We start from the raw sequence: 68,556 nt of genomic DNA, 5'->3' as shown, positions 1-68,556 counted from the left end.
CGCCCTGCCTGATTTATCTTGGGCCGGGACCGTACTTCTTTTGTGTCCTAGGCAGTATACAGTGGTCATGGAGCACGAGATTTGGAATCAGAAACCCCAGGAGGTGGCTGGGTTTGGCCCCTCCTACCTGTGTGACCCTGGGCAGACCCCTTGCCCTCTCTGAGCTGGTGCCCTTACCTGTAAAACGGAGATGCATGTACCGTGTACAGTCTCGGGACTCAAAAGAGCTAATGATATGAAGTAATGTGAAAAACCTTTAGTCTAAAGCAGGAGTGGGCAAACCGTGGCCCACAGGCCAAATCTGGCCCATTGCTGGTTTTTGCAAATAAAGTTCATTGAAACACAGCTACACTACCTGCTTATGTGCTGTCCACGGCTATTTCTACAACATATATTACGGCAGCAGAGTTGGGCAGTTGCAACAGACATCATATGGCCAACACGCCTGAATATTTATTGGCTGGCCCTTTACAGACAAATGCTTTAATCACGATCTAACTCATATAAATTGTTATGGCACAATGCTAGACACAGTGGTAGACTTCAAATAGGAATTCAGAGAATAAAATACGATTAACTGGGTCCATCATCAAGAGTTTATACGTTAATGCAACAGAATTTTATCTCTAATTGATTCATTAATTTTTTATAGACTCCACATTTACAGTTATATTTATGTCTCAAAAAGACTTGAAGATGTGGCCTGCCATTTCCCTCTGCTAACGTCTTGTCTCTAATTCATTTTTTAGATGTGATGGCATCAGACATTCCTGGGAAGTTTTCAGGTGGTTTTGTGGTTACTGATTATGAATAGGAAAACCCACATCTCTATGTACCGCTCATGACCTGTTTGTAAAGGAGGAAGTTATTCTGCAACGGAGGGGAGCAAAATTTGCCAACCCAAAGTGCGTTTCTTTGGCGCGTGGATTATTTTAAGAAACAGAAGACTCAAGAAGTTCTTCCTTTTTGCCTCTCTCCTAACTGCCTAAGAATGTTCAGATAGAGGACTTATTCCAGAAAAGAAACTATAGCCACGGACAACTGTCGTACAGTATGAGGCAGGTGTGGTAGAGAGGGTGGGACACAGAAAAGTCTGTGGGTTAAAATTCTTCTCTATCTCCCATTGTTGCTATGGGCCCAGCAAACACTTGTTTACTCCTTTACTCTTTTCCACCTTCGGGTGGATTGTCTTCCTTTCCTTTCAAGACCCAGACCCCTGCACCCTTTTCATTAGTTCTGGCTGGCATAGAACCCTCAATTGTCTGACTGCCTGTGGGCCTCATATCCTTATGGAGCCCTCTTGCTTACATAATTAAATTTGGTTTTCCCCTGTTAATCTGTTTCATGTCAATTTAATTCTTAGACCAACCAAAAGAAGCTGGAAGGGTAAAGGAAAATTAATGGTTCGAAAGGATCATGAAAGTTTTTACTATTTAGATATGTCTAATTTAGATATGGTTTGTAACAGGAGACCCCAAGCACTCCTTTATTTATCAGGGCAGACTTCTGTCTTTGAGGAAACAGTGAAGAATGTGGCCCAACCATGAGCTACAGAGGATAAGAATGGCATATGTTTTTTTTTTCTTGGAGTCACAGAGCCAGGCAATACATCATGAATAAACAGATGCTTGATAAATGCTTGCTGACAGGCTGACTGAATGAATGAACAGAGCGTTCTTAATTTGCAAAATGTAAAGAATGACAAAGCTTGCCTTCTCCACCCCTCCTGATATGAAGCTGAAATGAGATACGGGATATGAAATATTTTTGTGAGCTGTCCATCATTCGGCTGTTCTTCTGTTGCTCTGATCACAGCCCTGAAAACTGTTTTAGGGTGAGGGTTGCTTTCAGGAACCTCATTAACAGCCTTCCCTTCTAACCCATGCTGGCTTTGGGGTTACTTGCCCGGGGAATTATGCAGGTTCTGGGGGCAAAGCACCCTGGGGAACAAAGTCAAATCAAGGTCAGCCTTCAAGGAGAAGAGTCTCCAAAGGGAACGTACACCTTGGGAGTAGATTGGGGGATGGAGGGGCAGGAAGCCCCCTGCCTTAGCTGGTGATGCTAGATCGGGGTTCCTATGAGCTGACTGCAAGTTTATTTGGAGATGTTAAAATTTTGTGGAGCTCTCTACCCACTCCCAACTGCCCCATCTTTCATCTGACTCCATGGGACACTGAACAGCCCCAAATCTGTGGCTTTGTAGAAGTACAGACACTCCCGTAGAGATAATTGTCCTTGGGCTTAGGAATATTTACTTAGCCTGTGTGAAAGATGTCACTCACTGTATATGAACCAAATATCAAGCTAGAAGGAATTTGGTGGTCACCCCATTCAGCACCCCTGTGTACAGATGAGACTTCTGAGGGGGTCCAAAGGGCTCTCAGCCTGCTCAGCCTCATAGAGGTGAACCCCTCATCCAGAACCCCAGTGGGGTCACTCTGTTCCCTCAAGCCTGCTTCTGGTCTTACAGCTCCCACTCAGGAGATGGCCAAACCCTAGCCTCAGGTTGTTCCCTGCTCTCATTTCTCCACCACCTTCTGCATTTTTAATGGACTAATCCTTTCAATTTTCTCTCTTCTGAACATTTCAAAACACATTTGAATAGGAACGAGTTTTAAAACAGATCTGAATTTGTCACTCTTATTTTTTTCAGGAATATTTTCATCTTAAAAGAGTCACAGACTTAGCACTACATTGCCTGGTCAGACCAAGGTAGCTTTTCTTCGGACTGACCCTGCATTTACCTTCTTTTTTTTTTTTTTTAAGATTTTATTTATTTATTTGACAGAGACAGAGACAGCCAGGGAGAGAGGGAACACAAGCAGGGGGAGTGGGAGAGGAAGAAGCAGGCTCCCAGTGGAGGAACCTGATGTGGGGCTCGATCCCAGAACACCGAGATCACGCCCTGAGCCGAAGGCAGACGCTTAACCGCTGTGCCACCCAGGCGCCCCTGCATTTACCTTCTGAGTGGCATTTCACACCACTCCCCTCAGACCCACACAGCCCATGGCCTGAAACCAAATGGTCAGGCTCTTGGTGTTTTGGCCCCTTTCTGTGTAAACAGCCTAGAGCACACAGCTCTTCTCTATCCCAACTTATCTTCTTATGTACACACAGGTACAAGGTGCTTCTTGCTCTCTCTGCTTCAAATGCATCCAGACTTCAAAGTTCAGCTCAGTTTCCCTTCCTCCCTAGAGTCCACTCAGCCCCTCCAACACGCTTATGTTCTCCTCACAGCTGAGTCGCCTCACTGATATACCGATGTTTTCACCTTAGAAAAGGTATCCTAAGGGTCTCTGATCTTGTGTGACAGGCAGAGACCATTGTAAAAGGAGCTGTCCAGAAAGAACAATCCTGAAACTGCTATGACCTAGCGCTTGCTTGCCCATTGTTTGACTGTGTAAACGAGGTAGGAGGATGCCCTGGGTAAGAGCATGCCCTGCCCCCCGGAAGGCTCAGTCCTGGACCTGACGAATGCTGGCTTTGCATCTCCGGCTAGGATTTGCACGATGCTAGAATTCCAAGCTGTGCCATTAGAAGCTAAGGCAAAACTTTGGGAAAAGTAAGTTAATCAAAAACATCTTTTAGGAAAATGATTTGGCCGTGAATACTAAAGCTAAACGTATATACACTGCATGACACAACCACCCCTGGGCATTACCCAACAAAAATGCTTAAATTTATGCACGAAAAGACATATACGATAGTATTCATAACAGCATTATTCAAACTAGGCCTGGACCGAGAAACCGCCCACATATCCATGAGCATGGATTAATAGTATTGGGCTACATTCACACAACAGAATACTATACGGCTCTGAGACTAAGCAAACAAGAATTACTTCCTACAATACGGATGGATTCCACAAACACCAGTACTGAGTGAAAAAAATCCAGGCACAGAGACCCTATGACAACATTTATGTAACTTTCAAAAAAAAGGCAAAACCAATCTATATGTTAGAAATTGGTTTACTGGTTCCCCTCGGAGTGGACACATTTATCACAAAGCCAATTAAACCACTAATATATGAGTCTATTCTACTCCTTTCTATTGATTGTTTTGATGGTCAGGAGAGAGATTTATAGGGAGATTGGAAAGTGGTAGATTCAACTCACGGAAACAAGGCTTTATTAAGTGCCTCCCCATGGGCCAGGGATCACCGTTGATGATAGGAGTACAGGATGAATTAGGGTTTCTGCCCACAAGGAAATTACGGACCAGTGACCAGGCTCCCACTCTAGAGAGGGCTTTCTTCTCTTCACTTCGAGGTGCTCACTCTGTGTAATAGTCGACACCTACCAGTCTAAGACTCCTCATTCTAAAAGTCAAAGATACCCTCTCACCCCATCTGATCAGGGAGAGTCCCCAGATTGAAAAACCTCGGTCTGCTTCACCAGTTCAAGGTTAGGATCGCTGTTCCAGCCCTGAGCTCCTGTAGACTATACCTGGCATTTCTGAAACAACAATGTCTAACCCATATCCAGGCTACCTCCTACCCAAACCACAAAAAGGGTTATGAGCTGAGCTGAGAGCAGCCTGCCTTCCTCCAGAATCATCCAGAGTCCCAGTTAGTGACTTCTCACGTCCAGAGGCCAGCAAATGGCTCCAACCATGGTGATTTCTAGATTTCTAGCCTAAAGGAGTCTTAGCGACATACTGATAACTACTATGTAAGAAATGGAGCGGAGGAAACAAATTCTCCTTGACCCTTTTAGGGTCCTGCCTGGGTCTGAAAATTAAACCGACAAAGACAGATTAACAGGAGAAAAGCACACACATTTTACTGAATTTTTACACAAACATGAGAGCCTTGATAGGAGGATGAAAACCCTAAGTGGCCAGAGCAGGAAGCTTTCATACCTTTTAAACAAAGAAACCGTAAATCTGTGACTCATTGACATGACAAAGGAATTTGGCTAGGAGTAGCCCAACTAGAACTAAGCAGCCCTCATCTTCCTTAACTAAGACAAGAATTTCCTTCACTGGGACAAGAACAAGAAAGATAAGCATGGTCTTCATGAGGTTTGTTTGCAGATTCCCCCAGTACCTTCTCTGAGCCTGCAAGAGTATATCTCCAATTAAAGGAGAATTTATTTCCTGCCTTTAGGCAGAAAAGGGAGAACTTTTTCTGTTTTTACCACTTCTCAAGGGCCTTTAGCTCAAAATAATTTTTATAACAAAGAGGCATATTTTGGGGTGATGTATTCTGGTTCCCTTCAGGAAATATTTCCCTCTTACAGAAGGCGAGCGGCATCACTGGTGTCTCCCTCACACCTGATTTCACGGAAGTCGAGCCAGCCTCACTGTCTATCGGCGCCCAGAGAACAGCCTGCCTCCCAGAACATCAGGATCCCACAAAAGGCTCCAGCAGGACCCGGCCACCTCCAGACCCCTTCCAAAATCAAGGAGGCTCAGAAAACCCCTGGGATGGTCCGAGCCCTGGAAAATGACAGCACCTAGTGACTTCAGTTACTCCACAAAATAACCACTGATAACAATCAAAGCTGGAGGAACGTCAGAGATCCCCTGGGCACAAAGACCCCCTGATTTTAATGATGAGACTGAGGCCAAAGGGCTGAAGTCTGCTCCTTAAGGTCATACAGATTTGGGACTGCAGAGTTGAGAACAAAAATCAGGTCTCCAGACTCCAGGGCTCTTTTCATATACACTCTGACCTGCAAAGTTCAAACCAGGAGAAACAACTACCTCTTTCTCATTGTCTGAACCCAAACATGCCAGAGGCCCCCAGGGGCTCTGGGCTAAACTGATCCCAACCCTGGAGCTAAAGAAATTTACCTGCATGGAAGATCTTGTTTCTTTAAGCAAATGGGCAGGCTCTAGTCCCAGTGCAACTGGAAGCCTCCTGCCCGAGACCAACCTTATATCTGAGCCTTTCTAAGCACATGTGCTTGGCTGGGAGTCTGCGTTCCTGGCTCCCCAAACCTCGGCTCCTCCCCACTGTATATTCTCTGGAAGGGAGGGGAGCACCCAGGGCTTTGTGATGGTATTGCACAAATCCAGTGATTTTCTTAGAAAAGCAGGCAGACAGAATTTGTTTCAGAGTTAGTCATCTTCTCACTTCCAGATAAAGGAGGGTTGTTGGAGATATGACTTAGAACATTATTTCATTACAGGAAATAATGCAATGTTTATGTTCTTTTGTGGTCTTTGGAGTTTGATGCAGCCCTTGGGGATGTTCTCTGCTGAGAAGGAACACAGTGATTCCTCTGTGCTGTTGAGAGATCTCCCTTTTCTTTCCCAACCCTACTTCCTGAATCCCCCTTTTTGGTCTGTTTGTCTTCTTGTTACTTGCATTCCACACTGGCTCTTCTTCCCCTAAAGCATTTCCTGGCACTCATATGGCGGCTCTTTGGAAGGTTTTCTTGGCTCTCCCAAGACCTTTGTGCTAGGCTCCCAGCCGGGCTTGTGCAGAACTCAGCACAGAGACTAAGTCAGCTCTCACTTGCCTGACTCCACGCTTGTAATCTTTGGGTCCCCAGGACATGGAGCAATGCCTGGCACCCAGTAGGTTCTTAATACCACCAGTGGAATGAATGAGTCCCTTACTTCTAGAACTTTGCCCTCCTCTTCCTTCCTACTGGCTTCTCTGCAGTGGCCTTTGCTCTGACTCTAACCTCTCATACCTTGATCTTTTTGTGCAACTATCTATCACCTCACTCATTGTTTTAGTACTGACAAGGAAAATAATACCAGTAGTAATAGATGTGATGGACTGAATGTGTGTGTCTCCCCAGAAATGGACATGTTGAAGCCCCAACCCCTCGGTGTAGCTGTATTTATATTAAATGTGGAAATAAATGAGGTCGTAGTCACATTAGTCCTAAGGATTAGTATGCTTATAAGAAGAGAAAGCGGAGATACCGGTCTGTGTGTGTATGTGTGTATGTGTGTGTGTGTGTGTGCGTGTGCGGGCGTGCGTGTACACGGGCACACATGCAGAGAAAAGGCCATTTGCAGGTACAGGGAGAAGGCAACTGTCCACATGTCAGGAGGAGAGCTCTCACCAGAAACTGAGCCTGACAGACCTTGACCTGGGACCACGAGAAAATAAATTTCTATTGTTGAAGTCCCCTAGTCTATGGTTTTTTCTTACGGCGTTCCGAGTGCACTAAGACAATAGCCAACATGCCAACATTTTGGGCCTTTGTGACATGCCAGGTACAATGCTAAGTACACCCCAAGCAGATTCTCACTGAATCTTCGCACCTTTGTGAGGTGACTATTATCCCCATTGCACCAAAACGAAGCTGAGGCACAGAGCGGTAACCCCACCAAGATACCCACAGCCAGTAAGACTGGAACTCAGTCCCGGATCCATCATATTCCATTAGCTTTTCATCGTATCAACCAAGAAACCATGTCTTTCTGTCACTGGTAAGTCAAACCCCAAGCTTTCCTCCTGAGTCCAAAGCTCTTTGAATCCTTGCCCCACCTCGTGTTTAAACGGCCAGCCCTCCTTACGCTATTTGATCTGAGAGTGTTGTGTGGATGGCAAGAGTAGTGGATTTAGGAATCAAAAGACAGGGGAGAGGATCCTGCTTAGTTCAGAAAACTTTAATGCTCTCTTCTGAAAAATTCAGCATAGTAATTTATCCCTATTAATAATACATCATGCCATGAATACAAAAATGTTTTATAAGAACTATAGGGATCTATGCGCATGCGGAGGACTGCTGTTATGATTGGTCTCCAAGTTATCCATTTTTATCCTCTCACCCTGCACTGATCTTCCCTCTCTCGTATCGGTCATTGTTTCAGGAATTTCTGGCTGGGGCTGCTTCTCAACCCTGGGTCCCCGCTCCACGCCTAGTGCAGGGCTGGGACTGACTTTACGTCAGAGCTGTTTTTGTCAGGTCGTCACTGGGCTTGTCATCAACTGTGTGGAAGAGGGCAAGGCCCAGTGGTCATTTCCTCCTTTGACCCTCCTGTGAATTCTTGTTTGGGGTGAAGGAAACCAGGCCAGGGAGGCTCACTGGCCTCTCACATGAGCCCTGTGACTTACAGTCATGCAGAAGTCAGGTGTCCCCTTCTCTCTTTGCACAGCATGGGTAGTCCTTGCCCCAGGAGTGGGTTGTGAACCAAAAGCGGGTTAGCAAATTTGTGGTTTATGACCAGGAGTTCATTTTCCAGTGAAAACAAGGCTTGAGGAGTGGTAAAGTCCCCAGCAGGGTTCTGGTGGCCTCTGTAAGCTCCAGAGCAGCTGGACCTAAGTGCTTGCCAAGTTCTGGGTCCTAGAGGAAAATCCAAAGGGGAATGGAGTGCCTCCTTACCTGTGCTAGGCAGCAGAATATTGGAGACGGAGCATTGACACGAGAGTTAAGAAATGTGCATTCAGGTCCAAGTTCTCCCACTGACTCTGTGAAGCTGGGCAAGTCACCTCCTCTCCCTGGGACTTAGTTAACATAAAATGAGGAAGTTGTACTCGATCATCTCTCAGCTTTTTGTTATAACATTCTATGACCCTGTTTGGGACCTGCCTTGAGCAAACATTTGAAGGAAAACAAGTTTGTCTCTGGCATCTTCTTACCCCACTCCAGGGACTCTCCAAGGGCCCTACACAAACCTGAGTGCTCTTTCCAAAGTGACTCCTTCCTTTTCCTCCAAACAAAATTCTCGTTCCTTCAGGGCACGAGAAAACAATCTGATGGAACTAGTTCTCATAAATGTGTGAAGAGCTCACATCTTAACCTTACTATAAGGATTTGCTTTTTTTTTTTTTTTAAATAGGGAGCTCCTTATCCAGACAAATTCCTGATTGCTGGAATTTCAGGCAGTGAAATAATAAGTGAAAAAGTCTGGTTGAGGATGAAGTTAAGATGCCAAGTACAGTAAATATAACTGCTCACAAGTGTTCATTCATGCTCACATGGGTCACTTCTATTGCTTAATTCAACTCACATTAAAAAACAAGTTAAAACTATAATGTGTCCAACACAACTATAAATGGGGAAAACTACTAAAATAGCTATGGACAAGCTCTAACCATTTCTTGCATTGATTCCCTTCTGTGCAGATTTAAGAGTAAAACAAGAAAATCATGGGCTGTTCGTTACAGCTCTGGCAAAGGTTACTACTGACAGCCCTCTAGATAAGATCAAGGTCTTGGTAGTAATGGCAGCACCAAAGCTTCATGAAATCAGTTGACAGGTTGTACCATTCTCTGATGTTTTTCTTGCTTGATTTTTGTTCAGTTGGTTACACGTTTTCAAAATTAGGCTCAAACAAGGTAAAGAGAAGGGGTTTGATTTGTGAGGGGGAGAAAGGACCACATCAAGTTCAGAAGAATGAAAGGAAAAATTGGTGATTCCATATATAACTTTTAAACATTAGAAATGTATCCAAAACCCAAGATTATAAAGAGGCTTTGTGGGCTAATTCATCTCCAAGATTCCAATGTAAATTCTAAGACCCAAGCTATTAATTTCTTTATGCTCAAAATATTTTCAGAATGTCATAGGAAAATACCCTTTAAGGAGTTCAATACAAAGTTTGGAAATAAAAACAGGGAAGTTTGTTTGTTTTCAATAACAGAGTGTTTTCCTAAATTATCAGAGAGCTCACCAGAATTTCAAGGACACTTATTTTTAATTCATAACCTAAGTGAACTTGAATTGACAAGATTTGCTGTATCTGGGAAGGGCTTGGGGGTACCCGGGGGGCCATGCAGGTTAGGGAGCCAGGGCCGGATGGTCTAGGATTGGAGAGGTGAAGAAATGTAGAAATACACTAGGTTAAGCACCAGGCAGCATCAGAGATGGTTCAAAACAGCAATGGCAACCTGGCCACAGGGCACAGCTGAATTCCTAGAAAGGTGGCAGAAGCACATCTGATATCTCGAACCGGAAAGCAGGTCCTGGGTGGGGAGCACCTTCGTGGTATTAGGATGCAAGGAAATTGCTTGATCTTAGAAAGGCAAACAAAGTTGTTGAAACAGACTTCAAGACCCCACAAAATCTCGGAGTTGGGACCTAGCTATTTCCCCAGTCTTGGGGCAGAATTGGTCACTAATTCTTGGGTGGAAAGCAGCTAAATGGAAGCAGAAGCAAGAGCCCTCCTCTATCAGCCTCCATTCTGGTTATGTCTTCTCCACCCCCCCCTTTTTAATCTACTGTGGGTCTAGGGGAGCAGGCTGTATAGCACTTGGAGTCATACTGGGGCAACACCTGGGACACGTATATGACAGGCACCCAACGTTTCACTCAGATGGGTAGTACATGTTGGCATTTCTGCAACAAGTTCGTGTAACATCCATTCATCCAGCACTCTTGCCTTCTTTATTTTCACATTTTCTCCCATGACTGTTGGAAAGAATCTGATAACCTAATTCATGAAAAGATGGCTAATAATAGTTGAATTGTCGCGTGCCGATGATTCAATTACAAAATACGGACCTTAATTGGGGCACCTGGGGGTTAAGTATCTGACTCTTGGTTTCGGCTCTGGTGGTGATCTCAGGGCTGAGATCGAACCCTCTGTTGGGCTCTACACTCAGCGCAAAGTCGGCTTAAGACTCTCTCTCCATGGGGCGCCTGGGTGGCACAGCCCTTAAGCGTCTGCCTTTGGCTCAGGGCGTGGTCCCGGCATTATGGGATCGAGCCCCACATCAGGCTCCTCCGCTATGAGCCTGCTTCTTCCTCTCCCACTCCCCCTGCTTGTGTTCCCTCTCTTGCTAGCTGTATCTCTGTTAAATAAATAAATAAAATCTTAAAAAAAAAAAAGACTCTCTCTCCCTGTTCCTCTGCCCCTCCCCCCCGTACTCACACACACTCTCTCTCTCAAATAAATAAATCTTTAAAAAATAAATACAAAACATAGACTTTGAAGCATAGACCTTCATCTATTAACAATAAGCCACTAGGGGAGAACCTTTTCTCATGATGGGCCTTCCTATTATACCCAGAAATCACACAATTATGAAACTATTGATTATTCCTTCAAAGAAAGACTGTCCAAGGACAGAAAATTATTTATTTATTTATTTATTTATTTGGCAGAGAGAGAGGACACAAACAGGGGGAAAGGCAGGCAGAGGGAGAGGGAGAAGCAGGCCCCCCGCAGAGGGGCTCAATCCCAGGACCCCAGGATCATGACCTGAGCTGAAGGCAGATGCTTAACTGACTGAGCCACCCAGATGCCCCAAAGACAGACAATTTTTAAAAAGGTCTACAGCATGATTTGTATTCTTTTTTAGCTCTTAGTCTGGGTCCCTAACAGATAAAAATGTTGTCTAGACTTTTTCTTTCAATGTCTCATTGTGTACACCTTGTTTTCTCTCTCTATTCTTAATTGTGTTCTTGGCATTATTAAACTTGTCTGAATCAATACTCAACTATGGGCTGCATCTCTAACCATTCCTCTTCCTGACTCTTACTCTGTTCCTGACATCCTTTTCCCCTGAGTGTCTTACAATTGTACCTCTACTTTATATTTGTTTTGGTTGGTTGGTTTGTTTTCCTTTTGACTTGTGACCTAGCCTATCTTTCTTGGCAAAAAGTTTGTTTGCATTATGATGTTCATAACAGGGAAAATTAACTGCTGGGAAAAACAGCACGATTTCCATATTTCCTTCCAAGAGGTGGTGGCAAAGTTTCTGTTGGGAAAGAAGTCCCAATAGCCAATAAACCATGACTAATCCCAGGGGTACAAAAATGAGTAAGACAGGTGCCTAATGCCCAAGAAAGAAGATCCAGGATAGGAGGGGAAGAGCATCCTGAAGTCAGCAGCATCCCAGCTGGGCGATGACGCCAGCAGAGTTGCCAATATGGCAGCTCCCATGCCTGAGAGTTTTGTCCTAAACCATCTAAAGCAGTATCTCTAGCAGGCAGGCTGCAGGCTATGCAATCAAAAGAATTCCTAACCTTAACAAGTACGTCTGTTAGCCATCCTCAACCCTGCATTCTCGGAAAATAACGGATTTCTCTACATCCTGGAAACAACAGACTTTTATGGAGTTGTGTGGGCGAAAGTCTTTAACGGGAACATGGCAGGGATTTGTGTTGAAACATGTTGTCCTCCTACCGTTCCATGGAAGGGTTTGTGTGTGCCTTTCAAAACATAAAAAAACCAGAACATACCTTTAACTGAAAGGCATAAATCTGATAGGCTTCTGGAACGAGGCAGCAGCTGTGAAAACATCAGTCACCGAGAGGGCCCTCCTGTCTGGGCCTCCCCAATGTGTGGTACCTTCGACCTTGTCTGCCCATTCTGGAAATGCGGCATTTGTGTCCTACAAAGAGCTTACCTTTGGAACCAGATGAACCTGGAAGCTTGAACCCAACTCCATCATTTATGGGTTGTGTAACCGAACCCAAGTTCAACTGCCACCTGCACAGCAGAAACAATCACTGGGACCTGGAGCACACAGAAAGGAAAGAGATTATTTGAGAGGCAGCCAAACACGGAGACAGAAGGGCAAAGCCCCGCCTCCACCTCCCCGAGGAGAGTCAGGCGACTTTAAAGGCAAATGAGAAAGGCCTGGGTAAAAAGTTGCCACTCTGCTTATTAGTCCCATAAACCCTTCGGATACCGGTTTCAGGTGGAGAGCGTGAGAACTAACTCACCCCTGAGGGTCTCACTCTAATCATCTACAACATGATAATCATACATACTTGGGAAGATCAGCGGGAGAATTCAGCTAATACTGTGTTCAATGAATACAACATTATTTAGATCAGGGGCTGGTCATAATCGGCACTCAAAACATTTAGTTAAAATAATGATTATGGTTATTCCATTTGATTGGATTCCGTGCTCACAGAGAGGTCTTTGAGGACCCTCTAACCCCCGGGACTGAGTGTGCGCTGCCCACAGGACATCCAGGGAATGTTCACGATCATCGGCCTGCAGGTAGATAGTAATTGAAATCTGCAAGCGGGTGATACCACGGTAGTAGATTGATTGTTTTTGGCTCCCCCTATATCCATAGTGTTTGCCGTCCCATGTGACAGCCCTTCAAACATAACTTAAAATTTTTTAGTTCCTTAAATTCTTCACAATACGATTTGGGACTGGCTCCCTCACTGTTGAGCGTGCCACATGAGGCCACATCTGGGGTATACTGTTTCTGCTCAAGACCTTGCACTTCACAAAAACTGCGGCAACGTCCCCTGCTCTGCTTCATTTTAGGGACTAAGCTTCAGTTTCTCTCTTGACACTTTGAACTGTCCTTGAGAAAATGACGTGAGTAACCTGTGGGAGAACGCCCAGCACCATGCCTGCGACCGTCGTCATTTCCTGTGTGTGTCTTCAGGCAGCTGGAACCTTAAGAGTTCTCTTTGGCAACTACCTCTAAGTGTTGACTCACATCGAGTTTTCCATAAATTAGATCTCATGTCTCTTTAACATGTGAATTCTGTCCCATCCGTTAAAGGACGACCCTTTGAGAAGATACTGAGAAGGGCTTCGGTATTCTGGTGGCTATCACTGGATAACTCCCCAAGCTCCTCCTACGGCCTCATTTCTATGAATGCATCACCAGCTACCCCGGCTTCCAAAAAGAACACTCAGAGTACAGAACGTATACGTGTAACTACGTATGCAGGATTCTACATACACACAAATATATGCATGTTAAATCTGAGAGGACGCTATAGACGAGACGCTTTGTTTCAGTAGAATATTTTTTATCTGACAAAAAAGAGAAAAATGTTGACAGAGGTCACAGCTCCCAAGCCAAGGGAGCAAAGAAAGAAGAATCTAGATAGGTATCTAGGAATTGGGAACAAAATAAGAATGCTCCTTTTTTAAAATTTTCAACATTGTTCTGAAAATCCAAAATATGAAATATAATTACAAACCAAAATAGTATTAATGAAGAGGAAAAACGCCAGCTGGATGATCCTCATATAACTAGAAAACCTAAGAATAAACTAGAAATTAATATATTAACGAGTATGAAGTAAAACAACTATACTTGAGACAAATCTTATTAAAATAATGGCATTCCTATATATAGCAATAAGCAGTTAGAAGTTATCATAATAGAAATATCTCAACCAGAGTAACAATAAAAATATAAAATAATAATCTTAAAGGAAATGGTTTGACCAGTTTGATGGGAACTACAGACAGTTTATAAAGATGTAGCAGATATTTGAATCAATGGGAAGTCGTGACATCTAGGATGGAAAGAGTAAATATTAAGCATATGTTCATCCTCTTGAAATTAATTTAGAGCTTTAGTGAGATTCTGATTTTAAAAATCCCAATGATTCCATTTTGCAGAGGAGGGAAGAGACAGAGAAGGTAACTGACAAATTTCTTTAAAATTAATCTGGATGAATAAACACATGAGAGACTAACGTCCTTGTTGTTAAGAAGGAGTTCCTTTCAAAACAATGAGAAAAACATTAAACATTTTTAGAAAAATGAAGGACGAACAAAAATTGACAATCATGGAAGAAATACACATGGTTAATAAACACAAGAGAATTTTCAAACATTTTTTGTAATGATGTATCTACTAATTTTAAAAAAGGAGATGTCATTGCACACTTCCCACATTGGTGAATATTTTTGATTAATAACAAAGAGTGTTAAAGGGAAAAAAAACTCTAGGAACTCTGGTAACATTGTGATAGGGATATAAATTGATGTACTTCTTTTGGAAAGCAATTTGGAGATAAGTGCCAAAAGCATTAATGATGTTTCCAATAATTCCATTTATATAAAACATATTACATAAATAAGGCCATAGATGAAGACATATATACAAAAATACTCATTTTTCATCCATGATCTCTAAAAAAGAACAGATAATTTTGAAATAGAGCTTTTATTATTGTTGACAATTACTCCGCAAATGAATTCTATGTCCACCATTGACTATGACTAATTCAATTAATGAAATATCCATGTAGTTGAATATTAGCTTCCATTCCAATTTAATCATTTGGCTAGCTTTCTAGGATATGTGAAATACTCATGGTATGATGTTGCTTGGGGACAACGGCGTAGTTACTTTGCACAATGACTTTTCAGTTAGAAGAAACGAGAGAGAGAGAGAGGAAGAAGACAATGAGGACAAGAGGAAAGAGAATATCTAAGAAATTTAAAAATCACTTAAGTAAGGGAGGGGGGATATTCATACCAAATATTAAAATGTATCATAAGAGCACAGTGATTTTAATGGCATGTTAATAAAAATAGACAAATCACTCACTGCAACGGAACAGATAATTCTGAAATAGGCTTCATGTTCTCCAATCATTTGTACTAATTTATCTTTAAGAAGACTTCCATGGAAAAGAGAATGGAAGATTATTTAACAGAAAACTGCTCAAGCATCTGGAACCACTCCATAACTTTGTACAACAACAACAACAACAACAATAAAGATAATGTTGAATTAAAAAGTTACATATAAAAATGTCAAACTACAGGACAATTTTGAGAAAACAATTCTCAAGTATCTGAGCAGAGGAATTCTAAGTTCAGTGTAGAAGGAATCATAAAGAACAATATCAATAGCTTTTACTATAAGACAATGTTAAACTTCAGTAAGTAAAAAAAATCTATAATCAGAATTAGAAAGCAAAATGCAAAATAAATAAAATGAAAAGACATACAATTTTAAAATGGAGACAAATGAGGTAGCAGCTGACTTTTAAAGATGTGAGCAGTCTGTGACTTCCACTGATGTCTGCTTCTGTGTTTAAAAAAAGAAAATCCTCTGCCTTATCAGGTTCCCTCTGCCTATGCACTTTTCAGGATGGTCATGGCCTTCCTGTCTTAAAATCATTGGCCAGCTGTAGGAAAGTCACATTTCCAGTCTCTGCCCATCAATAACCAATTCAGCCATGAGTGAAGTTTGGGGGACAGCACTAGCCCTGAGCTAGGGATCTTTTTTCCTTTTTAATTAGTCTCTGTGCCCAACATGGGGCTTGAACTCACAACCCTGAGATCAAGAGCTGCAGGCTCTAAGGACTGAGCCAGCCAGGCTCCCCTGAGCTAGGTTTTAAGAGAGATGAAAGTCCCGCCTTCCACAAAAACAGACACATAGGCCAATGGAACAGAATAGAGAACGCAGAAATGGACCCTCGGCTCTTTGGGCAACTAATCTTTGATAAAGCAGGAAAAAACATCCAGTGGAAAAAAGACAGTCTCTTCAATAAATGGTGCTGGGAAAATTGGACAGCTACATGCAAAAGAATGAAACTTGACCACTCTCTCACACCATACACAAAGATAAACTCCAAATGGATGAAAGACCTCGATGTGAGACAGGAATCCATCAAAATCCTAGAGGAGAACATAGGCAGCAACCTCTACGACATCGGCCAAAGCAACCTTTTTCATGACACATCTCCAAAGGCAAGAGAAACAAAAGATAAAATGAACTTGTGGGACTTCATCAAGATAAAAAGCTTCTGCACAGCCAAGGAAACAGTCAAAAAAACTAAGAGGCAGCCCATGGAATGGGAGAAGATATTTGCAAATGACACTACAGATAAAGGACTGGTATCCAAGATCTACAAAGAACTTCTCAAACTCAATACACAAGAAACAAATAAACAAATAAAAAATGGGCAGAAGATATGAACAGACACCTTTCCAATGAAGACATACAAATGGCTAACAGGCACATGAAAAAATGCTCAAAATCATTAGCCATCAGGGAAATTCAAATCAAAACCACACTAAGATACCACCTTACGCCAGTTAGAATGATTAACAAGGCAGGAAACAGCAATTGCTGGAGAGAACGTGGAGAAAGGGGACCCCTCTTACATTGTTGGTGAGAATGCAAGTTGGTACAGCCACTCTGGAAAACAGTGTGGAGGTTCCTTAAAGTTAAAAATTTAGGTACCCTATGATCCAGCCATTGCACTACTGGGTATTTACCCCAAACATACAGACATAGTGAAGAGAAGGGCCATATGCACCCCAATGTTCATAGCAGCATTGTCCACAATAGCTAAATCGTGGAAGGAACCGAGATGCCCTTCAACAGATGACTGGATTAAGAAGATGTGGTCCATATATACAATGGAATATTACTCAGCCATCAGAAAGAACGATTTCACAACATTTGCAGCAACATGGACGGGACTGGAAGAGATAATGCTAAGCGAAATAAGTCAAGCAGAGAAAGACAATTTTCATACGGTTTCACTCATTTATGGAACATGAGAAGTAGGAAGATCTGTAAGAGAAGAAAGGGAAGAAGAAGGGGGGGTAAACAGAAGGGGGAATGAACTATGACAGACTATGGACTCTGGGAAACAAACTGAGGGCTTCAGAGGGGAGGGGGATGGGGGATTGGGCTAGGCCGGGGATGGGTATTAAGGAGGGCACGTATTGCATGGAGCGCGGGGTGTTATACGCAAAGTAATGAATCATGGAACTTTACATCAAAAACTAGGGATGTACTGTATGGTGACTAACATAATATAATTAAAAAATATTATTAAAAATTTTACACTACAATACAAATTCGCACAAAAAAAAAAAAAAGCAAGTCCCGCCTTCCTCCTCCAGAAGCTTCCTGTGGCTCCCCCTGGTGGGCAGACGGGCAAAACTTAGGACCTGGGAAAGACGCTTGTACTCATTGCTAGTACCAGGCTATTTCCAGCTCTGGATTCTTGTACTTTTGGAGTTTCACTGCTTTGTAACTTTTCTCACCCAAGGTAGGTTGTCTAGCAGAATGGTGCAATCCAAGACTGCTGGCAGGGAAAGATCGATTTGTCTGGGTGAGGACCAAGAACTTGTTTCTGTTTTGCTTTGATCCAGAAGTTCGGACCCACCCAGGCTGCTCACCTCCAAGGAGCCCCGGGTGAGCTCACCTGCTCCGACATGACATTCTCACTGCACCACCCACCTACCAGCCCATTCCCCTCCTATCTACTGCCTCAAGGGTTAAATTATTTTTCAGAATGCTGGAGATTTTGGTAAGCTGCCTCACAGCTTTTGTGGATTGAGGGGAAAGTAGCTAGTTCCACAGAAGATGTCTGGGTGGGCAAAGCTTTCAACCTCTCTGTGCTTGATGTCCCTCCCTGGGAAACATCCCCATCTTCACTTCCAGGATTGCTGTGAGGACCAAATGCTGCAAGAGTAATGGCCCCTCCCACTCTACTCCCTCCCCTTCCCCCAGAATCAGAGTCTGAGGTTGAAGGTAATGGTGGGGAGGTTTTCTAACTATAGCTTTCATGTTGCAAGTTACATACGTCCTGCCTTTGGGAGATGGGGTTCTTGGAGAGAAAACTGAGCCATGGGGGCTCATCAAGCAGGCATTTTAATAAAACCAGACATACACCACTGCCTTCCTGGTGTGGGCTTTCTTCTTTGTGATGGTGGACTTTCCAGGTTAGCTCTGCTCCTGGTACAACACGGGATGAAACTAGGTTCCTGCCCATGAGAGCTGCCACGCACAACAGACACATGTCCCAGCAATTACGTAGATGTGGCAGTAATGGCATGACGGGGGAAAGCAGTTCCTAGACACCTGGACTTCTGAACTCAGCCTGACCCTGTTTCTTCATCCCCTTTCCTGTTTATACACTTCTGGAGCACAATTTGCTAATCTCCTTATTTTTATTGCAGACTTCCCTGTACTTACGTGCATTCAGTTGTCATTCATTCAAGGAGAAGTGAACCACTATTTACTGAGTGCTATGGATCTAGACAGATGTAAATAATAGACACTGTATTAGGTCCCCGACCTACACTGTTTTATTCTATCCCCACAATAGTATTCTAAGTGTCATTCTTAGGTCTGGTGTCACAGATGAGGATGTTGTCATAAGGTGGTCAAATAGTTTAGCCTTTTTCTCAACGGTAGGAATTGGCTGACTTGATGCTCTTTCCCTTCCAATGGAGACCAAGAAAATGAGTAAACTATGGCTTACCCAGGGGCCAGGCTGAGAGGGGCCTGGGTTCAGGGGTGGCAGACACGGGGCCCCCGCTGAACTCTCCTGACTCCCCAGCCTCCCTGAACCAGGGCTCAAGCTTTCATTCCAAGTTGCCTCTGCAGTGTCCATCTCTCTCCCTCTACTTCTAGCCAGGCCTTGGTGATCTTGGTGAGAAAGAGGAAGAGACGGGAAAGTCCCCTATTTCATAGTGTCATTCCCGAGGGCCTTTTGCAAATGCCACAAATTCTATTAGCAATTATATTCTTTAGAGTCCGTGAGCCGTCTTTGGTTAAGGTACAAAAGAACCGGAAGAGCTACCCCCTGACTCATGCGCTAGCTTACCAAACAGGTCCAGAACCCGGGGCGGCGTACACGCTGTGACGGAAAGTCACGGCGATCATCATATGCAGAGCTAACAGTTACACTGAGCACTCTCAACAGACCGGGCACGGCCTTAAGCACGGCACACTCATTGTCTCCTTTCATCCTGAACAATCCTGTTACTCTCTCCATTCCAGAGACCAGGGAGCTGGGGCTTGGAGAGTGAAGCCACTTTCCCAAGATCACACAGCCAGGATGTTGGGGGACCAGGATTCTATGTTGCAGGATGTCTGACTGGGACCCTCCGTGAGCCAGCAGGGTGACAGGTGCTGGGTTCAGGAGAGGCACCTGGCGGGAGAGAGGCGGCCCGGAGCCACGGAGGGCTGAGTAGCAATGCTGCAGACACAATGTTGAATAGGAAAAAACGGAGTTCCAGGAGACTGTGTGCCACCGGTAAGCTGTTTATCAAGTCCTGAAGCCCGGGCCCCCACAACATGTTGTTCCAGCTACCATACATATGTGCTAACATTAATTTAAAAAGCAAGGGAATAGAGCACACTAAATTCCAGGTGGGGTGGAAGCAGGATAGGGGAGGAACACATAGGTAGATGTAAATTATTGCTTATTTTTCTAGTCCTTGGATTGGGTGATGGGTTCACCAGGTGCTCCGTAATATCGTTTTAAAACATGTTAAGAAAAAGAAAGAAAAAAATGCAATGAAAAAGCCAGGCACAGGGGCGCCTGGGTGGCTTAGTCGGTGAAGCGCCCGACTCTTGGTCTCAGCTCATGTCTCAATCTCAGGGTCCACGCTGGGCACAGAGCCTACTTTAAAAAAATAAAAAATCCAGGGGCGCCTGGGTGGCACAGCGGTTAAGCGTCTGCCTTCGGCTCAGGGCATGATCCCGGCGTTCTGGGATTGAGCCCCGCATCAGGCTCCTCTGCTATGAGCCTGCTTCTTCCTCTCCCACTCCCCCTGCTTGTGTTCCCTCTCTCACTGGCTGTCTCTATCTCTGTCGAATAAATAAATAAAATCTTAAAAAAAAAATCCAGATACAAAGAGTTCATCTTGAACCACAAATTATGAAAAAAAATCTAATTTCGTGCATTGAAGGACCAGGATAGGGTGAATTATAAATGAACAGCCAAGTATCCATTATCAAACTTAAAAAAAAAAAAACATGGCAAATACAGTTGGAGCCCCCAGTGTAACCTCTCTTCAGTTCCATTTCCTTTCTTCGTCCCTGGAGGACACCGCTTTCCTGATTGTTTTATATTCCCTCACTTTTCAAAAACTTCTACGCATCCACGAACAACGCACTGTGGTTTTCGCAAGATCTCAAACTTGAGGGAAGTGGCCTTAGGCGACACCTCGCAGCCTCCCCCCCCACCGCTTTATTTATTCAGCGCCCTCTGTCCTCAGTTGCTCTATTTCCCTCTTTTTCTCTTTTGCATCGTATTTATTTTATTATGAGAAGTTTATTTTGTAAGAAATTTATTTTATGATATGAACACGGCAAAATGTATTTATCCACCTTCTTGGTCAGGGAAATTTAGTTGTTTTTAGTATTTGGCTGCCACGCACAGAGCTGCCACAAACACCCCGATCCTGATCTCTATGGGCGTCTGTGCCGAGTTTCTCCAGACCACGCCCAGGAGCGGAGTGGCAGACTGGAGCACGGGCACATTCTCAGCTTCGCCAGATCATGCCAAATGGTTTCTCAAAGTGCTTGTGCCATCTACACATCACACAGTGTGTGAAAGTACCCACTGTGCCACATCCTTGCTACCACTTGGCATCATCCAATGTTTTTTATTTTTGGCCATGTTGGTAGGTGTGAAGTGTTATCTAATGGTGGCCTGGTGCTTCTCTAATACTAATAAGGTTGTATGTATTGTAAATATCTTTTCACTCTCTTTGCCTAGTCAGTTGAGCACTACTGCTTATGTTTAACAGTGACAAGTTCATTAATCTTTTCATTTGCAGTTTATGCTTTCAGTATTTTGTTGAAAACATTCTTGCTGACCTTGTAGCAGTACATATGTGATACCTCTTGCAATTTTTCTGTATATCGGGTTTCCACATTGGCTGGCTCTTTTACCACGTCAATGTTCTACTGGTCTAGCTCTGCACCGAAACCACACCATCTTAACCATTGCAACTTGATATTGATGTCCCCTGGGGCAAGTTCCCTTTACCTAGTTGTTTCTATTGGTGTTTCTGTCTTCTCCTTCTCCCTCCTTCTCTTCCTCCTCCTCCTCTTCCCCCAGTTCCTCCTTCTCCTCTTCCTTCTTCAATATCTTAACTATTCTTGGAGTATTGTTAGAATCACCTTGCTAACTTCCAGGAAAACCGTATTCAGATTTTAATTTAAATCCTATCAATTATTGAATCTAGCAATTATGTTGTAAAAAATTCTCATCTTTGAGACCTGGAGTCTTTTCATAATTAAACATGGTATGACTTTCCCATTTATTTAGCACTTCTTTAATATCTTTCCATTAAGTTTTATTGTTTTCTTGAGCATCTTTTGTTAGATTTATCCCTAGGGTTTTGGTTTTTCATAAATCATATCTTCAAAAAAATTATTTTTTATAACTATTGCTAGTATGTAGGAAGGCTGAACTATTACTCGGTTCCTTTCCAAAGAACTCTTTAGGACTGAGAGCTAGAATTATACATGTCAGAAGGCACTCCATAAATTAGACACTCATGGCTGACACTCACTGGTACATAACACCACAGCTGTACTGGTTACTATAATACTGAAATATTTCCACAGTGGAATCCCCTGATTTCTTCCTTGACATTCTGGCCATCCTGGCCTCTCCCTCTGGACAGACTCAGACCTCCCCAAGTTCCACATACTACTACTGAGGTTTAACATCTTTTCTCTTGTCTACAGGACATTCATAACACTTTTGTAAAAGGAATTTTTGGGTCTTCAAGCATTTTTTTCTATTGGTTTTTCTATTGGAATGTTTTCCTTTTTCTTATAGATGTACAGGCATTAATTATGTATTTTGGAGGCTGTTTTGTTGGTTTTATGTACTGTAATATCTTTTCACTCTCTTTTGTATCTTTACACCCAGCACAGCATGGGGGCTTAGGCCCACTCCCCCGGGGAGGGCAGGTGTCTGTTCTGATTGCTCGTTCCCACACCATGTGAGTTGTTATTTCAAATGTTACCTCTTGTGCTCAGATGCTGGTGCTAGCATAAACACCAAGGGTGAAATATGTGCATATATATATATTTTTTTTTTGAGAGAGAGAGAGAGAGGGAGAGCATGCATGTGCGCTCATGCGTGGGGGGAGGGGCAGAAGAAGAGGGAGCTATCTAGCCACCACCCACCTCTGATAATCCCTACCCAAATCCCTGCAGCTTCACATACTCTCCCACATGGAGCTCCCACAGCTCTCCCCACCACCACATGTTTCAGACTGAACACCTCATCTATATTTATTTTCATTGTTACTCTTTTGTTGTGGAAGTGTGATTAATGTACAGGGCCATCGGAGTTTCGGGTGTACGATACAATGATTCGACAATTCTGCATGTTACTCAGCGCTCACCATGAGAAGCGCAGTCACATGAAAAGATGCTCAACATCACTAATCGGGGGGAAACGCAAATCAAAACCGCAATGAGCTACCACCTTACACCTGTCAGAATGGCTAGAATTGAAAAGACAAGAAACAACAAGTGTTGGTGAAGATGTGGAAAAAGGGAACCCGCGCACACTGTTGGTGGGAACGCAAACTGGTGCAGCCACTGTGGAAAGCAGTGCGGTGGGTCCTCCTATAAAACTTAAAAATAGAAATACCATATGGTCCAGTAATTGAACACATCATCTTCAAATGCTAAACCTGCCCTCTTCCTGACTCCCCTGACTGGTGGACCAGTGTCTCCAACCATCTTGTCTCCTGCAGTAGAAAATTCAGAATCATCCCAGACTCTGCCTTACCTTCACTTCCTCTTTCTTATTGCTGACCAAGATCTGTCAATTCTACGCCATAAAAAAGTCTCTTGAATACCACCTTTCCCCATCCTAATTGCCGCTGTCTTACAAATTTTTGAATAGTTTCCTAACCTGTCTCTTGGCCGCCAGCCTCTTTGGCCTCTCCAGTCCCTCCGCAACTGTCCCCAGCATCAACAGTCCAGCCTGGACCAGTCACATACTGCGTCCTCATCTGTGGAAGGCAGTGAGTGGGAGCCGTCCACCTCGGTGGGGAGTATCACTGGTTTAGAATGGTGCTCATATAAAGCAGATTGACTTTGAGTTGGTTTTATTATTATGTTTAAATTCCCTACAGACAATGCCACCCCTTTTGCCTACACCTGGCCAACTGTTCCCACCCCGTTCTCCTTGGTGCAACACTGGAAAGAATATGTTCTGCCTCAGAGCTGCTGTGAACGGTGAATGGAACATGCTGGCTGAGAGCTCAGCCCAGCCCCTTGCACATGCTGAGCGCTTAATGGTAGCAGTTATTAGTAATACCAGTACTTTTGGTTCCTTTTTCCCTATATGACTCCTGCTCTGGGAAGCAAAGGCTTTTGCACTGGCCTTGCTCACTCCCTTCCACCCTCCTGAACCCTATACTCTAGCTATCGAAACTGTTTCCTCTGACTTCTTCCAACTTGCTGAAGCTTTGCAAATGCCCTGTACAGGGCCTGGCATGTCTTCCCCGCTTCTCTGGAGAGTCATCATTTAAGACCCAGTACACAGTCACGCTTTCTGGGAAGCCCTCCTCAGATTATGCAGACAAAATGAAGGCCTCCTCCCCCTGCTCACCCAGGGCTCCTCCTTACAGCTCACCAGGCATGGAGCTCCTGCAAGGGAGAGTCTGTGTGTGCTCATCTTAGGGACTAACTTTGTATCCACAGTCACCATAATTGTGTCTGCCCCATAATACCCACTCACTACTTGTGGGAGTTTTGCTTGCTTTGTTTTGTTTTACTGGAAGGAATGGACAAGTGAATGAATGAATGGGAATGGTTTTGACTTCACCCTAAATCGAGCAAAAAGTTTGGGTAGTGAAAGTTGTGGTCATTTCGTGTAACCTGTTATTGGACTCTTCTTTCCATACCCCAAGGAAAATGTTTCCCAGATGCTAGCGTACCTGTCTTCTTAAGGAATTGGCCTCAGTAACTAAAGGAAAGGCTATTTAAAGCAGGGAGATGTTGGAGCGGGTCAGCTCTGTCTTCACAACTGTCCCTGAGAGGGCGCTGTTCCCAAATCAAACCTCCAGAGGCCGGGGCTGAAATACCCGAGCGTTCCCACAGGACTCAGCATCCCTCCCTTCCCAGGCTGCGGTCGCGGGTCCCCAGCGGAGCGCCTGCCCACACACATGGCGGCGCCCTGCTCAGCTTCTCGGCGCCGAGACCGACGGGCCGGGCTGGCCTTGCCAGTACTCGGGGACTTCCTCCGCGAGCCCGCTTCCTGCACGGCTGGCATTTAAACCGGCGCTTGGGGCTGCGGGCTGCGGCTGCGGATGCTGAGCTGTCCGGGGGCAGGGCGACGCCGCCTCCTCTCCAGAGCCGGCCGGCCGCGCAGGAGTCGAGCCGCAGCATCCCCTCGCGGCACCCGGGCCAGGGCAGGAGAGGTCGGGGGACAGGTCGGGGACCCGGCATCGCACCCCGGCATCTGGCGGTTTCATTGCAGGTCTGACTTTAATTTCCGAGATCGCAGCCCTTCTGCCCGGCGTAGATTATTTCTGCTCCCCACCCCGCCTTGGTCGCTGCTTGCGGCGCGCGCTTGGCTGGGCCCCAGGAGCTCGGGCAGGGCGCGTTCCCGCCGCCCCAGGGACCCCGGCGCCGCGCGCCCGGCCATGGTGCGGCCGAGCCCGGCGCTCGGGAGGCGGNCGCGGGGGGCGAGCGGCGGCCGCGATGTTCAGCTGGCTGGGTTCCGACGACCGCCGGCGGAAGGACCCCGAGGTCTTCCAGACGGTGAGCGAGGGGCTCAAGAAACTCTACAAGACCAAGCTGCTGCCCCTGGAAGAGCATTACCGCTTCCACGAGTTTCACTCGCCCGCCCTGGAGGATGCCGATTTCGACAACAAGCCCATGGTCCTGCTGGTGGGCCAGTACTCCACTGGGAAGACCACCTTCATCAGGTGAGCCGGCCCCGGGGCTCTGGCAGCCCACCCCGCCGCCCAGGGCGTAGGGCCTCCGTTCACTCCCGGTGGCCCCTCCCGCCTGGGGACAAACGGGAAGCCTTCCGTGGAGGGTGCTGAAGACATTCTGGTGTTTGTGTGTCCAAAGCTTGCCCCACCATTTCACTGCTGGTCCCCCACCCCTTCCTACCTAGTGCCTCAATGCTGGCTCTTGGCTCCAGCGGTCGGTTTGAAGTGTGAAAGTTCAGAGCCATCCGTATTCTACCCATTTTATGGATGATGAAACTGAGGCCCAGGAAGCACAGTGAGAAAGCTCCTGGTCACAAGAGCACCTTATGCTGGTTGGGGATGCCTCACATTCTCATTTTTTAGGGGCAAGCCCTTCATGGCCAGGACCACCTTCCTTGCCTTTTAAAGGGCTCAGCCATTCACGTGGGGGCTTGGCAATTGCAGCTGACCAGGCGGGCTGGGGACTCTGTAGCCCCTGCTGGGGTGGTGGCAGGTGTCCTTCTTTTTATCAGTTTCCTTCTCTGAGCAGAGCTCCTACATAGATCTCTTGGAGACTGGACAGAAGCAGTGTCAGAAGCAGAGTGCTTTTTTTCTTTTCCCTTGTTTGATCTTAATGGCACCGTAATAACATTAACTAGTCTTTTAGAGGTGGAGGGGACATGGGCAGATTGTCTCATCCAGCCCCTTGACCTGGCAGGTGAGATGACTGAGGTGTAGAGGGGTTCAGTGACTGCCCCAAGCCCCGTAACTGAGTAGGAGGCCCACCTGGGATACTGAGATGCATGGGCGGAGATCCTTGGCTAAATGCCCGTCTTGCTCTGAGGGTGAGTCATCTATTCCCTTGAATTACAGAATCCTAGGGCCGGAGGGATCCTCAGGGAGTCAGCTTGTCCAGAGAGGTCTGTACATTGTCCGCCAGTGTGATGACCATCTTTCCTGTCTTTCTGGGTCAGGCCTCTCTCCAGTCCTCGGTCCACACGACCCTCAAGGCCAGGCGGTTTCCTCTGGCCTCATTTACAGCCATTGCCAAGCCGCTGCAGGTGCTTTGTGGCCCTCTGTTCAGTCAGACTTCTGTAGTGTGGCAACGGGGGCAGTGGCCCCCAAAATCAGTGGTGCTCATCTCCTGCAGAAGGTCTCAAAGCAGGGTGCTCTTGTTTCCATTCAAATCAAATCTCGTTTCCATTCCAGTCAAATATTGACGAGCTGGGCACCTGCCACATGCAAAGCACTGTGCTTGTTCCGCAAGGAGAGCAGAAAAGTTAACAGTCTGGTCACTAATTTTCTAGATACTAATTTTCTCTAACACTAAGCTTGTACCCAAGCCTTCTGGGAACAGGGCTGCACCATGCTGTCTAAACGGAACACCAGATGGGCTTTGCCTTTGTGGGGTGGACAGCCGTGGGCTCAGCAGCTTTGAGGGGCTGAGTGATTTCTAAAGAAGTTAGGTACCTGGGGTGGGGAGTGGGGAGCTACTGGCTTTGGATACCTTATGTTGATAGAATGACAAGGGCTCTTAGCAATGGATCTAATCCATTGCTTTCTTAACTTTTTAAAAGTTTAATAATATATCCTTTGAAAATCTGACAAACGCTGTGGCCCTATCTTTAGAAAAATGTGCATCCATATACACAAAAATGCACAAATTCACATAGAATCTCAGAGCAAGAACCCCTGATCGAATCCATTTCCCTTAGTTCATTAAGCACCCATTGCTCCCTGGGTTCTGTACAAGGTCTCCTTTGTAATCCCTGTCCTCCACCTGGCCTGGTTTGTGCCCCACGGGAAGTGCAGGCCATTCACAGATGGCTCTTGCCCTTACACGGGCCTCCCTAGCCCTCTGGACACACCCAGTTTGTAACTCCTAGCACATTACGTAGAGCTTCTCCTTCGGGTAGCACCAGAACTTAACAACTGTGCCTTAGCTCCCTGGGGGCCTCGCCTGGGGTCCAGGCTACTGGAGGCTCCCAGGAGATGTTTACAGAATGGGAGGGAAGATGGGGAGGCGAGTGTCTCCTGGGGGCGGGATCCTGGAGCGGCAGACAGATTGAAGTACCTCTTGCCTGAGAAGCTCTCCTGGCTCTGCCTGAGTCATGCTGGCGGGTAACTGGGTCTAAGAGAGTGGCACAGTCGAGTTGCCATAGATTATTGCTTATCTGCAGGAGACAGGAAGGCCAGGCCGGGAGAGGCAGATCCCTCGCTTTCTTATTCTCCGAGTACAAGAGTTCTCCCTCCCCACTCATGTAGTAACTGAATTTAGCTCCTGCATCCAAAGCCATCCGTCTCAGGGAAAGTCTACCAGCAGGATAGGAGGGGTCGGAGCACGGGAAAGCCCTCCAAAACCAAATTACGTCTTTTCCTCCTTTTCATTAAACCCACTAAACAGCTATTTTTCCCCTCACTGGAAAATGTAGACAAGAATGAATTTGAGGAAGAAGAAAATAAAATCACCCATAAGCCCACGACTCGGGGGAAGCCATTTTAAATATCATATATACATATACATATAAAGAGAGAGAGATTTATATGTTTTATATATAATTTATATATACTTATCTTTTCATTATTTTTAGCTGTTTTATAACACAATTGAGATCATGCCATAATGTAATTCTGTATGCTAATTTATTTCCCTTAGAGAAGGAACATTTTTTTATGTAACTTTAAAAATCTTTGTCAGCATTATTTTTAAGAGCTGCGTGATATTTTACCCTATGTGTATGCAATTATTCATTAACCAGTCCACCTCTTTCAAATGCTCTAGGCCGTCTCTAATTTTTGCCATTGTAGAGTCCCTCTGAATACCTCTCTGCATAATATTTTTCCACATGTTGGACTGTCTTCTCAAAGATTCTCAGAAGTGAAATCACTAGGCCAAACGTTGTACCGTTTTGTTGTGTTTTTAAATTTTTTCTACTTTTTAATTTTGGTGTCAAGAATCCTATTTCTGAGTTGCTGTGCAAGAGGGTAAGTTGATAGAACAACCCTTCCCCAGAGCGAAGCAGGCCCCCCTTGGGGTAGCCCAGCCCTCGCCACCCCGGCTGCTTGCCTCGAGCGCAGTGATTCCCAACTCCGTCCCTGACCCAAACCTGTGCGGGATGTTTCCCTCGGAAACAAAGACTTGCCTCTTCCTTTCCTGGCCCTTGGCCCTTTGCCTCCTGAGCGCCCATCCACTTTCAGTTATGTGTGCTTGCCACGGCGTCCGAGTCTCGTCTCAGGAAGAGCATGCAGAAAAGGACATTCTTCTAATAACTAATTAATGTGCTATGATCGCTGCCTGAAATAACTTCCCTGGCCTAAGGCCCGGCAACCCAGAGTAATAAAATAAACAATAAATTGGCCTGGGGGCTGCTCCCTCCACACAGGCTGCCTCTTTGGATACAGTAGCTCTGTGTCCCTCTGGCCCTGCAGCCTTCCTCCAGCTTCTGCTGTGTGCCTCCCTTCACTCTTCCTCTCACTGGCCCGCAGCCTCCACCCCCTGCTGCCTCCAGTCCCCTGCTCCCTTGCACGCTTGGCTCCCTGGTCACCGAGGTGCATCGTGGGCTTCCCCGGGGGCTGAGGCGGCCCGAGCGCTCTGGTGGGCTGGGAGGGAGGGCTGGCTAGGCCACCGCAGAGCTCCAGTAGAGGACCAGGCGACGGAGTGTGGGGCCTGAGGCAGCCACAGCGAAGCTGCCGGGGCCTCCACAGAGAGATCTGGGCTGGTCGTGAGGACCTGAGGCCCTTCTACAATGGGACTCAGATGCTAAAGTATGAACGCGTGGTGGGGCTGCAGGGCTGAGGTGGGGGGCTCCTCAGCGGGCCCTGTGGACCGCCCCCACTTCTTCAGGGAGCTCTTTGCATCCTCCCACAAAGGTGACTCAGCATTTGGCTGGGTTGTGCGGTCTCTCCTCACAGCCCCAGCGTCCCCACCGCCGAGGCCTGGTCCCTGGCTTTACAGTATCTCTACCATGTGAAAGATGATCGTCCAGAAAGCCAAAGGACTAGGGAAAGGGGCCACCTTTCCAGGAACACCCACTGCCCTCTGCAGGGTCTGTCCTGCCAGCCACAGTCCCTGCAACACCTCACTCCTGTCCTCCTGCTGTGGTCAGTGGACACCCTTCTCCCGTCAGGGCTGTGGTCTGCTGGTCCCTAAGTGGGAGTGGGTGGGACTCTGCCCACCTCTTACAAGGCCTGAGTGTTACTCAAGGGAGCAGACAGCCCTAGGCCAGAGGAATGAGTCCACCTGCCTCAGGTGTGGCCTCAGATCTGCCTTGAATGTCAGGTGTCCGGAGGTCCTCAGGGGAAGCATTTACTGGCAGGAGGGAACCCCTGGAGAAGGGCCTGCATCCCATTCCCATTGACAGTGGAGTAAGGCCATGGAAAGAACACAGGCTGGCTTAGCAGAATCTAGGCTCTATGCTATGGCCAAGAGACCTTGTCAGGAAGGCCTAACCTGTCCAAACCCCAGCCTCCCCATCACTGACAGGAGACGAGCAACAACCACTTTGTAGGGTGTGTCTCCGGATTAGGAAGGGAAAGAACCAGTGTAGCCCCAGTTATACTGCAGGCACTGGCCTTGGGGCTTTATCATTCACTCTTGTCTTTCTAGCTGATTCTCTAAGCAGAGGCTTAGAGGCTGGCCCTCAGGCGAGTGGGGGAAGCCCTTGTCCAGCTCCGCCCACAGTTGGGGGAGGGAAAAGAGGGAGGTGAGGGAGGTGAGGAGGATCTTGCCTCTACTTCCAAGGGCTGGAAGAGGAGTGCGAAGGGGACTGTGCGCGGTGCTGGGTCGGTCGTGGACTGGGCAGGGTGAGTGCAGGAAAGGGAGGCTAGTGGGTGGCTTGACAGCCTCGCCGCCGGTCTTCTCCGCGCTGGGGTCACTTTGTCCCGTGGCAGAGGCTGCTGGGTGCCAGGGACAGTGGTGGCTGCTCCGTGGTGCACAGAGCTGATTCAACCCTCAGTGTGGCCATCGAGGGTCTCCCATCTCCTATCTCACTTTGTGATTATGGGGTGCTTTCAGGGTCCCTAAAACCTCCTGAGATAAGTATTACTCAACAGAGCAAGTATTATTTTGTTTTTTAAGATATTATTTGAGAGAGAGAGAGAGAGAGCACGCGCACACAGGGGAAGGGGCAGAGGGAGAGGGGGAGGGAATCTCAAGCAGACTCCCCACTGAGCAGGGAGCTCAACGCCGGGTCCATCCCAAGACCCTGAGATCACGACCTGAGCCGAAATCAAGAGTCGAACGCTCAACTGACTGAGCCACCCAGACAGCCCAGTATTATTGTTTTGACCCTGTTTCAAAACTAAGAACCCAAGGCTTGGAAACGCAAATACCTATAAGAGCAGAGAGTGAGCCGTGCCTTTAGGGTCTAGAGTACGAACCCACAAGCCCGGCCTGAGGTCCAGCCCTGCCGTGGCGGACATGGGTTCTTCGGAGGCAGACCGGGTTAACGTTCTTGGCTCCACGCCTTTACCCTGGGTGCTTAGGTCACCAGTAAAGTAGGCCACATGCCTAGATTGCCAGCCAAGCAGGACACACAAAAAAATGAAGAAAATGTTAGAAAACAATTTGCTTTAAAAGATATGAAGAAAAATTGTCCTCACGGAAACATCAGAATTGCGTGGGACTTCCTCACATCTATATTATGGTGTAGTATTTATTAAATTGCATTGGATGGCCAGGGGGCAGGGGGGCGTACCAAAATCTTTTCCACTCTTAGGCCCTCTAAATATCGTTCTCTGGCCCCAGAGTTGGGCAACCTGTCTCTCAGTTTGCTCAACGGCGGCATGGAGAAACGCCGCCGTCCCATGGCGCTTCTGGGACTGATGCAGTGGAGGAATTTGGGGAAAGGTCCCGGACCGACACCTGCCACACAGCGGGTGCTCAGCCTGCCCGTCCCTCTGTATTCTTGTGTGTCCCCATCTCCGCCGTTTCCCACCCAGGCTTGAATTAACTTTTCTTTTTTTACACTGCTGTGGGAATGTTTTTGCCTGGCAACAGAGGCGATCTGTATCACTCCCCATAGAGAAGCAGCCATGAGATTCCTCAATAGCTTTTTCCTTTCTGGACACAGTGGTGGCTTTGTTAAGGGGGCACTCAGTGCTGTAAGCCATACCCAAATGTCCCTGAGAATTTACCAAGTCCTGGGTTCTCTGCCCAGCCCGGCTGTGTCCCCGGACCCGCTGGTGGCTTTGCTGGATTCTGTGTTTCTCCAGACCCATGTGTGGTCAGCAAATTGGGGGTTACGTGGGTTTAGCCGAGAGGGCAGGACAGCAGGCCCAGCCGCCAGGCCCTTGCTTGGCCACCTGAGGCTGCGGCTCCGAACATCCCGGAAAGTGGCCCCTGTTATGCTGGGAAGCGTCACCCTTTGTTCATTGGCCGGTACACTGCGTCTCTCCCGCGGCTGGGATCTGAGGCGCCTGTGGCAGGAAGACACTCCGTCACTGCGTTTGGCCCTCTGCAGGCTGGGCATTCTTGAGGCTGCCTCAGGCCTGTTCTTTCCACACATCTGTATGTCAGAAGTCCCCGAGGCCTTTGATGATATCCAGCACCCTGCTCCAGGCTCAGAATTCACACTTGCCACATGCTCTGCCGGGAAGGCCCTGCCAAGGCTTCTATCCAAGCACACGTGGGACAGGTGCCCCCACCCCAGGCAAGAATGCATGGGGTTCCCTGGCACAGCCATGATCTCATGAGGCAGCTTCACGTTCCAAGAAGGGCCTTGGCGAGCCAGTGGGGCTGGACCTGCTCTGGTCACCCATAGCAACCACTTCTATGGGCCGCATCCCCCTCACGGAGACTGAGCTGTGAACCCCAACAGTGGGTGTTTATGGGGATGAGCCCATTCCTGGGTTTGTGGGCACCAAAACCTAACTTTCCCCCAAGGCCTGGCCCCCGGCCAGCCTCCTGCCAAACCATACTCCTCTGTGGCCTTTCTGTCCCACTCCTCCTTCTGGTCTCCTGTGGGGCTCAGCCCCCTCCCATTTCCTGGTCAAAGGACCTAAGGCAGGAAAGGAGACAGTGAATGTAGTGGTGAGGAGCGTGAATTCTCCAGTCCGAGTGCCACGGTTCAAATCCCAGCTCTGCTGTTCACTGACCGCATATCCTTTTTTACAATGACAGTAATCTTGGTGCCGGTACTGGCTTAAGGGCTTAAGGTCTGTAACGGATGGGATGCTCAGAACGCCCTACGAGGTGGGTTTTCTTATTAGGCCCATTCGATGAGAAGGATCATAGCACTCACATCCGAGATATGAAGAGGAAACGAGATAATCCATGGAAAGTCCAGAACAGCGCCTGGCACATGACTGGTACTTAATAAATCAGAACTATAATCTCCCAGGTCATGGAGGATGGTGGTGAGGTTCGCAGAGGGTATGTACCTTCTGAAGGGCGTATTCCTCATGGTTAGAGAAGCAGGTCGCTGGCCCCAGGCTGCTGAGATTCCCTGCCTCTGCACTGAGGCCCTGAAGATGTGTTTGAGAAAGCCAGACGTGCTGTCCAAGTGCGCACCTGTTGTTATTTATTCTCATCACAACCCAAGTGGCAGCTTTCAAACTGGTCCTCTGATGTGAGAAAATCCTGCCCTCACACCTGGATTATTGGGCTGTCCTGGAGAAAGATGAGGGCCTCCCGAGGCAACTGGAAACCCTCCAGTGTGGCCGGGGGTGACCTCCTGGGCGGCAGCCCCTCCGCTGGCTCCTTGGGGAGGGAGACCATAGCAACCCCATTTCAACCGCCCTGTGCCTCAGAGTAAACAAATGGCTCAGAACCCTTCCTTAAATACAAACAAAATGTCGATGAGCCTAAAGAAACCCCATCGGGTCTCCCCAGCTACCAGCCTGTGGGGCAGAGCAGGACCGGTGCTCCAGGCCTGTTCTGGGGAGGCTTAAGACAGGCAGAGAGTTCAGTCCCTGGAGTCATGGCCTCCTGTCCCAGCTCTGTTCTGACCTGTGGGGCCTTGGTCAGCTCGCTGTCAGGGCAGAAGACAGCTGAAGAGCCAAGGATTTGGGGTTAGACAGATAGGGGTTTGGGTTCCCTAGCTGTTTAACTTGGAGAAAGCCACATAACCCTACTCTGCCTCAGTTCCCTCAGTACATGCCTGTAGGGCCGCTGTGAAGCCCGAAGAAGATAACGTTCTCCTGGGGAGTAGTGTAGTGTCTGGCCGGTGGAAATGCTGAGTGTCACTGGATTTATCAGTGAAATGGGAAAACTGGTCTACAGCAGGTTGTCAACCTGGGCTGCCCCTTAGAATCAACGAGGGAGTTCCTAGAAAGGACCAGTGGCCAGTCCTCCCCCCTCTCCCCCAGCCAGCAGGGCAGGACCTCCGGGGTGGGATTGCTGGAGCTGCACGGTAGCTCGAATGTACCGCCAGGGCGAGGTCCAGGAGGCTTTCACGTTCCTTCGCGTCATTCTTGGGCTCACCGTGTTTGCTCTTGACTTCTAACAGGGCCTGGAGAGGAGCAGTGGCCTTGGGCTGTCCCTGCCTGGTCCTGGAGAAGAACAGAGAGGGGCACCTGCCACATCAGGCCACAGCCTAGTCCTGATGCTAGAGGGTGGGACTAATATTCTTAGACTTTTCTCAGTGTGCCCTTCACACCGTATGGTGTGGGAGCTGTTTTTATATTTTCTATTAAATAACTGACTAACCAGATAAAGAAGTACGGACCTACAGAAAGCCAGCAGGGTCTATGGACGGTCTCACTCTAACCTTGTCTTTGTGCACATACTTGAGCAGGCGACCTTCAGTTGTAAAGTCTGCTGTTCTCTGTGCAGGATTCAGTCTCAACCCCGTGCTTATTGCTGAGCTCAAATCTTGCTTCTCCCTGCCCCCCAACTACCGATTCAGGGAGGGAAAAAGATAAAGGCCAAGAAGCACAGATTAGATACTTGAAGTTCAGCTAATACCCCACTTCCTCCACGAAGTTCTTTCGATTCCCCATCCGTGGAAATCCGTCCCTGCCGTGAAATGTCATTGCTGTCCACCTGCCCCTCTGCCGTGACTCGCATCACCGCCTGCCCGTGGCAGACATGCGGCTTTGCTCTGCGAACAGAACCCCTGCATGACGACTGCGCTCCCTTCCGCCAGGTACCTCCTGGAACAGGACTTCCCCGGCATGAGGATTGGTCCCGAGCCGACCACGGACTCCTTCATCGCTGTGATGCACGGACAGGTGGAGGGGATCATCCCTGGGAACGCCCTGGTGGTGGATCCTAAGAAGCCTTTCAGGAAGCTGAACGCCTTTGGCAATGCCTTCTTGAACAGGTGCGTGCTCCGGAAACACTCATCCTGAGTGTTCTCTTCTCTTCTTCTTGGAGTTTGAGAAGGAAGGGACGGGGTCTTGGGAGGCTCAGTGCCTTCTCCATACCCAGAGTCTCTCGATTGCCCCTTTCTTGCTGGGAACGTAACAGTCCGTTACCACTGATCAGGGTTGTAGGAACTGGGCTAATTCCTCCTGATCGTGGAGCTGGGTAGGGGACACCAGTTAAATCACATCCCCCTAATCTGCACCTCCCTCCAATAAAAGCAGAGAGGGCTGTACTGTGTCTTTCCCAGCTATTGTCTATCCAGTTGACGCTTGAACAACACAGGTGCGGACTGTGTGGGTCCATTTATGCACGAATTTTCCAGTGCGCGGGCTGGGACGGGGTGATGGACACCTCTAACCCCCTCATTGTTCTCGGGTCAGCTGTGCTACAGAGGGGATTTGCCTCCAACTGGAAGGAGGTAGAGGAAGGATCCTCGCTATTCCTGGACGTTGTCCTCACCAGGTGGACGGAACCCGGGGCTGAGGGCGGGAGCCCTGAGTTTGAGCACTGTGTGACCTCGGACAGGTCACGTCTCCTCCCCTGGGACGAGTGTAAGCCTGCAGACACCAGGGCCATTGGGTCAGTGTGAGTGACGAAAGCTGTAGGGAGCGCGTGGCAAGCTGACCCCGCATTCCCGTTATTAGTCCGCGTAACCAGAATGCAGGCTGACCCCGATCACCCTTGTGCTACAGACCCACACCACGAGTTCGCATGCGTACCGCACCTAAACGGTGGGAACTACTCTCTCTAATAGAAGGTATTTAGAGTAAAGGCAAAGACACATCAGGTGGTCCTGGGTCAAGGTCCTACCAAAGAGCACCATGGATCTTAGGCAGATTATCTAATGTCTCTGTGCCTCACTGTTCCCATCTGTGAAACAGGGTAAGGTAATATCCTTCTCTGGCAAGAGGACTGATGAGGCCTCTGTGGAAAAGTTGGCGTTGGACATGGGTGTTCAATGATGAGTGAAATGATGCTGGAAAGGTCGGGGGAAGGGACATTTCAGGTAGAGAAAACTGGGGGGAAAAAAGACAAATCCAACAAGCAGAGAGGAAGGAAAGAACATGGCTTGCTACAGGAGCCCTGGGAGCAGAGCACAGGGCATCGTGAGGCCCGTGCTTTCCTCCAGGAGCACAAGAGCTGCGCGGACGGGTGTTTAGACTGGTGTCAGGCGTGTCCGCTGGAGGGACAACAGGGATCCGGGGGTGGGAGGAGCCCCCTCGCAGCTGCCTCCAGCTCCACGGCAGCCACACCCGGGGAGGCTACACCCAGACATCAGGCTCCCATCTCCGAGCTGCCCAGGGGTCCTGTTACAAGCGCTCCAACCACCTCTGCCTCCTCCTCCTTCAGCCCATGCCCTTGCCTCTATTCTGGAGAAAACGGAAGCCAGGATCCGTGGAGCCCCTGGAGTTGGGTTTTCATCTGTCCATGCACTGAGGTCACCTGCCCCCGTCTGCAGAGAGCTGCGTTCTCTCTTTCCCCTCCCTTCCCCACAGGTGCTTTTGGGCCAGCCTCTCAGGGACCACTCCCTCGGGGACTCCTTTTTCTGACAGCGGCTCCCGCCCCTGCCCCGCCCCTCACTTCCCTTCACAGCCAAGTTTCTGGACTTCACCTCCGCACTTCTCCCTGTTTCCCCATCACAGCTGCCCATGTGAAGGTCACCGTGACCTCTCAGTGATCATGGGCAGTGGACAGTTCCCTTCCTTCCCTTACCCTGCCTCTACTTTGCCATCAGTCCTTCTTGACCCCCATTCCCTTTCAGCTACCTGGCCCTCATCCTGCCTCCCTGGGCAGGCCCTCTCCAACCTGCTCTGTCCCCTTTCTCTCTGGTTCCTGTGACCTGGTGTCCCTCTAAGTGGGGCCCACCATCAGCCCCCTGCCCCTGTCACTCCAGGAGCTCAGCCTGGGGGAAGCTTCAACCATAGCCTCTGCCCCAGACACCAGCCCATGCACCTGACCGCCTGGTCACCAAGTGTCCAAAACCCAAGTCACGCCAGCTTCAGCAAAATGAGGAAGTTTTCCTAGACTGCTTGAATGGGCCATAGAGCCTAAGGACCAGAATGAGGCTAGGCCTCGGGAATAATGGAAGCCAGGGGCCTAGATCGGACAGGGACTTTGTCATGGACTTTCCCACCCCATTACCTAGTCCAGTGCCAGGCACGTGGCAAGCCCCCCACATACCTGACGAGCCGAACCAGGCTTGCTGCCAGCCATCCTCTCTGACTGAGTCACTCTTTTGCTTAAAATGTTCTCAGCATAAATAGGGTTCTGCTGCCCTCAGTATAAAATCCGAATCTCAAGGCCCTCGCAAGGAGGCTGGAGGGTCCCCTACCCCCCCTCCCCAGCCTCCTCTGGGCGGCCCTCCCTGATGCCCCCTTCCGTGCGTCCCTGGCCTCCTCACCTCCCTGGCATCTCAGCTGCCACCTCGCTGGGCAGTGGAGGCCCAGTGTACCTGAGAGAATAAGACACCTTTTTGACTTCCACCAAAAACAGCATCTAAGAGAGAAGGCTTGAAGTAAGAAGGACCTAAGTTAGGTTTACCAATTTATATTTTGAGACTTCAGGATGTAACCCTAGAAATATTTCCTTTAGCAAGGCTTGACCACTATCTGGATAGCAGGGCATCTGGAAGCCCAAATAAATGTTCCTGGGTGGCATGAGCCATTCATCAAGGCCAGCTTCCGTGCCTCCTCCTCCAGGAAGCCATCCCTGGAAGCCATCTCTCCACCTTGGATTTCCTGAGCCCTTCACCTGACCTCGCTCAGGGCATGGTCCCATTTCAGCTCACGTGTGGTTGCCTGTGCGCACACCTCCTCTCCCCGCCAGGCTGTGCTCCTTGGGGGCAGAGATTGAGGTCTGCTGTCCCTGACAGCGGGGGTTCACAAGTGGAGGACACGGCTGCCTTGGGATCATCCAGGGAGCTTCCTCAAACTACAGGTCCCGGGCCTAGTGCTGGGGCTGAGTCTGGCCCGGAGCCTGGGAATCTGCATTGGAAGGCAGTCAGGCTTCTGAACCTCCGTCCCAGGCCTGGGACCTGGGAGGGTGCGTGAGAGCCAACGAGAGGACAGCATGGGCTTGCTCTCGCCCCATGCAGGTTCGTGTGTGCCCAGCTGCCCAACCCAGTGCTGGAGAGCATCAGCGTCATTGACACGCCGGGCATCCTCTCTGGGGAGAAGCAGAGGATCAGCCGAGGTAAGCGAGGCACCGGCTGGGATTGGCTCTGGCTCTGTGCTGTGTTCTTTCTGGTATGTTCTCTTGCTTCCGGCCTATGAGATAGACCCCCCCCAGGTCCTTGCTGTACCTTGATGAGCTGGGACTGCCTCGTGTGCTGTGTGGGACGATCCAAGCAGGGGGCCAGAGGACAGTTTGAGCCCACTGTCGCTCAGGCGACAGCTGGCCTCGGTCTTCTCATCTGTAAAAGGAGACGTCAACATCTGCCTTACCTCATTGGGTTTATTCATCCTCCAAGAGGCCCGACTGTGGGCCAGACCCTGGTTTGCTTCTGAAGTTCCCATAATCCCCGGCCTGGGGAGCTTGCTGTCTGCGGGGAGGGCAAATGCCTGCAGACAACTTCAGCCCAGGTATGTGAGGATGGGAGCACGCGCTGGGGCATGAGAGTAAGGAGCTGGGTACGTAACAGCACTTAGAAAACTGTTCACTCCAGACAGATATGGGGCGACTGCTCACCGGGGAGGTCCCTGGGCACGGCAGTGAGGAAACGGAAGGCTGGCCCCGACTGCCGGCGAGCTAAGCCTGCCTCTGCCACGTCCTAGCTAGGTGAGCTTCGGCAGGGATCTTTACTTCAATGATGCATCCGTAAAATCAGGGAAAATGATTCTGTCTACCTCATAGGGTTGTGTGAGGATTAAAACAAAAATATAGATATGAAGCCTCTGCCTGGCACATAGCAAGTGCTCAGTAAACATGAATAACAGATCATCGTCATCACCGGTCTCTTCTAGCTCTAAAATGCTCGATGATGCTGTCCAAAACTCAAGTCCGCTCCTGGCCCCCTACCCCAGCCTCTCCTGCCACAGCCTGCTGTGTGCCCCCGGGGAGCTCCCTGCCCTTTCTGCGTCTCTGGCAAGCAAAGCAGAAGAAGCCGCGTCCGCCCCAGTACTGGAGCGAGGAGCTGGGCTGGAGCCAAGTCTGCACTCAGAAGGCAGCCTCCGGGAAGGAAAGGCTTGGGACTGGCAGGTGTTCTCCGGGCAGTGGCCTTAGGAGACTGTCTGCTGCCCTCCCGCATGTGTGTTGGCCCCCTGCACTCTGCAGCCAGCCAAGATCTGTCTGGGCCACCGTGGTGGGGCCCAGAAGCCTCTTCCTCCAAGGGCATGGCCCGCATGGGCCGGCCCCTGCTGAACCCCAGGCTCCTGGGCCCCGGGGAGGAGAGCCCACTGCCTCACGGGCAACAGGCCAGGGCCCCCATGGCTGTCCCAAGGAGGCCCAAGTGCCCCCTATGCTGGCCTGGGTACAGGCCCATCGCATCAGAACTGGGCCACCGTGAGCACTCCGGCCAGCTGCCCCAGCTTCCTCTCTGAGGAGAGCAGCTCTCTGGAGTGGCAGCACCCAGCTCGGCCCGTGGGGATCTGCCATGGCCGTGTGGGTGGGTGCAGCCAGCCCCAGCGGTGGGTAGACGGGGAAGATGGCGGGAGAGGCCCTCAGGTCCGCAGCACACTCCAGGGCCTCAGGACCCTGGTCTGTGCTGCAGGAAAGACAGAGCCTGTGCCTCAGGGCCTCGTTCACAGCAGGAGGGAGGAGGGGTGGGCTGAGGCCCGGTGGGAAAGCCCGGCCTCTCCCTCCGTCTCATTTCACTGAGGAGGTGACACCTGGGACAGGGGGGAAAGAAGGCAGCCAGTCAGGAGGGGCCTGTGTTAACACACCGTGTAATCGGCAGGACATCGATGGAGAGAGTCTGGGATGCCTGGGCTCGGGCTGCCTACCTCTGGGCTGTTCGGTGGTGCAGGGGCTGAGGAGGACCTGGTGTGGAGACACAGAACCACGGCCCTGGGAAGAGAGGCTCGCCTGCCCTCTCCCCTGGGCCTTAGTGAGCAGCTCGGTACTTGGGCGAGCCTGTGGAGGGGACGCTTGGGCAACTCTGTCTCTGGCTTCTATGTGTTCCCCTAAATACTCCCTCCCTCCTTACCAGCCCCTCCCCACCATCGCCCCAGTTTCATCTGGGCTCCCCCTGCATTTAGATCTAAAGGAGCTTTACTGCTTCCCACTGGCAGCCTGGGTCTCAAGGAAGGCTCAGGAGAGCCACAACTTCTCCATCTGAACCACCTGGGGGCTGGGGGGGGTGCAATCCTGCAAGGCCGTGCAGCCTGACAGGTGGGTCCAGAGAGGACCCCGGCCTCTAGGGTTTCCGAGGGCACTGGACTGTAAGTTCAGAGCCCTGCGTTTTCGAACTAGGATAGGTCCCAACAGGTCACATCTCCTGGAGCCTGTGTCTTGTGTAACAAGGGATAATGATACCCATCACATGACCTTATGAGGTCGACAGATGGTAATGGATACACAAACAGCTCTGAGCCTGGATCACAGTGAGCTGCCTTCTTTCCCCATTATCTGCCAGCCAGGGCTGCCTGTTAAACAACGCCAGGCTGATCTATGTGAATGGCCTCCCTTGCGGGTGTACAGTGCACAGCCTGTGCAGCTGTATGTGGCAGCCCTGTTTGCAGGGACTGCTGCCCTCCCTCCTCAGCTCCTGTCCCATTCCATTCTTTTCATATTCTTGTATCTTCTCTCCTGCTTTCATCTTTGGACCTCAGGGGCTGCCCTTGGAAAATTAGGTGCTTGGTTTTCTCGCCTGTCCTTCCTATTCCTTCCTACCCCTCACTGACTTCCAGAAGTGATGGCCCCATGAATGGTTACATAAGCCAGTTTGTTCTCTGCCTTCCCGAGTTCATACTATAAATGCAGTTGCTGGCAAAAGCAGCCTGTGATAAAAACCAGAGCTGGAGCTGGGCTCTGGCACCATATCGCCAGCCTGGGATAGTGCCGCCCGCTGCACTCCAAGGAGACTGGGAATGGGAGGGCACCAGACACCCTGAGGTATTAGGGAAGTTTCCAGTGTGCAGAGCCACTCCCATTCTTGCTCACAATCAGCCATAGGACCTGGTAGTTCCAGTTTCTGCCTACACACATGTATACCTTCTCATCTACACACACCCACCCCTCCCTCCACACTCCCGCCCCACACACACACAAGCAAATGCACGGAACCACACACTCTCTGTACACAAGCTATACGGCTTCTGCCCTGGGGCCCTCAGAGCTCTGGGTTTGGCTGCACCACAGATCGGGCGCTTCTTCCTTTCCTCCAGCCAGCTCAGGACAGGGCAGGGCCCCGTGGAGAGTCCGGCGACTGTGCTCTGTGCAAGAGCACCGGGCCGAGAGGCGAGAGGCGTGTAGAGCCTGAAATCCAGCCCGTGCTCCACCCACTGGGCTTCACACTGGGCACAGTGCCATCTCCCCAGCAAAAAGGGGCAGCATTCTCAAATCGGCACAGAGCCACCTCTGGCTGGTGGCCCCAGGGTGCCACATGCTGGAAAGTGAGCTGCTCCCGAGGGCTCCTCAGGCCTCAGGCTTCATGGAAAGGAGCCCTCCAGCTCTGGGCTAGAGCTGGCAAAAGAGTGGTCCTTGCTCAGGGTGGGGCCTCTCTGCCCAGGCCTGGGGGAGGGTGTCTTAGGGGGAGAGAGGAAGCAGGGGACGTCCGGGAACCTGAGTCCAGGAGGTCCCAGGCCCGCATGTGTCTCTGGATGAAGATGCACTGGGATGGGCAGCAGGCAGGGAGCCAGTTCCAGGAAGTGACAGGATGTGCCCAGCCCCAGGCTCATTACTGGGAAGAAGCAAGGATGCAGCAGCAGTGGGAGGGCTCCGGAAGCCTGAGCGTCCTCACACCTGGGAACCACATTTCCTGGCTCCTTCTCGGCTGGAAATCCCCACAGGCCCCACCCTAAAAAGCAACCCCTTGGGCATGGTCCTCCCATCCGTCCAAGGGAACCCCTTCCTGTACAGGTGAGCTCAGAGGGGCCAGAGCAGGTAAAAACCATGCCCAGGCCGTAAAGCTGGAATGGGAACTCGGGTCTCCTGATTCCCAGTGTGGCGGCTTCTGAGCACATTATCATCTCCTGCCCAGGAAGAGTGCAGGGAGTGGGAAGGCAGCAGACTCTCATCTGCAGTCCCCTGGGGGGACCTCGGAGGGTCTGGGCTGGTCCTTGCAGCCTCATGTCCCTGGCCCGTCCCTGGACTCTCCCTGGAGTGGGGCCCGCACTTAGGGACGTCTGGGCCCCAGACTCTATGCCCTCCACATGTGGCTGTATGGGCATCCCGCGCCAGGGCGGGGCAGCGGAGTCCTGACACCCCTCACAAGGGCTTGCTGGCAGCCTTGGGGTCCTCAGAGGCCTGCGATGTGTCTGTCCGGCCACTTTCAAGGTTACCTCTAGGAGGCATGCAGTGTGACATTGTTCCCCCTTGTCATCCGAACTCGTCCCACATTTTGAAGATTGATGCACTCTTATTTCTCTTTTGCTAAGATGTCTTTAAATCTCAAAAGAGATCTTTTGGGGCAAGACAGGACCTTTCAGATGCCCACTCCTCTGAGCTCCAGCCTCACACATGGCTCTGCCTAAGAAGGGAGCGTGGACAGGAGGCAAGGGTTTGCGTTCCAGTTCTGCCCGTGTGAGCTTGGCCAGCCCCTCGCTGCCCTGTAAGATGTGTGTGCCCTGTGTACCTCCTGGTATGTGGACACTTAGGAGGCCGCATGGATGGTGTGGCTGCAAATACAGAGAAATGCGCCGTCAGCTCCCTTGTATTACACTGCAGACTGCAGGAAGCTGGTGGGTGATTAAGCTGTTGACTTGCTTATTGTGTTCGGCTCATTGATTTCCTCCTGCCTGGCATTACTTAGAAATGCTTTCTTTCCAGCCTGGGGGTTAGTGGGGAGAGCCTCAGATCCTGCAGGCTGCCTGGTCTCTGGGCCTGATGCCTGCAGGTCAGATCTCTGGGAGTCAGGAGACTGGCTACATATAAGCCCAGGGGTTCCGAGAAGGCTAGCTTCACCGCTCAGGCCCTTGGGACTTAAGTGTCCCTCGAGCCGCTAGTTCGCATGTCTTGAGCCCTTGCACAGCTGCAGGTGCTCAGGGGCTCTTACTGGGGGGTCTCAGTGCCATTCCCGAGACCACCTGGGGACAGGGGGCCTGTCACCCTGGAGGTTAGGGCAGAGCCTCCAGACCAGGCCCTCCCTCTGCTCTTAGATCCTGTTGCCAGGGCTCTGCCACTGACCCCTCATTGGTCAGGTGTTATTTTCCCCATTTTACAGCTGAGAAAACTGAGGTTCAGATTTGCTAAGGCCACACAGACAGTAAACGAGACACCTAGTCCCATGCCCTTCTCCAGTGCGTGCCTTTCAGATGCTCCCATTTCTGGATGTGCATAAGCCCAGTCCCGGAGACAGTGACCCATCCTGGAGGCTGCTAGGTTCTCAACAGCTGGGTGTGGGAGGCTGAGCTCCAGAGGAAGCCCACACCCTCACTGCTTGATCTTCAGGGTCCTCACAGCCAAACCTGGGGAGAAGGCACCTGGCGTTACTGACTTTGCAGTTTGACAGCACCGGTCAGAGCATGCAGGATTCACAACCCCAGAAAGATGGATAGGAGGTCTCTGTGCTTATAAAATCCCAGAAAAGGTTCCCAGAAGTTGTCTGGCTGTCCTCAGGCAGGAGGAGACTTCACACAGGCACCCCACGGGGTTGAAGACAGAGGCCCCCAGCCTCCTATCTCCCTGTCCTGCAATGGCTTCCTTGTGTGTCCCCAACATCCATCCTGCTGTGCTCTCCACCCTCACACCTCTAGTCTTAGAAGCAGGGAGAAGGGAAGCTCAGAGATCTTCCAATCCAACCCCCTGCTTTGACAGGCAAGAGACCAGGGAACAGAGACCGAAGGCTATTTGCCCAAGAACACACAGCAAGTCAATGGCTCCCCAGAAGCCAGAGTGGGCTTACCCCATCAGTGCTCCTCAGGTGACCCCTTTGGAGCACATCGTGAGAACACCGAGGGGCACCTCACCCAGCCACGGGGACAGGAACGGGCAGGGGGCCGTCCTCTTCTGGCAGCACTGACCTGGTGCTGCTCTTGCCCCACCCCACCCCGAACTGGGGGCGGGTCAGCCTTGCCCCTACTCCCCCTCAGGCCTTTGCAGCTGAGCCCCTTTTTGCGTGGCTGGTGCCATCAGGCATTGGAGAGAGTTGGGCTGGTGGGGGAGCCTCTTTGCTCCGCAGCTTCTCTGGCCCGTGGAGGGCTGGTAAGAGGCCTGACTCAGGATGGGGAGACAGGAGCTCTGACCCCGTTCTGCCCGCTCCCGCCACATGGCCCTGTGCGCTCCCGGAGCCTCCGCCCCTGTCACTAAAGCGCCGGGCTCTAGCCGCACAGCCGGTTAGGAGTGGCTGCTCTGCGGTTTGCTGGCAGGACCAGCAGCTCTCGGGGCCGCCCTGCGAGCAGCCCGCACGCCACAGCCACAGTCCTGTCAGGCCAGAGTTGAGAATGAGCCCTGCTGCCCTCCCCAGCTACCAAGGAGGGCAGGCTTGCTGGGTCTGGACTCCAGAGGAGCGACGCTGTGACCCGCTTGCTAGGGTGGGGCTTGGGGCAAGGGGATTGGGTTGTCCTTGTTTTCTGAGCCCTCTGGCCCCCTTCCTCCCCACAGTTCTGAGGGTCTGCTTTGGGAGGTGAGAGCAGCCCTCCACCTGGCTGTACTGAAGGGAACATTAAAATAGCCAGGCCTGGGAGGGAGGGACAGAGGGGAACAGGTACCAGCCCCAGGGTGGGAGAGGGAGAGGGGAGCAGGGTAGGGGGTGGAGGCTGCAGGTCATCTGAAGCAGGAAGCCACAGGCCTCCTGGACTCTGTGGGAGCTGCTGGCTGGGCCTGGGCCGAGGGCAGGCGGGGAGGTGGGGAGGCGGGGAGGCAGGGAGGTGGCAGGTGCAAGACTGCTGCCCTCCGGCCTGCAGGGAGCCCAGGGCCCAGGTGGCCCCGTCCAATCCACTCCTGGTCCCGCCCCTCAGTGGCTATTTGACCGTCACCTCATCTCTGAAACTGTTTCCTCCGAAAAGTGGGAGTGGGACTCCTCACTCTGCCTATCTCACAGGTGCTGCGGGGGTGACATGAGGCCGTGACGTCAATGTCTTGCCAGCCAGAGCAGGCACTGAACTTGGGGCTGGAGAGCAGGCTACCGTGCCCCAGCGGCTGCCCCCTACAAGCAGGGTGGTCTTGGCAGAGTCACGGTGCCAGAGTCTCTCGGTGACCCTGACCGAGCCCCTACCTCATTGCTGGGCGGAGCCTGGCCCCAAAGCACTTTCCTGAGCCCGGTCCCTGAATGGGGAGCGCTCCTCCGCCTGAATAAAAAGGCTACATGGGAATAATGATGTTAATAGCAACTATGTGCTAGGCCCCGAGTGTGTCTGGTCCTTAGCATTCCATGAATTAGGCGCTATTAGTATGCCCATTTATGGGTGAGGGAACACTGACTCAGAGGCACTGAGTGACACGTTCAAGGTCAAATAGTGAGCAGTAGAGACGCTGGGATTGGAACCCAGATCTGACTCCCAAGACCGTGTTCTATGTACGGTGCCTGGCTGCCTGTGCCCGAGGTCCCCCTCCTGACCGTCCCGTCCCTCTGCCACAGGGTACGACTTCGCGGCCGTCCTGGAGTGGTTCGCCGAGCGGGTGGACCGTATCATCCTGCTCTTTGACGCCCACAAGCTGGACATCTCTGATGAGTTCTCCGAGGTCATCAAGGCCCTCAAGAACCACGAGGACAAGATGCGGGTGGTGCTGAACAAGGCGGACCAGATCGAGACGCAGCAGCTGATGCGGGTGTATGGGGCCCTCATGTGGTCCCTGGGAAAGATCGTGAACACCCCGGAGGTGATCCGGGTCTACATTGGCTCCTTCTGGTCCCACCCCCTTCTCATCCCCGACAACCGGAAGCTCTTCGAGGCCGAGGAGCAGGACCTGTTCAGAGATATTCAGAGTCTTCCCCGAAATGCCGCGCTGCGCAAGCTCAATGACCTCATCAAGAGAGCCAGGCTGGCCAAGGTGAGGCTGTCCCCCCAGAGACATGCAGGCTGGGGGCGGGAGGGTCAGCTGCGAGAGCGGGGGGCCGCCACCCACAGCCCTGAGCTCTCGCCTGCCCGCCTGACACCATCCTAGAGCCCCCGCTTCATGGGCACCAGCTGTGCCCGTTCGGGCAGTGGGAGGCAGGATAGCGGGATGGTTATGGTCACAGGCCCTGGCGTCAGGTGGCCAGACTGGAGCCCACCTCCACAGTTCTCGAGCTGTGATCCCAACTCTGGCGAGGTCTCTTTATGCCTGTCTCCACGGCTCTACAATGAAAGGATGGGAGGATATAGCAAAATAAGGAACGGAGCACCCCCATCACAGTGCCTGGCACCCTTAGAGTGCTCCGGAAATGTTAGCTATCGTGGTCATCTTCCTCGTCACCAACCCCAGCAGCAGTATTACCGTCCCTCTTACTGCCTTGACCTTACTCTCCCCATAATCTCACCCTTCCCTTATGATCTAGGAAAACAGCTCCGCCCTGGAAGTGACCAGCGAGGGTGAGGGGGGAGATAGGAATGATCGCAGAAGAAGCAGAAGCAGGAGGAGGGATTCATGGGAAGAGATGGGTGAGAGCCACCCCTGGAGGGAAGGAATGGGTCCAAAGGTTTCTCTCTGCCCCCACGTCTCAGGTTCACGCGTACATCATCAGCTCCCTGAAGAAGGAGATGCCGTCGGTGTTTGGAAAGGAGAATAAGAAGAAGGAGCTGGTGAGCAACCTGGCTGAGATTTATGGCCGCATCGAGCGGGAGCACCAGATCTCGCCTGGGGACTTTCCCAACCTGAAGAGGATGCAGGTAACCGGGGCTCCGGGGCTCCAGGACAAGGGACAATGTCATACGAGCTGGCCGAGGAGAGGGCCAGCCCTGGATGCCCCGGATGGAAGCTGACCCAGAGTCCAAAGGCGAGGAGATGGCCCCAGGTCTGCCCTTCCTACTGGACTGCCAGTGGCCCAGCAGGTGTCATATCTGGGTGTGGGGAGAACACGGAGCCCCAGCGCTCCCAGTGAGACAGGGTGATCCATAATGTTTGGGGCCTGATACCTCCAGTGTAGGACCTCCGCCTGACACGACCACCACAGGCTTGGAGTCCCCACCATGCCATGTGAAATGGGACATCACCTGACACGGGGTCTCCAGACTCTCAAGTGGTTATGTTTACCCTAGAGCTCCCACTTGGGAGCAATTTGGGACACAAGCCATGGAGAAGCAAAAGTCTGCATGGGAACTTGCCATCTCCGGGGTACACCAAGGGCCTCTGTCTTGGGCCAGGGACCATAACACCTGGTTTCTCACATTATTCCCCAGAGCAGTCCTCTGAGGGAGACCTTTTCATCCTCCTTTTACAGATGAGCAAACCGAGGTTTACAAAGGTAATTAACCTTTGTAATTAATTGCTGGCAGTTTTCTGAGAGTAGTGTTCACACAGGCTGCTAGTGAAAGAGCCAGGAGCTGTCCCCACAGTCCAAGCAAGAAACCACCACACCATACTAACTGGATCCTCTCTGAGCCTCTCTCTCTTCTTCTGGAGTCTGAAGCTCCAGAAACATCCACCTTTCTAGATGTTACGAGCATCAGTGAGATCGTATTTGCAAGGTGCTTAGCACAGAGCCTGGGACAGACTATGCTCTTAAAATGCAGTGTCCCATTCGGTAAGACATCACCACGGGGGGGAAGCTGGGTGATGAACACAAGGGACCTACCTGTAAGCACAATTGTTGCAACATCTTATGGTTCTATGATTATTTTTTTTTAATTTTTTTTAAATGATTTTTTATTATATTATGTTAGTCACCATACAGTACATCCCCTGCTTCCGATGTAAAACTCGACGATTCATTAGTTGTGTATAACACCCAGTGCACCATGCAATACTTGCCCTCCTTACTACCCATCACCAGTCTATCCCATTCCCCCAACCCCCTCCCCTCTGAGGCCCCCAGTTTGTTTCTCATAGTCCATAGTCTCTCATGTTTCATTCCCCCTTCTGATTACCCCCCCTTTCTTTATCCCTTTCTTCCCCTACCGATCATNTGTTCCATAGATGAGAGAAATCATATGATAGTTGTCTTTCTCTGCTTGACTTATTTCACTTAGCATTATCTTCTCCAGTGCTGTCCATGTTGCAGTACATGTTGAGAACTCGTTCTTTCTGATAGCTGAGTAATATTCCATTGTATATATGGACCACAACTTCTTAATCCAGTCATCTGTTGAAGGGCATCTCGGCTCCTTCCATGATTTGGCTATTGTGGACAATGCAGCTATGAACATTGGGGTGCATATGGCCCTTCTCTTTACTACGTCTGTATCTTTGGGGTAAACACCCAGTAGTGCAATGGCTGGGTCATAGGGTAGTTCAATTTTTAACTTTTTAAGGGACCTCCACACTGTTTTCCAGAGTGGCTGTACCAACTTGCATTCCCACCAACAATGTAGGAGGGATCCCCTTTCTCCACATCCTCTCCAACAATTGTTGTTTCTTGCCTTGTCTATCTTTGCCATTCTAACTGGCGTAAGGTGGTATCTCAGTGTGGTTTTGATTTGAATTTCCCTGATGGCTAATGATTTTGAACATTTTTTCATGTGTCTGTTAGCCATTTGTATGTCTTCATTGGAAAAGTGTCTGTTCATATCTTCTGCCCATTTTATGATTTGTTTATTTGTTTCTCGTGTATTGAGTTTGAGAAGTTCTTTGTAGATCTTGGATACCAGTCCTTTATCTGTAGTGTCCTTTGCAAATATATTCTCCCATTCCGTGGGCTGCCTCTTAGTTTTTTTGACTGTTTCCTTGGCTGTGCAGAAGCTTTTTATCTTGATGAAGTCCCATAAGCTCATTTTATCTTTTGTTTCTCTTGCCTTTGGAGATGTGTCATGGAAAAGGTTGCTTTGGCCGATGTCGTAGAGGTTGCTGCCTATGTTCTCTAGAATTTTGATGGATTCCTGTCTCACATCGAGGTCTTTCAAGGTTTCTAAGAAGTAGGGAATTTTTTAAGAACAGCAACAGATGTAGTAGTAATATTGTTTGTGCTCCTGTTGCCGATTTTGATCTTGGCCTTGGGAATTTGTTTCTCAGTTTAAGACTGGAGGTTCAGAATGTCTGTATAGGTGCAAATAGGCATTTTAGTTTCCCATGTGCTAAGAGAAAGAGAAAAAAAAATAGACATGCAAAGTATGCTTTTGTTCATGTATCCATTCATTCCCATAACTACCTACCAGGAGCTAGTTACTGATTTCAGAATCACTTTAACATAATTCAGGTTTGCCACTCAGCCGTGGCTTAGAATATTTACAACTTTTAGCCTCTCCTTCTGTTAAGAGTGTCACAATCTGCAAGCAAACATTTTGGAAGATAACATTTGAAAGGGCCCATACCACCCCATTTCTAATGTGAGGAATCCTTTCACATTATAAATGATTTCACCTTCTCATCTGTTTGCTCACCTTAGGCTCCATTGTTAGGGACGCTGAATCAATCAAGTAAACAGCGGTCCTGGCGGGGCCTATGTGTGGGGTGATGGGGATATCCACCATGCCCCTTGCAAGACATTAGGATGCCTGTTTGGAAGCCCACTAAACACACCTGGCTGTGGATGGGCTGGGAAAGATGCCAGGGACCTTGGGAGGTTATGCCCCTAGGGCAGGAGGAAGGGCTTATCTGCTCTTGCCCTGCACACCCCACCCCTCCAGCCCCCTTTTGCCTCCCAGGTGCGGCCCTGCCTTGGAAGGGAGGTGAGAAATGCACAAGCTAACACTCACTCTTGAAATGTAGCTGTGGGTGTTTTCTGAATTTTTCTGCAGTGAACTCGATGTGCTTGTCCCTGAGGCTTCCCCTGTGCACTGGTCTCTGCACCGTGTCCTGAGATTGCTCTGGCCAGAGCCAGGGCAGGAGCAGAAAGCTCTCACCTTGTCACTGAAAAGGCCAAGGAGGAGCCGGGTGTTCTAGACCTGGGACCTCTCAAAATTGCAGAGATGTGCGAAGGGGGACGTATTTCTTGTGCCGTGGGGTGTGGGTGTCAGGGGAAGGCAGGGAGGGGAGCTTTTCTGGATCTGCCTGCCTCCCTGCGTCTCCTGTGTCCAAACCCACAGGGGAGAAGCCAATAGTTGAAAACTCTCTCCAGGTGATTCCGATTAGCATCCTAAGAGTCACTGGTTCGGAGATGAGCCATGGCTTCTATGATGATTTGTGTTTTGTTGCCTCTGCCTCAGTGTTTCCTTCCCTAAATGGGGATAGAATGTGATGTTCTCCCTCAAAAAGGCCCTGGGGGAGCGAGTGAGATCACCCAGTGAAGCGAACAGCTGCAGTGCCCTCAGGAAATAACCCTGAATAAAGCAGAGAGACGCACAAGCCCGTTCTCAGAGGACAAGGCATTCAGGAACCACCCTTCGGTAGCCAAAACTAGCAAAAGAGAAATTGGATTGTTTTCCAGAGCTGTAAAGGGAATCCAGATAAATGGAGCAAACCAGTATTTGTTCAATTTCCTTTTCTCCCCCGGACCCTGCACCTGTTCTCTCCGGAAAAATTCCACCCAGAGCCAGTGCCCTTTTTTTCCTCCTCCTCTCTCACATCTTTCTTATTTTGTGATCGGCTTTTTAGCCTCCAGGGCTGGGAATATTCCAGCATTTGCAGAAGGCAGCATCCCCAGCAAGGGGAAAGATCTCCTTCCGGGGTCTTCCACTCTCACTTTCTTTTCTCTCCCTGTCCCCAGGACCAGCTGCAGGCCCAGGACTTTAGCAAATTCCAGCCCCTGAAAAGCAAGCTGCTGGAAGTGGTAGATGACATGCTGGCCCACGACATCGCCCAGCTCATGGTGCTCGTGCGGCAGGAGGAGACGCAGCGGCCCGTGCAGATGGTGAAGGGCGGAGCGTTCGAGGGCACCCTACACGGCCCCTTCGGGCACGGCTACGGGGAGGGGGCCGGGGAGGGCATCGATGACGCCGAGTGGGTGGTAGCCAGGGACAAGCCCCTGTACGACGAGATCTTCTACACCCTGTCGCCGGTGGACGGCAGGATCACAGGGGCCAACGCCAAGAAGGAGATGGTGCGTTCCAAGCTGCCCAACAGCGTGCTGGGCAAGATCTGGAAGTTGGCTGACGTTGACAAGGACGGCATGCTGGATGACGAGGAGTTCGCGCTGGCCAACCACCTCATCAAGGTCAAGCTGGAGGGGCACGAGCTGCCCAACGAGCTGCCCGCCCACCTGCTGCCCCCGTCCAAGAGGAAAGTGGCTGAGTGAGGGGCAGAGGAGGTTCAGAGCAGGCAGGGGTTTGAGGGGATGGGAGAGGAGGACACACACACACCATACACACACACGCACACACACTCGCACACGCAGATCTTGAGAACTGCACTGCAGCTGAGAGGGGCAGGGACCCCCAGGCTTCTGGACTGGTCTTTGGACACATCGCCAGGTTCTCGGCATCGATAGAAGCACAGGAGCGCTCCCGGGACCCCAGGGTCAAGCCCAGGTCTCCATGCCTCTTTCCCTCCCCTCTCCCACCACCCAGAGACCTGCCTTCTCCCTCAGAGGCAGTCCACTCCCCCGCGGGTGGCCCACCCACCTCCAGACTCCCAGGCTCGGAGCAGATGGAAAAGGCTTCTCGCTTAATAGGCACTGTACTGTTTTCGGTGCTTCCTCCCCGTCAGTGGCTTCCCAGTGGGAAGCAAGACTCCAGGGCCGAGAGAAGTGCGGGAAGGGGCTGCCAGAGGGGGCGGGGGTTAGGGGGTTTAGAAGGAAACGTCCTCGGCCCGGTCCTGAACCTGAAGAGACATAGCCCTGAGCCCTGTGCCCCCCTCCCCCAGGCTCAGACTGTCTGCCTGTGTGGACCAGTCCTTGAACCCTACCCCTGCTTCCCTGCAAAGAATCCCAGACCCGGAGAGAAAAGAGAACAAACTGGCAGGAAAGAAGGCAAAGAAATTGCCTGAAATCCTCAACTCAGAGCCAAAGTGGCTTTGTTCCACAGAGTCTGTGAGGTTCGTGTTTCTTCCACCCGGCCCTGATGTTTGGATGCTCGGACCCTTCTGCCATCAATCCAGCCCCACTGGGAGCTGTGGGGGGCCCTGCACATAACGATCCTGTTTGTCCCCCCGCCCCGGGAGGTAAGCTTCAGTCCCCCCACTTTGCAGATAAGGAGCTTGAGACTCAGAGGAGTTCAGGTGACCTTCCCAAAGTCACAGAGACCACACGTGGTAGAGAGAGGATTCAGAGCCAGGGCCTCAGACCCTTCCCGTGCAGGATCCCAGCATCGCTGGCCGCCGCCAAACCCCGGAGAACGAGCCGAGCGTGCAGGGCACACCTCGGCCGCCCAGGGCAGGCTACTGAGGCAGAAGGGCCAGCTGGCATTGGGTGGCCGTCAGTCTGGCCATCTGTCCCATCACAGAAGCAAACCGTGCCGTCTGGCTACGCAGCCCATGTTCCTAAAATCACCCAAGTCCGACAGCACCAGCCGGAGAGTGGGCTGGCCTGCTGGCTGCTGTTGGTGCCTGAATCATCCGGTTCAAACACAGCCACCGACCCTCCTCGAGGGGGACCTCGTGCTCACTCTCAGAAGGCGAACGTGAGGGGTCTGAGGTCTGGTTCCCTGCAGGAGCCCTGGCAACTCTGCGGCGGCCTTGGCACCTCCCTACCATTGTCAGTGCCCTACGCCCTCCTTCACGCTCTCCCTGCCCTCGGCTTGCTTTGTGGCCACTGAACCAGTCACTTTGTATGCTATACTCCTACTGTGATGGAAGACAGAAACCAGTATAACTTATTTTATATCTATGTTCAGACTATATTGAGAATATTCTATGTATCTCTGATGTGCTTACTACTGCAGTGCATTTGTCATTAGGATTCATGTTAATACAGCACATTTATCCTTTGGTACCTGCTTGGCCACAGAGCGTCATTCCAGAGGAGGCTGAGGGAGGCCGAGTGAGGGAGGTGGGTTCTTACTGGGGGTCCTGGGGGCATCCTTGGCAGAGCACCCACACACAGCATCCCATCGGCCTGATGCCTCCAGGCTGACCTCATGGAATCACCGCTTCCAGCCACTCTGGAGTAGAGAGGATCCCCAAACCTCCAGGTTTCTTTCTGTACCCACAGGTTTCTCTTTCTCATGAAATGAAGGGCAAGAGAAGACCAAGGCAAAGAGGTCACATGTCCCCTAAGTTGAGTGCAAAGCCCAGCCTGCTCTATGCCTTTCTTTGAGACAAAGGAGACAGCAGTGAAGAAGAAAGAGGGGTATCCGTTGTCCCCTTGCCCCACCACCACTTGGACACATGCATATCTTCCTGCCCCACATGTCCCTCCCTCTTCAAGACTCCAGAGATCAGCGAGGCCCGGGAATGTGTGGTGGCACTTTTCCCATCTCCCGAGAAAGAGGAAGTGGTGCTTGAGGCCCCTTTCAATGGGTGAGGGAACAATGAAGGGACACTTTCTCTGGGGCTGTCCCTCCGGCTCTTGCTGCCTCAGCCTCCTGACCTCTTACAGGCTTCGGGAACCTGGGGGTAGATCGAGCCTCTGCCTGGAAAACATTTACTGCAGAGAGCAGGAACCCAGCCGGGCAGTTTCACAGGCAAGAATGCCTAGGGACTCCACTGTCCTATGGCTCCTTCCCCCACACTACTCAGTTTGGGCCACAGAAACCATCAGATAAGAGCAACACCCTACACCCCTGCCCCGGCAAATTTCACCCCTGGTGCCTTAGAGTTAAGTCATGACCAAAGTCTAGCTTTGTACAGGTGCAGGGGACACGGCGGGCCATGGCAGGGCCCAGGCCTCAGTTGGCAGAGCAGTGAGAGGTTGCCCTGCGTCACCCCACTTCCATCTGTCTGCTCTGTTCCAAGAGCCTACATTTCTGCTCAGAAGCAGCAGAGCTATCCAGGGGAATAGGCTAGGAGAAGTGAACTGACTCTATACGTATTCAATCCTTTGTTCATTTGTGTGTCCATTTGTCCGTCCATCTGTCCATCCATCCATCCATCCATCCATCCATCCATCCATTCTTTCTTTTACTCAGAAGACACTGAGATACTCCTGCAGGAAAGGCTCTAAGGTAAAGACAGAAATTCATTCTTTAACCTATTCAGAAATACTTAGTACATGCCATCTGTGTAGCAGGGATAATTCTAGATGGATCAAATCAAGTTCTGGCTCTCAGAGCTAGTGGGGGAAGTGAGGCATTTATACAAACATTGATAATGCAATGAGGGACCATTCTGGGATGGGGGGTGAGGGGTGAGCACAGGCAGAGGAGGGACTCATGAGAGCAGATGGCTTCCAGCTGGGAGAAGGTGGTCAGCACAAGCCTGGGTGAGGCACTGGGGCTCAACCTGAGAAACATCTGGGCTGTGTCTCTAGTGCCAATCACCTTCTCTCCCTAATTCAAGAAAGATAAGCAGGGCTTTTATACAAAAGTAAACACGCAGCATTCCCAGCCCACAGAGTCATGACAGACTGAGAACCACAGATGTATTTGAGGAAAAGCATGAGGAGAATTTTGCCTCTGGGGACCGAGCCTGATTTTTCACAGGCCATTTTCAAGTAAAAATGGTATCAGTATCTTTTAAAGCTGAACTTGTCCGGGCCTGAAGGAACATGGTCATGGGGGAATGGTGAGTGGCCCCTGCTGGAGTGATGAGGCTGGTGTAGGGGGCATGGTGTAGGGGGCACGGCTCTCCCCTCCACCTCCCAACAGAGGTCATCAGTGCTGCTCACCGCACTTTGGTTCTCTGGTCCCTTCAGCCCAGGGATGGTTGCCATTCTATCCCCTTGATGCTAGGCAAGCTGGGGAACTTGCTTTGCTAGTGAAACGTGAGTGTCCCTTCCTTGCACAAACAAGCGTGTAGTTAGCCACACTTAGTTTTTCCTGCCTCACCAAGAATGCTCTTGGGAGCAGGTGTGAAGATGGAGCCGTGGTCAGCCCAAGGCCCCAGGGCCCTGTGAAATCCCTTACCAGTCCGCAGGGGCAAGGGGCACGAGCCAGGGGTCAGCCCTCGTGTTAATGCTAACGCACTGATGGCCGTGGGCTATTGATCTGCGGCATAACCTGGACTACGGTGACCAAAATACCTGGTAAGCTCTTCCAAGAGTTGAGTCTCCTGATACAGGGGATTGACTGAGCATGTGTCTGCCTAGAGCTACACAGAGGCCGTACAGGTTGTACAGAGAAACACTGCCAATTCCCAGACCCCCTTGTAAGCAGGTTCAGGATGTGATTTTAGGTCCTGCCAACCAGACATACTCATGGGAGGGTTTGCCGAAGCGGACGGTGCCAGAGGCGGACCCAGCAGCTAACCCAACAGCTTTCTGGCTTCACAGCTTCCTTTCTGTGCTCAAGAACCTGCAAGTTGTGTTTGTGAGGTCAGACAAAGCAGTGGCCTGCACCAGCAGACAACACAGTAAGTGGCCACGTGCCATTGTGTCTGCCCAGCTAAGCGTGTTGCCTGAGCTCTGCTGTGATGTGCGGAGGGGACCCGGCCTCAGCAGGGGAGGCTTCCTGGAGGGCTGGGGTGTGTGTGTGTGTGCGTGCGTGTGTGTGTGTGTGTGTGTTGCGAGGATGCACTGAAGTGGGTCTTACTGGACAAGTGAGGAAGAGAGGGCAGGGCTCTCCAGAGGGTCTGCTGGGAACTTTCAAAGTAATCATCCTTTTCTAAGCATCCAGAGGCTATAGTGTGTGCACTTAGAACACTTGAGCCTACAGAATAGGAAATATTACAAATAGCAGTTCTGTCTCCTCACTCAGAATTTCACGAGGGGCAGGTCCACAGCCCACCCCAGGGGACAGCATGAAGCTCGAGGGTGGAGCCGTGGCCTGAGGCCAGGTCGGCAGGGCTGACGGGGGACATCCGCTGCCTGAATTCTAGCTCAGCACAAGCTGTGTGGCCTCTGGGCCTCCATTCACTTTCCCCGCAAGTGGGGGTCATCTCAATTTTTCCGAGATATTGTGAAGATGCTGATAGAAGGGAAAGTTCACCAAGAGCCTAACCACCGCACATGTGAGTACTGTTAGGGTATCTAGAAGAGGCTCGGTTCTGGGAAGAGGTGAGAATCCCATCTATGGGAAGGAAAGCCCTGGAGAGGCACAGAGGAAAGACCCTGGAAGAGCAGGCGTGTGGGGACACCCCAGCCTGGGGTGCGGAGACCGTCTGTGGGCACCTGCAGGCCCTGGCCCAGTGTGGCCCCTACCCAGCCCTGAGACCCTGCCTGGCCTCCCAGCCACCGTGAGCTGGTGCTGACAGCAGGCTCAGAACCCTCGAGAAGTGCCCACTGGGGTGGGTTTGATGGGGGAGGGTGGCAAAATGACAGCCTGGCTCCGACGCAGGCCACCTAAGACTTTCACAGGTAATAACAGATGCTCCAACGTCCCGCACGCACGCCCCAAATGGCGAATGTTTATCTCCGTCCACGAAGTCTCAGAATCACGCTGTCGTGTAAGGCAAAGCCTCATTTTCTGCCTGCCAGCGTCTTGTCACAGCATCTCTTAATCCCTGTTTGAGTAGCAAAAGCCAGCTCAGTGCAGAGAGATGACCCTCACCACACCCCAGTCCCATCTTGGGGTGGGACTGGGATTTGGTTCACCTCTGAGAGAATCGCAGACATACTGGCACAATGATGACCCTGGTGAGATCAGGTCTCCTTTCTCCGAGGCCACTGTCTCTTTGATCCTCGTTCCTCCTGCTCTCCTTCCCACCCCCACCCCAGGAGGCCAGAGGATCTCCCTTCCTCTTCTGTCCTCCCTGGGCCTTCTGTCCTCCATCGGCCAGCAATGCACACACGCACACACGCTCGCACACAGGCACACGCACGCACCATTCCCATCACTCATGTCTGCCCACCCCACGGAGCTGAGTCTCTCTATGCTGATCTGAGGAACCAAGAGTCACTTGTGTGACCACAGGATCCGATGCTGTTGCTGCGACTGTGGTCACAGGTAAGTCACAGTGAAGAATGAAGCAGCAGCCCAGCGGGCGAGGGTCCTGGCAGCCCGGCAGAGAAGAAGGTGAGAGTTCAGGGTCAGGCAGGTGTCGGGACAGGCCACCACGCAGGGACCTGCTCGCATGCGGATGGCCCGGCCCTCAGGATCGTATCTGCTTCCTGAACGCCTGCACAGCTTTCTCGGCAGGACGAAGGAATTCCCCTCCTTCCAGAAAATCCTACTCCTCAGGAACATGCCAGGGAACGAAATGCTAGAATCCACTGCAGGGAAGTCAGTGGGTGCTCCCTGCCCCAAGCAGAGTCTGTGCAGGCCCCAGACCAGATGCAGCGTGTCCTCTTGATACCCCGGCGTGGCCCGCGGTGGCAGGAAGTGAGGCTGGAGATAACGGGAGCCCTGAACTCCTCAGCCACATTTCCTGGAACTTCTTGAGATAAAGCGAAAACAAGCAAGCGGCCTCTGAGCTGCGGCACTTGACCAGCCGGCCCTCGTCAGCCCCAGGGACTGACCGAAGCTCCAGCATGGAACCCGGGCCCCGCGGGCTGTGTGAAGGAAGCCCCGCTCGGTGCCCCACGCATTTCAACCAGGCTACCTTGACTGCATAAAGACAAAACCGCTCAAGGCAGTATTTTCCAAGACCCAATTCACATACTGTCCCCAAGCGAAGGCGACACCTCTAGCTCCACCATCGCCCTCTCCAACCACAAATCCCTGGGGGTCTGGGATCTCCACCTGCCTGCTGCCACCTTACACTCTTCATCGCTCGCATTCGTATTTAATTCCACCATCCAGACATTACGCTCCTTAAGGGCATAGAGAGGGCTTAGCACGGTCCCGTGGATGCCTTGCTGTGCCACCGAAATTGTCCTTGAGGGGTTATTGCCCGGTTGCAGGCAGTACGGCCAGCTGTCAGCCCTCAACCTCGAGCTGACTCTAGAAATTGCCCTCGGCTGCAGAAATCTGCTTCCGCCAGCACCACACCCTTCTTCCTGAAGCAGCTGCAGCCTTGAGCATTCTGTGAGGAAACAGAAGGCCTGCTCCCCTCGTCCCCACCTGGAACAGTTCTGATGGGCTGTCCCATGGCGGGTGAGCGGAGCCCTCGTGAACACAGGGCACTCAACTGCTCCCTCCGCCCATTCTGCCTCCTTTCCTTCGCCTGCCCCAGTGATGAGCCCAAGAGCACTAACACGCTTCCCGCATGCTAACCTCCATCTCAGAGTCAGCTTCCTGGGCAGCCCACCTCCAAGAGAGGGCCTGGCAAATAGGAGCCGCTCAGTAAATCCCAGTTGGCATCATCGAACAGCCAACGCCTCTATGATAAATTCGATCAGAGGACGGCCTCAGCTGTGGCCTTGCCAGGAAAAAAGTGCCATGTGGCACCAGACCCTGCTTGGCAGGCCACTCTGACTTACTGGGAGAAGCTGGAGCTGCGCGACGCACGGGAAAAGGCAACAATGGTCCCAGAGTCACACCTCAGGCAGCTCCGGCCAGAAGGTTGTTTCATATGAAGGATAAGAAGGACCACAAGACCCATATTCTGTGCAGAATGAGACCATTTTGCTAATCACTCTCAATCCGTCCTTTCTGCTATTCTTACCAAAAGAAAATCCCTGGCCTTCTGGGACATGCCACAGCTCGGAGAGAGACAGAGAGCCATAGCTGAGGGAGAGAGCATTCTTTCCTGGCCTGCAGCCCCAGCCAGGGCTTCTCAGGAAGTAAGCATTAGAAGGGCACCTGGGGGGCTGCGGTCGGTTTAGTGTCTGACTCTTGATTTCTGCACAAGTCCTGATCTCAGGGTCGTGAGATCGAGCCCTGCATTGGGCCCTGCACTCGACCTGTAGTCTGCTTAGGATTCTCTCTCTCCCCCTTTCCACTCCCTCTCTAAAAAAGAAGAAGGAGGAGGAGAGGGAGAGGGCGAGGGGGAGAGGAGGAAGAAGTAAGCATTAGAGGGAAGGATGCTTCCTGAGGAATGAAACTGAGGAAGACGCTCTCCTTCAGCGGCAGCCTGGACAACTGCATATAGAAACTGACACGTTTCTACATACGGTATAAAAGCCCTGGTGATAAGTTGGGTTTTGTTTTGTTTTTTTTTAATTGCAGACTTGCAGGCTTTGAAAGATCAGTGGATCTTACAAAGAACTGGTACAACAAAGATCTGATGGGGATCAGATTCCCCCCTGTGCTTTCCACATCCAGTGGCCACAGATTGGTAGCAGCTGTGGGGACATCAATGGGAGGACCTGAGTCCCAGTGTGGCCGCTAGGGCCGTTCAGCAATGTCTTCGCTGCCACCAACACGCGAAACTGTGGCACATTCGTCCTAGGTGAACGTTCCCGCAGGTCCTCAGTGAAGAGGAATCGAATTTAATCCCAGAGCCATACTGTATATTATATGTGACTTATTACATACATCATTATATTATATATAACTATATATGCATAGTTAATTAAGTTTAATAAACTGTGCAGATCTTATTCCCTGTCCTCAATCATTTTATCGTCTTTGAAAAGTGTGGAGACAAACAATCCTCTTGAGACCCCATCAAACAAACAGAAGCCCGAACACCGTCAATCCCAACTGATCCTGTCGTCCGCAGTGGGCAGACCGGGCAAGCAGCACCCCCACAGGATAGGGCTTCATAGGTGTGCTCCTCACAGTGGACGGCCAGGTTCCAGAAGCTCGGGTCTTGGAGCTGAGTGGACCCTTGGAAACCATCATGTACCCCCAGCCTCAGACTCCCGCCAATGGAGTTCTATCTCCTTATGACTGTCCCTGGCCACCCACATGTCAAGATCCCTTTCTTCTGGATGCAATACCTTCCCATAGTCACTCTCGAGTTATTACAATACTTTGTCTTATAAATACGCATACAGGGCCGCATCAGAAAAGAAAGCAGGGTCAGCGCACATTTGTCAAAACCCATAGAGTCTATCACACTGAGAGGGGGCCCTAATGTAAACTGTGGGCTCCCATGATAATGGCGTGTCTGCCAGGCTCCTCCCCTGTAACAAGGGACCCCTGCTGTGTGGGATGCCTGTGTGGGGAGGGTCTATGGGACTCTCTGCACTTTTTTTTTAAATTTATTTGAGACAGAGACATAGAGAGAGGGGGGTGGGGAGGGGCAGAAGGAGAGGGAGAAGCAGACTCCCTGCTGAGCAAGAAGTTCGATGTGGGGCTCCATCCCAGGACGCTGGGATCATGACCTGAGCTGAAGGCAGACTCTTAACCAACTGAGCCACCCAGGCACCCTTTTTTTTTTAAGATTTTTTTTTAAGATTCTCTTTATTTATTTATTTATTTATTTGACAGAGAGAGTGAGCACAAGCAGGGGGAGCGGCAGGGAGAGGGAGAAGCGGGCTCCACCTGAGCAGGGAGCCTGACCCGGGGCTTGATCCCAGGACCCCGGGATCATGACCTGAGTCGAAGGCAGATGCTTAAGGACTGAGCCACCCAGGAGCCCCTCTCTTCACTTTCTGCTCAGTTTCTCTGTGAACCTAAAACTGCTCTGAAAATAAAGCTTATTAACTTTAAAAAAGGAAGAAAAAAATCAGGCCCTGCCTGTGCGTGTGGAACTCAGTGTTCGCACACAGCGATGATGGAAGGGCTGCGGGCATGAGCTTGGGACTCACCCAGCTGGGCTCCCTGGCTCTTTCTTGCCCTTCTCAGGCGAAATAAAATCCATGACTGGTGGGTATTGTGAGGGACTGAGTTTTGAGCTGGAGGAACTTGGGTCTAGAAAAGAAAGATGTAAATAGATACTCGTTTAATTATGTGCAATGTCCTCATCTTTATAAGGGCAGCTTATATGGGGCATACAGGGGTCCCTTGTGCCCAGATCCCCTTCTTGTCACCCCGCGTCAGCTCTTAGAAGGCCTGCCTTCTACCCCAGCTGAGCTTTGAGATCAACTTGTCCCATCACTGCCCTTTGTTGTTGGTCGCATTTGATCTAGGCATGGAAAAAAAATAACCCAAGATGACTTATTGTTGAAAGAAAAGGAGATAAGTTTCAAGAACGGAAAGAATTTTTTTTTCTTTACAGCTCAGGAAATGCAACTCTCCAGATAAGTTTAAAAAAAAAAAAAAAGCTCTAAATTTCTTCCAATGCAAAAATAAAATTTCCTTTGAAACCTAAATGTATCATTCATGTGTCCCAAACCACAGTCGTTTTTTTAAATAAAAAGAGCAGGTTTGGAATGGGAGGGGGGTGATTAATTTCAGCTGCTCCCTTTCTCTTCAAGCATTAGCAAGCATGAAGACTAAGATAATCCTTCTCATGCCCTTCCCTGGCTCTTCCCACTGCCCCCAAGGGTTTCTGCCAAAGTTATTTCAGTTATTGCAGTTTCTGGCCCTAAGCCAACATTTTTGGCAAAGTATGTATTGGGAGCGCTGCAGTGTCTACAGGGCTTCAACGTCTGTGTGTGTGTGTGTATTTGTGTGTGTGGGTGTGTGCGTGTGTGTTGTCAACGCTTCTCGCCCTGCTTCTCTAGTGGTACAACAGTTTAGGGAAAGTCCTCGGGAATTTGCAAAACGCCGTACCAGAACCTCCCTGTCCTGTTTCTATGAAGCAATTTCAGCTTTGGAAAGACTGCACTGAACAGTGCCTCCAGCGGAGCTGTCTGCAGATTCAGGACAGTCACCTCTCAAGGCCACCAAGCCCATGAGCAGTGTGTCTGCAGCATATCATCCGGACAGGTACTTGAACCCATCTTTGAACCGCATCTGTAAACCACACATAATGAAACCCACTGTCACAGGGTTGGCATGAGACTAAAACTGGACCATGTCTGCAGTGGACCCCATCACCCTCCTGCCTCCCCCCAGCGTGGCTCTAGACCCTGTCCTCCTGGCATCGCCTGCCAACGTGCTTCCACAGAAAGTGGCCAGGCGGTGAGCCCATTCTGACTGTCTCCACTTTCCCCTCTTTTCAGCGCCGGTCACAAGTCCACGGTGACTCTCCCTTCCCTGAACTTGATAGCACCCACAAAGTCCGCACCTCATCACAAAACACTGAGCAGCTTATTAAGGGTTTCAAGTGTCTTTGTTGTGTCTGCCAACCAGACCATACGGTACCAGAAGATAGGCTAGGGTTTCCTAGTCCTGTTGTTCCCTCCCAAACTACCTGCAGTAACCCGGGCAATTCGCTGGTGTTTACTGCTGGACAAATTGGCCCAGGCCCAGTGAACGTGGTCCCCAGAGGGCCGCAGTAAGAGAGGCTTCCAGCCAGGCATGGCTGTGCGGGTCACACGGCAGCGCTGGGAGCCTCAGGTTTGGGCCACGAGAGGAGAGATCTCCAGCCCTCCCATTCCCAAAGCTTGTGCCTCTTCTGTCCTCTGAAATTGAGGCAGGCAAATGGTGATAAGGACAAATCTTGGAAGGCAGGCATGTGCCTGATGTCGGCAGTTCCGAGGCTCCCCTACACCCACCAGACCCCCCGAGACCTATGTAACCTCAACATCTATAACCATTGCTTACTTTCAGACCAGTTGTGAAATTCACCTCCTTGAGCACTAAAGCTTTCTATTTTGTTTTCTAGAAGCTCTCGGTGTTATGGGGGGGAGGGGCACTATTACCCTGCACAGTAATAATGTGTAAATGCTGATTCTAGGAAGTCAGAAGCCCAAGCTGGAAGCCCAAATCCACCTTGAGCAACTAAATACCAGTGTTCTTCACCTATAAAATAAAGGTAATAATGCTTCTATCAGCAGAACTTCTGTAAGAATTAAAGTTATTAATGATCGTTAACATTTGTTAATACATACTGTATACAGCCTGGGCTGCTGACGTGCATTTCATCTGGACCCCAGAACAACCCTGTAATCTAAGCGCTGTTATGATGGGCGAGACACTTAAAGAGTAAGTCTCAGATAAGATATCAGAGTTACTTGCCCAAGGTTGACAGCCATTACGTGGCAGGGCCAGGAGAAGCAGCAAGAAGTCTTTGCAAGAGTTGTTATTCTTATGTATACCTTGTCTTCCCATCTGTAACTGGAGACTTCTCAAGGATAAAAAATATACCTTCCACCTGTTTTATATCCAACTGTATAGTTTCTTAAAACACACAAAAAATTCCTAATAGAGAAATGAAGGAGGTTTTTTTGAGGGGGTTTGTTTTTTAAAGGAACACAGGGCACAAACTCTTCAAGGAAATAAAAAATTAGAACACAGAAAATTGGAGATTATTTACATAAAGTTCCACTAGAGACAAGAAGAATAGACAAATTACTCTTCAAAGTCCTTTCTAGACGTGTAACACCGGTACTAAAAATAGCTTAACTAGTCAAGCTGCTGATCTTGTTCGGTCTGCAATTTCTTGTCATCTACCTGCATTAGTTTCTGACCATCATCGCTCACTAGAGGCCACGCTCTGCCCCTGAATTCCGGTGGAAAAATGAATGAGCCCATGGTGAGTGAAAAGGCCTTTATCAGCCAGGAGAATTGCTTTCCACATGAACAGAGCTCCCAGAATTCGCCTAGCTGGTTCTCTCCTGTCCCCATCAGGGTCCTGACTGCACTGTGAGAGCCTTGTGATTAGGAACTTGATTACCTGCCAGGGGGTTCGGGGGGAGGCACAAAGGCAGGTGAAGAGAGAGCCTTCTCATGCCACTGTAAGGAGGAGAACCCTTCTCCCAAGTCAAGGACAGGATATTTCCAAACACCCTCAGAATTCTTGCCAAAGGTATATCCAGATCTCCTTCTATGCCTTTGGGTGGAAATATTCCAGGCCCAGGCTGGATGATAAGGCCTCCTTCTCCTTACTTCCTGTAGCAGCTGAAATTCAAAAGTCATGCACTTGAACCAAGGGTAGCCAACCACTGTGAAAACCTGCAAAATGGAAACCTCTCTAAATGGAGCCCCTAGTCTCTGGCTCTTCCCATCCTTACTCTGCCTAATGGATTGCCTTTCCTGCCTGACTCTTGTAGGCATCTGTGCAGATCAGTGACGGCGCAGTCCAAGACCTGAGCCTTGAGGGCCGTTGCAAATAGGCAGAGAGAGAGCAGAGGCAGCGCTCATGCCCTATACCTGAGACAGAGAAACAGCCACTTCAGAGCTAGAAGGAGAATGTGGGATCCCAGAACCCAGCAGTTATCAAGAATGAGGGCTGGTGAAGATTGATAGGGAAGGTTCAGGAGTTGTCTGGAAGGTGAAGGGCCATAGTGAGATGGACTCCACATACAAGACTAGTAATCCATAGATGAAAGAGGGTGGACTAGGAGCTCAAGGGGAAGCAAAACTGTTTAACGAAGAGGAGTCAGGGGCCTGTCCGCAGGGGGAAGGAGTCACTGGAGGGAAAGATCTTTAGGGGGACCTACCATCCAGTTTGCCCAGAACTGAGGCGTTTCCTGGGATGTGGGACTTTCAATGCTAAAACTGGTAAGATCCCAAGCAAACCCAAACAAGTCGGCCATCCTACAACATGCAAATAGGACGGTGTGGGGACGGAGAGAGATAATTGCAGGATCCTGGAAGAGGTAGAAAGGCTAACTAGAAAAGAAGAATGAATTCTCTCTATATACCAATTTTTATGCCACTGAGAAACATCTTGGTGCACAGAGAACTGTTGGGTTCACAGATTATACAAACACATTCTCAGCTGCTCAGTGAGTTTGACACAGAGCTAAAGTCTTGGTCTCTATGCTGGTCCTCATTTCATGCTCTGGCTTAGCTCCCTCCACTATCTAGAGCCTTCTGGTCACTGACCTTCCAGCTCTCTGCTCTCCAACTCAAAGTCAAGCTTTCACTCTAAGTCCTCAGCTCCTGACAAATACATCTCCCAAGAGCCAAAGCCCCAGGCCAGGCCTGTCCCAAATGCTGCATGGGTAGGAAGCACTCAGGCCTGCAGCAGGTGTGTGGACTTGTTAGAATGTCCCCCAACTTTCTTCCCCTCCCACCTGGCCACATCCGTACAGAGGCCACATCCTCAAATCCCCTTTTGACACCGCCTCATACCCAGCCTCCCTCACCCTGGGCCCACTTACTTCAATAGCGGCTTCACAGGAGCAGGATTTAGGCACACAATTCCTTTCTAGGGCATCTTCTCTTAGAATTTAGGAACCTCTCCAAAGCTGAGAAAGCTCTCCCCCTTATATCTGGCAGGAGTTAGAAGCAAACAGGAGTCTTGAAAAGATGGTGCCAGAAGATCAGAGAATAGCTGTGGCTCTGGGTACTAGCCACATCAGACTCTGGGTAAGTAATTCAAGATCTCTAAGCCTCCATTCCCACATCTGTAAAATGGGTACATAATGCCTACCTCCCAGGGTCAGCCTAATTGAATTAGAGGGATGAACAAAATTCTTAGACACACTATAAAGAATCGTAAATTCTTAGATGTGCCATAAATAAGCTAACAGCACAGAAGGTAATACTCAAGTTAAACAGACACACTGGCAAGCCAGCAATAAACATTTATTGAATGAATAAATGAATGGATCAATATGGAATTGCTAAGGTCTGTCTGACCTGTGGAGAACCTAAAAACTAGTCAGTGCCAACCTAGGTATAAAACCAAGGGTGAGTAGTGCCAAGTTCGTGAAGGTGGAAGTTTAAATGAAGTCAGAGGTGTGAAAACAGACAAGGTGGTGGGACGCCAGGTGCCAAGCCCGGCCACAGTGGAGGCCTTATGGGGGTGGGCCCGGGTGGGCCCCGCCCCGGCCATGAGAAGCCTCCTGGGCCTGAGGCCAAGCATGGGGTAAGCTGCGTGCTAAAGCATCCTAGAATCCCATAGGAGAGGCTGTGGGAGCCAGAAGTGGTTCAGACTCGAGTGTAGATGAGTAAAGCAGACAGGAATAGGACCTTAGACACACTGGCTGGTAGAGAGCTGGAGAATGTGTGCCCTTTACAAGGGAGACATTTAAAAATCAGTTCAAAACAAAACCTTTGCCAGCCAAACAAATATGGATGGAGAAATGGGCGGAGAGAGTGGAGCCTGCCAGTGTACGACAGCAAGTAGATCATCTGACCGTAAGCAATGCATTGTCCAGACGACAGGGGAGAGCGGAGGGTCTGTGAGCAAGACAGGTGGACAAGATGCCCACAGAGAGAGACCAGCTGGATTCATTTGCTGGGCTGCCATAATGGCCTGCCCACAGGCTGGGTGGCCTAAACAACAGAAATTTCTATCCTCAGAGTCCTGGAGGCTACAAGTCCAAGAACAAGGGAGGATAGTCTCTTCTGAGACCTTTTTCCTTGGCTTATCTTCTCCATATATCCCATATGGTTTTTCCTCTGTGTGTCCCTGAGTCCTGATTGTTTCAGGACACCAGTCACACTGAATTAGGACTCATACTAATGATCTCATCTAACCAAATACAGTCATATTCTGAGGTACTGGGGGTTACACTTCAACATATGAATTTCAGAAGGGACCCAGTTCAGGCCATAACACTAGCCCAATGATCCTTCAAAATTTTAATAAGATGTGTTTTCTTTGGTGCTATAGAAACCATCAAAAGACCCTATGGGAACAGAATAAGGGAGCCTAGGCATAGGATGTCTCAGCAAAACTAAGAGAATCAGCCTCCCCATTCCCCTCACACCTTAATTCTTTCATTCAAGAACTGTTTTGGGGGATGGAGGCTACTATATTCGAGGCACTCTGCCAGGGGCTGCGGACACAGTGGTGAGCAAAGCCGACCTGGCCTGGGCCTTCAGGTAATTCAGAGTCTACTGAAAACACTACTCTTCTCGTTCCAAGCTTTCCTACTTATGTGACTTAGGCCACATTACTGAACCTTGGTGAACCTCGGTTTTCACATCTGTGAGATGGGGAAAATAATGCCCATAATTAGAAAAGATAACATGACAAAGGATCTGTCACAATATGTGGAACTCATGTGTCCTCAATAAAGGTAAACCTTCCCCCCTAAGTCATATTATCTTGGATTCCTCATAAAATAATACATACTAAGGAATTAAACTTTTCAAATTTGAAATGGAACATCTTTATTTTGCCTAAATCTGGCATAACCCATTCCAGGGACAAGATGAAAACAGGACCATAACTTATTAGTGCAGACAATGAACATGTTATCAACAGAAATGCACATTCCGAGATAATGCAGGCCCTGCTTCCCAGGGTCCAGCTTATCCCTCCCTGTCTACCCCAGTGGGTTGAGGAAGGACTGGCGCCATTTTGAACCATAAATCATTTTCAAACAGTTCCTGGAGGGCACAGACCCCCAGCACAGCACCTTCCACGCAGCTAAAGAATTTCCTGCCAAAACGGATAAGAATTTCCTGTTTTGCTTTTCATTATTACTTTAAATAATCATACTCAGAGTCTCAGAAGATCACGTGCAGCAGGGGCTGAGGGGGGTGTCCACATCTTTTCTAGATTAACTCAGGACGGTTGCTTTAGAAGCAGCAAGTTGAGATCTGGACAAAATGCACAAAATAACAAGCCAGGAATGAGACAGGACCTCTGACACCCTGGCCTCCCCTGGGTTTGGCACTGGACTTTGCCCATGCCTTTGACCAGGACTCCAGACCAGGAAGGAATATCCTCCCTGTCCCTTGGCCTGAATCTCATTTTCGAGTTCAGGAGGGAGCCCCCGCAAGCCCTCAGGTTACCCCGTCCCCTCTCAGGAAAGCCCCGGCTACCCTTCGGGATGTCTGCACCTGCTCAGACGACGCGGGCTGGATGGCTGGGGGATCCTCTCTGGGGGTTCTGGGAATACTGGCTTGAAATTCCACAGCCAGGAGGATGGCTCAACACTTTTGACAACCATCTAGGGCTCTCCACATGCTCCCTTGCCTTCTGCCTTCCCCAGAGAACAGACACCCCCTGGTTCATCTCCAGCACTGAGCACAGCTCTCCTCTCCCTCACGCCAGACCAGCTCCCCGTCCTGACTTCCTTCTTTCCACAGATGCCACATTCCTTCTAGTCGTATGAACTCAAAACCTCCTGCGTATCTTTATTCCTCCCTCTACACCATCAACTGTCACCCCCTTATCACCTCCAGCCCCAAGGATGGCAGTGGCCTCCTACCTGGTCTCCCCCACCCTGATGCCATCCTCCCCCCCCATGCCTAGAGCTGCCAGTGCCATCCTCACACTGCTTTATAAGTTCACAGAATGTTCAGAGCCCAGCAAATAAGGCACACAACCCTCCTCCTGGCACTCCAGGCCCTGAGTGATCTGGTCTTGGATTTCTCTCTGGTTACTCCCACCTGGTATACCCACCCTTTTGCCAAACCAGGCATATCCCCATTAATTTCACATTCTTTGTGCCCTTTGCTAAACCCCCTGCTTCTTCTCTGCCACCCCTTCTAGATTCAAGCTCTCCATGCTTGGCTTCACAGAGTGCAGCCTCCTCCAGGAAGCCTTCCCATCAAGTCCACTGGGGGATAGTGCTCCCACGGCAGCTGCCCCACACAGCTCTGTTGTTTTGTTACAAAGTAAGTGACCTTAGGGGTGGCAGGACTGCTTTCCAATATTTCCAGTCTCCTCTCCTTCTGGCATACGGTGGATGAACTTGCGACTTGCTCTGGAAGACAAACTGTAAGTGAAAGTGACATGTATCAATTTTGGCGAGAAGCTTTAAAAGCCAGTGTGTACTTGCCACGTTTTCTTCCCCATGAAACACGTGTCAAGGTGGAGCCTCCAGCGGTCTGCGTCCCCGCTGACCTGCCGCGATCATACAGTGTGAGCGAGAAATAAGCCTTCTTCCTCAGCCACTGCGATCTGGAGTTGTTTGTTATCCCAGCAAAATCTAGTCTGTCCCGATGATTATAAACCAGAGAGACCAAGAGGCCGTCGCGTTCCATCCTCTGCTTCACAGGTAAGGAAAAGCAGGGTTGAAGGAAGTAAAATGACCTGTCCAAGGTTACATCATTAGCAGTGGCTCAGATCCAGCACCAAGTCCCCCTCACATATGGTCCAATACTTCCCTCAGGACACCATCTTGTAGGATCCTTGAGACCAGAACC

The 68,556-nt window shown here is 50.3% G+C and overlaps 1 protein-coding gene across 1 annotated transcript; it reads left to right on the top strand.

Moving 5' to 3' along the window:
• The first annotated feature begins 24,590 nt into the window (after positions 1 to 24,590).
• Positions 24,591 to 52,580, top strand: EHD3 (EH domain containing 3). Its single transcript, XM_011234499.3, has 6 exons — positions 24,591 to 25,308; positions 34,383 to 34,559; positions 37,698 to 37,795; positions 45,279 to 45,691; positions 46,345 to 46,509; positions 50,421 to 52,580. Exons 1-6 carry the CDS (start codon positions 25,082 to 25,084, stop codon positions 50,946 to 50,948), a joined length of 1,608 nt encoding a protein of 535 aa, XP_011232801.1. The 5' UTR covers positions 24,591 to 25,081; the 3' UTR covers positions 50,949 to 52,580.
• The last annotated feature ends 15,976 nt before the right edge of the window (positions 52,581 to 68,556 follow it).

The sequence above is a fragment of the Ailuropoda melanoleuca genome, chromosome 4, assembly GCF_002007445.2.
Source record: "Ailuropoda melanoleuca isolate Jingjing chromosome 4, ASM200744v2, whole genome shotgun sequence".
Lineage (NCBI taxonomy): Eukaryota > Metazoa > Chordata > Mammalia > Carnivora > Ursidae > Ailuropoda > Ailuropoda melanoleuca.
Note: the sequence above shows the minus strand (reverse complement) of the source record. Positions and strands in the feature narration are given on the sequence as shown.

Coding starts and splice junctions, on each gene's coding strand:
- EHD3 (XM_011234499.3), top strand. CDS start 25,082: ATGTTCAGCTGGCTGGGTTCCGACGACCGCCGGCGGAAGGACCCCGAG. Junction 34,560..37,697: donor GGCAATGCCTTCTTGAACAG/GTGCGTGCTCCG, acceptor CGCCCCATGCAG/GTTCGTGTGTGCCCAGCTGC. Junction 37,796..45,278: donor GAAGCAGAGGATCAGCCGAG/GTAAGCGAGGCA, acceptor CCTCTGCCACAG/GGTACGACTTCGCGGCCGTC.